The following is a 72,089-nucleotide window of genomic DNA, read 5'->3' as shown; positions in this document are numbered from 1 at the left end:
CGCTGTTCCTGCATTCCAAGCACAAGGTCATCTACAGTGTCGGTCAGGAGATAGGGAAAATATAAACAGAGTACAAGATGGAACATTAGCTATTTCAAATATGACTATGGAACAGAAGAAATAACTTTTAAATATGGATATATGTAAATATCTATCTCCGTCAGTAGGCATGTGTACCGAATGTGTACCCTTATTGGTACAGACCGAAGTCCGTTGCTACCGATTGTTAGAATAACTATGTGTAAGTTATCACACAACTTTAGCATGCTTAAAGTCCATTGCTATAATTATTAGCTATTGTGCTCAAGCTGTACTTTTCCTATTTGTGCAAGGACAAAACTTCTTGTCGAGGGGTGGCCTCAGTCGCAGATGTTATCTTTGTTTTAGCCCGCTGACAGCCAAGGACTTCAAGGACCTCAACGAAGATAAGATGACAGCACGCACACGAAGCAGAGACAAAGCGAAACCAAAAGACCCCAGCACATTCCGTCACGTATTGTGCGTACTGGAGCTGCTTTGCATGATATGTGTGACCACTTCTCAGTGATGTTGACTGGGGAACCCCTGAATGAATAGAGGGACGCGGGAGCTGTACCTTAGAGCATAGCGCGAGAGTGTGACTAAGTGTGCAGCTCCATGCGTTCTCCTCATGAGCTAAATTGAACTCTGTCTCTGCATGATTCCCTGCTTCTTGTCTGTTTAATATATGTCATCAGTGTTTGAACCTGACACCAATTCATGTAAAATCAATAATTATTTTGATACCTTTGCTGCACGTGACGTCATGTACTCAAACACTTGGCCGGTAAACAAGTATTTTTGTAATTGTCCATGCAAACAAAAGCGAGGAGAACGCCCTCAAAAGTACAGCAAGATTCCGCTTTTCAAAATGTGCTAGCTCAATCCTAAATTACATTGTATTTGCCATACATATGCTACCAATTAACATTAGGAATTTGACATGGCTCTCTCAACATCTCTGAATTTAGCAATTAAGAAGCATTTAAGTCCAATCTTAAAACTCATTTGTATACTCTAGCCTTTAAATAGACCCCCCTTTTAGACCTTCATTTATCACTACAAGCAACGTTTTTAAGTTTTATGATATAGCTAAAGCAGTTTTTACTACTAAACATTTAAATGTGTGATGTCTATAGGAATGTTTTTCAGCATATTTGTATTTGCTATGGTAATGTATTGAACCTCCCCCACACAACTCAACCCACCACCCCATCTCCAGAATTCGGAGGGCTCAAGGTTAGCAAGTATGCTGAGGAACATTGTGACGGTCTTGTGCCGTCTTCGTGCGGGTTCCATGGACCACTCAGGAAGGACATTGCTTTGAGCAGGTTTGACTCTTTTATTTTTTCAAATGAGCTTTGTCTTCCGGTCGGATCACTTTTCAGCTGTTCCTCCCCACTGCTCGCTCACGGTCTGCTTTTCAGCCACCATCGTTGTCGTCCTCGTCTGCTCTTTGGCGCGCTTGTTCTTCCGTCGCTGTAGGCTCTCCAACTCCTTCTGCCTCCATCGCTCCGCCTGCTCCCCTTTTATGCAGCGTAAGGATAAATGTTAATTGTGTGCCGGTGCGCGATCCACGCACCTGAATTAGATTGCGGCGTCGCTCCTGGCACGCCCCGCCTCTCCGCTCAGCCGCATTCTCCGCCTCCTTGCCGCCATCTTGGGCAGGGCTCCAGCGTGCCCTGCCCCACTCTACAAACATTATCAGATAATTTATTCAGAAAATATAAATAACGACAAATAAAATATATATATATATATTAGGGATGTGGGAAAAAAATCGATTCGATCACGAATCCAATCGTTTACGTTGTGCTATTCAGAATTGATTCTCATTTTTAAATTTTTTTTTTTTTTTTATCAATCCAACAAACCACTACACAGCAATACCATAACAATGCAATCCAATTCCAAAACCAAACCTGACCCAGCAACACTCAGAACTGCAATAAACAGAGCAATTGAGAGGAGACACAAACACGACACAGAACAAACCAAAAGTAGTGAAACAAAAATGAATATTATCAACAACAGTATCAATATTAGTTATAATTTCAGCATAGCAGTGATTAAAAATCCCTCATTGACATTATCATTAGACATTTATAAACATGATAAAAAGAACAATAGTGTCACAGTGGCTTACACTTGCATCGCATCTCATAAGCTTGACAACACACTGTGTCCAATGTTTTCACAAAGATAAAATAAGTCATATTTTTGGTTTGTTTAATAGTTAAAACTAATTTACATTATTGCAATCAGTTGATAAAACATTGTCCTTTATAATTATTAAAGCTTTTAAAAAAAAATCTACTACTCTGCTAGCATGTCAGCAGACTGGGGTAGATCCTGCTGAAATCCTATGTATTAAATGAATACAGAATCGTTTTGAATCGGAAAAATATCGTTTTTGAATCGAGAATCGAATCGAATCGAAAAGGTCGATATACTATCGAATCGTGACCCCAAGAATCAATATTGAATAGAATCGTGGGACACCCAAAGATCCACAGCCCTAATATATATAAATATATATACATATACTATTAACCGCAACAGGTAATTGTAAAAAAAAACACAAAACAACAACATTACGATTTGTACAATTTAAAAATGTGCTCGTTCTATTTTGAAACAAAGAAAACAATCTGAGGTTGTCTGTATTTCTAAGTTATCGTGCCGTGACTTTATTGGTTCAGCCCACTTGGGAGTAGATTTTTCTCCTGATCTAAAATGAGTTTGACACCCTTGCTCTAAGCCAGGGGTAGGGAACCTTTGGCTCGCGAGCCAGATGTGGTTCTTTTGATGACTGCAACTGGCTCTCCGATAAATCTGAGCTGACATTGCTTGACACGATAAGTAGTGACTAATTCCACTTGTAATCACAGTGTTAAAAATAACGTTCAAAATATTATACATTCTCCTGCTTTTTTATGTTCAAGAAGTAGCGTCAATGGTAAGAAGTTATTTTTTTATTATCGGTTAGCGTGGGGCTTGCCCTCCTGCGGGTTCTTCAGACCACCAAGCACCGACATGAGAGCTTGTTTCAGGGTTACAACATTGTTTTATTTTTCAATAAGTCTCTGAGTTGCTTTCCAGCAATTGTATTTTTCTCTTTCGTTCTCGCTCTGGCTCCAGCCCCAAGCTGGTCTCTCCTCCTGGCTGCCGCTTAGAACAGACTGACAGGTGATTAGACAACAAGGCCCAGGTGGGCCTTCTGCGCACCTGTCGCTGATTTTGAGGCTGGTCCCGGCACAGCCCGCTTCGCTGCAGGCCCGCAGGCCACACCCCCTCCACAGTTAGCTTCAGAATAACAATGTTATTACAAAGAATAAGTGACCTGTTATTGGTCTTACTTAAAAATGCACACATTTAGTTGTGTTCAGTGTTAAAAAAAAATATTATATGGCTCATACGGAAATATATTTTAAAACATCTGGCTTCTTGGCTCTCTCAGCCTAAAAGGTTCCCGACCCATGCTAAAGGCCATGGGTGTCAAACTCTGGCCTGCTGGCCAAATCTGGCCCGCCATGTAATTTAATTTGGCCCTTGAAGCAATATCTATTTAGTATTAGAGCTGGCCTGCCGGTGTTATACAGAGTCAGTGCCGCTCTAACACCACATTCACCGCTAATAATTGCCAAACCTCCTAATTTTCCCGATAGACTCCCGAAAGTAGGTGCCCCTCCCGAAAATATCCCGGGGCAACCATTCTCCCGAAGTAAATGCAAGGCATACTTGGTCAACAGCCATACAGGTCACACTGAGGGTGATCGTATAAACAACTTTAGCACGGTAACAAATATGCGCCACACTGTGAACCCACACCAAACAAGAATGACAAACACATGTCGGATGAACATCCGCACCATAACACAACAGAACAAATACCCAGAAACCCTTGCAGCACTAACTCTTCCGGGAAACTTCCGGCAAACTGACCAATAATTAACGTTTTATTCATGCATTTTCTCTTGCTACTTCAAGGCTTGAATGTTTGGTTCATTCATTATTGTTATTTTATTTTCAAATGTATTATTAGCCTGTGGAAAAAATGTGATATTTACCTCAGAAGATTGCAAATACAAAAAAAGGCATTCAATTTTTATTTAAATTTTATTTGATATGCCATTGATATTTTTCAAATTATTAATATTATTATTTGAAACTGGATTTTGCATGTCACTAAGGTTATATAAGCCTTGCTTGTTCAATATTTAATGCAAAACTTGTTTGGGTCCCTATTAAAAGGTTAATTTGTTCAACCTTGGCCCGCGGCTTTGTTCCGTTCAAAATTTTGGCCCACTCTGTATTTGAGTTTGACACCCCTGCTCTGAGCCAACACCACGTCCTAGGAAGACAGCGGGAGGTAGAAAAAAAAAAAAAAAAAGGGTTAAATTGGAGGTATGTGCGGAGAGCAAAAAGACAAAAAGCCATAGCATGAGAGGCAGGTGCAGGCATGTAGTGCACTTCAGGGGGAACATGTGCTGCAAAGCTCCCTTGCTTTTCTCTTCATCCTAAGTACATGCACCCTCGGGAGGATGGAGTAAGCACCCTTTGTCTTCTCACCATCAGGAGCTTCTTTGGAATAAACCCAGCCAAGCATTTCCCTTTTTTTTTCTATTTCTACAAATCTCACTTTGAAGAAGGGCAAAGCTTTCTCCGAGGGTTGTGATGGAATGTAGTCTTATACCTCAGCCCACACAAATCCCTCCCTCGGCATCGGCGGCAAGAAGCATCACGGTTTCATTTTCCCTGTTCAAGGATGGAGTAATTGCCGGATGCTTCGGCCACAACGTAGCGCCTGGGTTTGTTGTCTGGCTTTGATTGGCACGGGGGGACGTGACCAATTTGATTTGCGCCTCGGTTTTCAAAAAATAAAAATAAATGAGACACGGCTCAGCAAGACGGGATTCGTCTGCCGCACCGCCACCAAGTCCCAGAAGGGGAGCTCGCCGGAGGAATTCATCAGCGCTGATGAACGGGATGGATCTGTAATTGTCCCCTCACATGCAGGTGTGCGCCCGCCTCAGCCCCCCCCCCGTGGGGTTTGCGAACGGAAATGGAGGCAGAACAATGAGGAGCACTATTGCGTCGGAAATAGAAAGTGTTGCGTCTTAGCGCTGCGAGATGGCAATTAAGCCTGGAGCAAAGTGATAATTGATCTACTCCCTCAGTGGCAGCTCCGAGTTGAGGGAGTACTTTTCCTCCACTCACGCACATGAGAGGAACATTGATTGGAACGTCACAAACGCCAAATGAGAGGATGATTGATGTAACGCAATGAAACCTTCACAGCGTTCTCAGTTCAAAATTTAGGTCTGATGGTGTTTCTGTCTGCCTTTGAAATATTTGGTAGCAATTGTGTTCACTTTTCAACACTGCAAGCATGTGAAGTACCAGAAGGGATGAAATTGAGCCACCCTTTCCAAATACTGATACACTATATTGCCGAAAGTATTTTATTTTTGGAAATAATCAGTAACTTAGAATTAATCTAATCCAATCCACTTTATTTATATAGCACATTTAAACAACAATAACGTTTCCATGTTAAAAACAATATTATGCTCCAACAATGACTGAATAAAACAAAAAATGAATAAAAATAAAACCAATAAAAACAATATAAAAAGAAATATGATTAAAAACTATTTTAAAGGGTAAAATCAATTAAAACAGTAAAATGAAAATAAACAGAGGACAGAGGACCACACAACTCACGTAGTGTTAAAATCCAAAGAATAAAAGTGGGTCTTAAGACGAGACTTAAAACACTCCACTGTGGAAGCAGTTTGAACATGGAGCAGCAGAGTGTTCCAGAGCTTAGGGCCGACCACAGAGAAGGCCCTGTCTCCCCTGGTTTTAAGTCTGGTCTTGGGCACCACGAGCTGGAGCTGGCTTTCGGACCTCAGAGCGCGCGCAGGGATGTAAATTTGGATGAGGTCCGAGATATATTGAGGTGCCAGTCCATGTAAAGATTTAAAAACAAACAGCAATGTTTTAAAATCAATTCTAAAATGAACAGGGAGCCAGTGCAAACTCTGAAGAATTGGGGTTATATGCTGGCTTTCCCTGGCCCCTGTTAAAAGTCGTGCTGCCGCGTTCTGGACTAACTGCAACCGAGAGAGAGCTTTTTGGCTAATGCCAGCATAAAGTGCATTGCAGTAGTCCAGGCGACTTGAAATAAAAGCATGCACGACTTGTTCAAAAAGGTTAAAAGATAAAAACGGTTTAACCTTTACTAAAAGACGAAGGTGATAAAAACACAATTTTACAACGCCATTGACTTGTTTGTCTGGTTTAAAATCGCTGTCTATAGTGACGCCAAGGTTGGTGACTTTGGGACGCACAAAATTTCCGTTTTTCCCTCATTCATTATTAAAAAATTCCGGGCTAACCAAGCCTTGACGTCGCATAGACAGTTAAGAAGGGGCCTACTGAAATGAGATTTTCTTATTCAAACGGGGATAGCAGGTCCATTCTATGTGTCATACTTGATCATTTCGCGATATTGCCATATTCTTGCTGAAAGGATTTAGTAGAGAACATCGACGATAAAGTTCCCAACTTTTGGTGCTGATAAAAAAAGCCTTGTCTTTAACGGAAGTCGCAGACGATGATGTCACCCGTGTGAGGGCTCCTCACGTCCTCACATTGTTTATAATGGGAGCCTACAGCGGAAAGAGCTATTCGGACCGAGAAAGCGACAATTTCCCCATTAATTTGAGCGAGGATGAAAGATTCGTGGATGATGATATTGATAGCGAAGGACTAGAAAAAAAAAAAGAATAATATAAAATAAAAAGCGACGGCTCCGGGCGGCGGCAGTGTGAGCGTTTCAGATGTAGTTAGACACATTTACTAGGATTATTCTGGAAGATCCCTTATCTGCTTATTGTTTTAATAGTGTTTTCGTGAGATTGTAAAGACATACCTCGAGGTCGGATGGCTGCGGTGAACACGCCAGTGTTTCGGAGAGAAGCAGAGGAGCCAAGCTCACAGCTGCGTTTTAAACAGCTACTGCAGGAGGACGAATAATCCAATGATGTCTCCGGTAAGATGTATAGCACAATTTCCCCTGGTTGACGTAGAGATACATGTTCGCTTAACCGCTCTGTGTTAAGAACAAAGAAACACCGGCTGTGTCTCGGTGCTAAAGACAGCTGCAATACGCCGCTTTCCACTAACAGCATTGTTCTTTATAGTCTCCATTATTAATTGAACAAATTGCAAAAGATTCAGCAACACAGCTGTCCAGAATACTGTTTAATTGCGCGATGAAAAGAGACGACTTTTAGCCGCAAATGGCGCTGCGCTAATATTTCCCGACAGTCCGTGACGTCACGCGCACACGTCATCATTCCGCGACGTTTTCAACAAGAAACTCCGCGGGAAATTTTATATTGCAATTTAGTAAACTAAAAAGGCCATATTGGCATGTGTTGCAATGTTAATATTTCATCATTGATATATAAACTATCAGACTGCGTGGTCGGTAGTAGTGGGTTTCAGTAGGCCTTTAAATGGCAAAAACAAATTGTAAAAAAGTTAGCATGGGGACATTTCACCACTGTGTTACATGGCCTTTCCTTTTAACAACACTCTGAGTAGAGAATGTTTTTAGGCTTTTCAGGTGGAATTCTTTCCCATTCTTGCTTGATGTACATCTTTAGTTGTTCAACAGTCCAGGGTCTCCATTGTCATATTGTACGCTTCAAAATGTGCCAAAAATGTTCAATGGGAGACAGGTCTGAAATACTGGCAGGCCAGTCTAGTACCCGCACTCTTTTACTGCGAAGCCACGCTGTTGTAACACATGCAGAATGTGAAGTGAAGTGAATTATATTTATATAGCGCTTTTTCGCTAGCGACTCAAAGCGCTTTACCCAATATCTAAGTTACATTCAAACCAGTGTGGGTGGCACTGGGAGCAGGTGGGTAAAGTGTCTTGCCCAAGGACACAACGGCAGTGACTAGGTTGGCAGAAGCGGGAATCGAACCTGCAACCCTCAAGTTGCTGGCACGGCCACTCTACCAACCGAGCTAAACCGCCCCTTGGAATTGGCTTGGAATTGTCCTGCTGAAATAAGCAGGGGCGTCCATGAAAAAAACGTTGCTTGAATGGCAACATACACTATATTGTCAAAAGTATTTGGCAACCTGCCTTGACTCACATATGAACTTGAAGTGCCATCCCATTCCTAACCCATAGGGTTCAATATGTCGGTCCACCTTGTGCAGCTATTACAGCTTCAACTCTTCTGGGAAGGCTGTCCACAAGGTTGCGGGAGTGTGTTTATAGGAATTTTCCACCATTCTTCCAAAAGCGTATTGGTGAGGTCACACACTGATGTTGGTCCAGAAGGCCTGGCTCTCATTCTCCGTTCTAATTCATCCCAAAGGTGTTCTATCGGGTTCAGGTCAGGACTCTGTGCAGGCCAGTCAAGTTAATCTACACCAGACTCTGTCATCCATGTCTTTATGGACCTTGCTTTGTGCACTGGTGCACAGTCACGTTGGAAGAAGAAGGGGCTCGCTCCAAACTGTTCCCACAAGGTTAGGAGCAAGGAATTGTCCAAAATGTTTTGGTAACCTGGAGCATTAAAAGTTCCTTTCACTGGAACTAAGGGGACAAACCCAACTCCTTAAAAACAACCCCACACCATAATTCCTCCTCCACCAAAATTCCACGCTCCTACCACTTGGTGGCTGAGTTGCTGTTGTTCCCAAACTCTTCCATTTTCTTATGCTAAACCCGACAGTTGACTTTGGAAATTTTCGGAGTGAGGAAATTTCACGACTGGATTTGTTGCACAGGTGGCATTCAATGACAGTTCCACTATGGAAATCACTGAGAGCGACCCATTCTTTCACAAATGTTTGTAGAAACAGTCTCCATGCCTAAGTGCTTGATTTTATACACCTGTGGTCGGGCCAAGTGATTAGGACACCTGTTTCTGATCATTTGGATGGGTGGCCAAATACTTTTGGCAATATTGTATATCTGTGGTAAATATCTGATTTTCTGGCACTGTTGTTAATTTACAGTAAGATAAAGTTAAAGTACCAATGATAGTCACACACACACTATCCATCCATTTCCTACCGCTTGTCCCTTTTGGGGTCACGGGAGGTGTTGAAGCCTATCTCAGCTGCATTCAGGCGGAAGGTGGACTTACACCCTGGACAAGTCACTGGCTCACACTAGGTGTGGTGAAATTACGCTCTGCATTTGACCCATCCCCATGTTCACCCCCTGGGAGGTGAGGGGAGCAGTGAGCAGCAGCGGTGGCCGCGCTCAGCAATCATTTTGGTGATTCAACCCCCAATTCCGGCCTCACGGTGGCAGAGGGGTTAGTGCGTCTGCCTCACAATACGAAGGTCCTGCAGTCCTGGGTTCAAATCCAGGCTCGGGATCTTTCTGTGTGGAGTTTGCATGTTCTCCCCGTGAATGCGTGGGTTCCCTCCGGGTACTCCGGCTTCCTCCCAATTCCAAAGACATGCACCTGGGGATAGGTTGATTGGCAACATCAAAATTGACCCTAGTGTGTGGATGTGAGTGTGAATGTTGTCTGTCTATCTGTGTTGGCCCTGTGATGAGGTGGCGACCTGTCCAGGGTGTACCCCGCCTTCCGCCCGATTGTAGCTGAGATAGGCGCCAGCGCCCCCCGCAACCCCGAAAGGGAATAAGCGGTAGAAAATGGATGGATGGATGGATGTGGAGGATCCAAAAAGCGGATCTCAACATGCATTACTGAAGACGCCGCCTGTCGATTTCACGATCCACTCTTCCCCCACTCGTGAACAAGACTCCTAGGTACTTGAACTCCTCCACTTGGGGCAGGGTCTCCTCCCCAACCCGGAGATGGCATTCCACCCTTTTCCGTGCGAGAACCATGGACTCGGACTTGGAATCCGTCCCAATGCAATTGCGTTTTGTTTTTTTTTAACTTGATTTTTTATTTTATTGGCCCTAGTGTGTGAATGTGAGTGTGAATGTTGTCTGTCTATCTGTGTTGGCCCTGCGATGAGGTGGCGACTTGTCCAGGGTGTACCCCGCCTTCTGCCCGATTGTAGCTGAGATAGGCGCCAGCACCCCCCGCGACCCTGAACGGGTAGAAAATGGATGGATGGAACCTCCAATTCCAAACGTTGATGCTGAGTGCCAAGCAGGGAGGCAACGAGTCCCATTTTAGTAGCAAGTCTTTGGCATGACTCGGCTAGGGTTCGAATTCACAACCTTCCAGTCGCAGACCAGACACGCAACTCGAAACCAGAAAATGGACGAACGAGTACTGAGACAGGTAGCTACGTTCTGGCACTGGAACGCATGACGCACTGGCTTACGGAGGGTGTGGAGTCCTCATCAGCCTCAGGTGTGTTGATTGGCAGGAGAGGAACACTAGTGGGCGTGTCCAGTGGCGCGCTCAGAAGTGGGCACAGATGAATAAGAGGCGGCAGGAGCCCGAGCCGTAACAGTACCCCCCTCTTTATACGAGGCTCCCGACGAGTGTCGGGGTGCATCAGGGTGAGTCCTGTAGAAGTCCTCCAAAAGCGATGGGTCAACAAAGTATGAGACCGGAACCCAAGATTGGTCCTCAGGGCCAAAACCTTACCAGTCCACCAAATAAACTAATCCCCTAACCTTTCGACAAACCCTAAGACCGGGTCATCGTTCTCGAAGACCCTGGGAGCGGGGGAACAGGGACAGGGAGCGAGAGAGAACTGAGAGATTTTAATTTGAGAAATGTGGAAAACCCGGTAAAATGTCATAGGTTGAGGTCGATTAAGGCGTACGTATGCCAGGTTGATGATCTTCTCTATGGGGAATGGTCCCACCTAGCGTGGTGCCAATTTTTCGGCCCGGGCGCATGCCAATGCGTATTCTTCAGTGAGCCCCGTGGAGCGCAATTCGGGACACGCCCACGGCCGCTCATCTTATGCACGTGTCACTCCAGCAGCAGCAAGCAGCTGCTTTCCATCAGCACTCAACGCACCTGCCGCTAATAAGAGGTCCTGCCTTCATAAGCCTGCTCAACCTACTTTCCGGGGCCAGAACGTAATCTTCTGTCTCACTCTTGCTCTCTATGTTTTTCTTCCCATTGTATTGATTGTCTCGTGTCTTCCTTGTCGATCCTACTGCAGACCTCCGTTCCTGCATTGACGATCTGTGTGTGTGGTCTTTTTCCTTGTTTCCTCCCTGACTGCCTCTTGGATCCCGAACTTCTACTTGGACACAAACCTCCTTCGCCCCGCTTAGTCCCCGACTTCCTACTTGTTTGACGGATCTATGAGCCTGCCCTGCCCCCTTTTGGACTTGCCTCTCTCTCGCTCAACACTCTGGTAACCCATCCATCCATCCATTTCCTACCGCTTGTCTCTTTTGGGGTCGCGGGTACTGCTGGAGCCTATCACTTTGAGCTAAACTATACCCCCCCTGTTGTTTGTGCCGTCAACTCCTCCCGTACACAACATTTATAGGCGGAATAGATCGCATCCCATTTACCTGCATTGTTAGCCGTCTCTTGCTGGCAGCTTTTCACCCTGTAGAATACAAATTTAAAGGAAAAGCATGTGTTCTTGTCACACATATACGGATTGTGGATAATGGGGGGTAAGATTGCAGAAAAAAAGTTTAGCCATCCATCCATTTCTACCGCCTTTTCCCTTTCGGGATTGCGGGGGGTGTTGGAACCTATCCCAGCTGCACAAGGGCGGAAGCCGGTGTACACCGTGGACAAGTTGCTACCTCATCGCAGGGCCAACACAGATAGACAGACAACATCCACATTCACATTCACACACTATGGCCCATTTAGTGTTGCCAATCAATCTATTATTATAATGATTATATTATTATTATTAGGGGGAACGGCGTGGCACTGTTGGGAGAGTGGCCGTGCTAGCAACCTGAGGGTTCCTGGTTCAATGCCCACCTTCTACCAACCTCGTCAGGTCCGGTGTGTCCTTGGGCAAGACACTTCACCCTTGCTCCTGATTGGTCATGGTTAGGGCCTTGCATGGCAGCTCCCGCCATCAGTGTGTGAATATGTGTGTGTGAATGGGTGAATGTGGAAATAGTGTCAAAGCGCTTTGAGTACCTTGTAGGAAGAAAAGCGCTATAAAAGTATAACCCATTTACCATTATTATTATTATTATACATGCATTATTACAATATAACGATAGTATCTAAAGCTCTATCATCTGCCAAATTGATATTTCCATTGTGCAATCTTCCTAATCTTCCTAAACATTTGTAAACAAATTAATTCATTAATTAGAGTAAAAATGTGTCGGAATATCAATCAATGCAATCAATGTTTATTTATTTAATGTTTTATCGCAAGTGTCTCAAAGGGCTGCACAAGCCACGACGACATCCGCGGTACAGAGACCGCATAAGGGCGAGGAAAAACTCACCCCAGTGGTACGTCGGTGACAATGACTATGAGAAACCTTGGAGAGGACCCCTCCCCCCACCCAACCCCTCAATAGAAGCAATTAAGATATGTTTTAGGTATAACTTTCCAAAAAAAAAATTAATTAATTAATCACTTGAATACAAATGCAGCTAAAAAAAATATCAAGTAAAGTTTTTTTTAACCTGTTATTTCACTTGTTGTTGTTTTTTTGCCTTAAAAACAGCTGCAACCCGTCTGAATTTCTTCTATTCAGACACATGTTTATTCCTCCTTAAAACTTATCCCCCAACTTTTCTGCTGTTCAAATGAAATACAAGTCCTCGACGCCATTCTTGTGTTTTGCAAAACATAAAGGGCTTAGACGCGCAGACAATTTCACGCCCATTATCTGCCAAATTGCTTTTCACTTCCATGGTTTTCATACGACTTTATCTTGCTGTCCTATTTTGAGGAGGCAGGTTACGCACTCTTCACCCTTTCATTCGCTGTCAGATGAATTGACAAAGTCATCAGCCTGCCAAAGCTCCCTTCATTGTCACTGTATGCCACGCACAATTATCACATATGCCGGTGATGACACGAGTGCGCCAATTGAAAAGGGGTTGTTGTTTTTTTTAAGCTAACTGTCGTGCTCCTGGACTCCTGCGGTGATAACATTTTTTTTTCTTTTCTTTTTTAAATTGACATCCAGCATCAGACGTTTCTATCCATTAAATCAGGGGTCACCAACCTTTTTGAAACCAAGAGCTACTTCTTGGGTACTGATTAATGCGAAGGGCTACCAGTTTGATACACACTTAAAAAAATTGCCAGAAATAGCCAATTTGCTCAATTTACCTTTAATATATATATATATATATATATATATATATATATATATATATATATATATATATATATATATATATATATATATATATATATATATATATATATATGTATATGTATATATATATATGTATATGTATATATATGTATATGTATATATATATATATATATATATATATATATATATATATATATATATATATATATATATACATATAAATGGGTATTTATGTCTGTCATTCCGTTGTACATTTTTTTTCCTTTTACGGAAGATTTTTTGTAGCGAATAAATGATGAAAAAAACCACTTAATGAACGGTTTAAAAGAAGAGAAAACAGGGGAAAAAAATTTAAATTAAATTTTGAAACATAGTTTATCTTCAATTTCGACTCTTTAAAATTCAAAATTTGACCAAAAAAAAGAAGATAAAAACTGGCTAATTTGAATCTTTTTGAAAAAATTGAAACAAGAATTTATAGGTCATCGTTGGTCATTTTTCCTGATTAAAATTAATTTTAGAATTTTGATGACATGTTCTAATTAGGTTAAAATCCAATCTGCATTTTGTTAGAATATATAACAAATTGGACCAAGCTATATTCCTAACAAAGAAGAATCATTATTTCTTCGACATTTTCTAGAACGAAAATTTTAAAAGGAAGTTTAAAAAAAATCAAAGTAAGATTTAAATTTGATTCTAAAGATTTTGTAGATTTGCCAAAATATATATTTTTAAATTTTAATCATAATATGTTTGAAGAAAGATTCCACAAATATTCTTTGTCAAAAAAACAGAAGCTAAAATGAAGAATTAAATTAAAATGTATGTATTATTCTTTACAATAAAAAAAAATTGTCAGGAAAGAAGAGGAAGGAATTTAAAAGGTAAAAATCCTAAAATAAATTTTAAGGTTGTATTTTTTTCTCTAAAATTGTCTTTCTGAAAGTTATAAGAAGCAAAGTAAAAAAACAAATGAATTTATTTAAACAAGTGAAGACTAAGTCTTTAATTATTTTCTTGGGTTTTAAAATTATATTTGAGTTTTGTCTCTCTTAGAATTAAAAATGTCGAGCAAAGCCAGACCATCTCGCTAGTAAATAAAAATAAAAATAGAGGCAGCTCACTGGTAAGTGCTGCTATTTGAGCTATTTTTAGAACAGGCCAGCGGGCTACTCAGCTGGTCCTCACGGGCTACCTGGTGCCCGCGGGCACCGGGTTGGTGACCCCTGCATTAAACCGTATTCACATACATCATATAGCTTTTGTCTGCCCTTAATGCCAAATGTATTTTTGTTTATATACCCATCATACCACCCACCACCCCCCAAAAAAAGAAAAAAAAACAAGCAAACAGAGAAAAACACAAACAAAGTAGATACATCAATTAAATAAGCAAAAAATAAATAACACATTGAAAATAATAATAAACAGAATTAAAATAAATACAAACAGATAGAAGCGGCTCTTTGGCCACTCTGATGTGGCTCAGCTGCACAATCGCCGACCCCCCCGATTGTCACGGGGGGGATTCCGGTTCTCGGAGCCTCTTCCGGACATCACCCGGGGTCAACATTCTTCAATTTTCACTCGGACAACAATATTGAGGGCGTGCCGTGATGGCTTTACTTTTAGCGCCCTCTACATTTTGACGCGTTTCATAAAACAAAGAAGACAATGGGAGCCGCAACCATTCTTGCGAATAACCACTGGTGGTCACCCATATAAAAGTAATAGGAGCGTGCCATGAAGCCATAGCCTTTAATGCCTTCTACAACATGTACAGACATCTTGCCAGTCCAGTAACATGTTGTATGTGGCTTCCGCAGATACACGTACAAGATTGAAAGGCATACTGGGTGACACAGAGTACACTGAAGGTTGTGTTATAAATAACTTTAACACTCTTACTAATATGCACCACCATGTGAACCCACACCAAACAAGAATGATAAACACATTTTGGGAGAACATCCTCACAGTAACACAACATAAACGCAACATAACAAATACCCATAATCCTTTGCATCCATGACTATTCCTGACTATATTATACACCCCCGCCCACCTCAACTGACTGCACATCCGCACATACCTATTGAAACCCGATTCACAGAATAATGAAGACAATTGGAGCCGCTAACATTATCGCGAATGTCCAATTGCCGTTCATCTTGTTGACAAGAATATGGGCGTGCTGTGAAGCCACTGCCTTTGACACCTTCAACAACATGTACAAACCGATTGTTAGTCCGGCAACATGTTGTGTGCAGCTTCCGCAATCACACGTACAAGAAAGGTATACTGGGTGATACAGAGTACACTGATGGTTGTGATATAAACAACTTTCACACTTACTAATATGCGCCACGCTGTGAAGCCACACCAAACAAGATTGACAAACCCATTTCGGGAGAACATCCTCACAGTAACACAACATAAACGCAACACAACAAATACCCAATATCCTTTGTATCTGTGACACATCCCGAATATATTTTACACCCCTGCCCACCTTACCGACGCACGGGGTGGCGGATTTTGGTGCAAGCGGGGTGTATAATATAGCCTGAAAGAGTCATGGATACATAGCATTCTGGGTAATTGTTATGTTGCATTTATAATGTGCTGCAGTGCGGATGTTCTCCAGAAATGTGTTTTTCATTCTTGTTTGGTGTGGGTTCACAGTGTGGTGCATACTAGTAAGAGTGTTAAAATGGTTTATATCACAACCTTCAGTGTACTCTGTGTCACCCAGTATGCCTTGCAGTCGTGTACGTGTATCCGCGGAAGCCACACACAACATTTTGCTGTACCGGCAATATGTCTGTACATGTTGTAGAAGGCATTAAAGGCTATGGCTTCATGGCACGCCCTTATTATTGTTATATGGGTGACCACCAGCAGATATTCGCGAAAATGATTGCGGCTCCTTTGTCTTCTTTAATGGCTCTTTGAGTGGTAAAGGTTGCCGACCCCTGATATATGTATATATACACATACACACATATACATAAAGGCCACACAGCTCGGCACTGCATTTGGATTGTTCCACTCTGCAAACCTTACTTCAATTTAACAGAAGTAAAACAAAAAAAAAATGCGTGCTTTGATGTTATTCCATATGCTACATTAAAGTGTGCTTCCAAATCTTAAAGCTGGGAGGGAAACCAAAGAGGGATGAAGGGAAAAAGTTCATTTAGAGGCATCAAGCAAACAGATGGACTCGCCAGCATGCAGTATGGGGCGTTTGCGTAGATACTTCACAGTTGTATCAGAGCAGGTTTAACAGAAAGCGGGTAGGATGCTCTTTAGAAGGACACCTGCTGATGAACAGAGGGGTCTATGAAAACAAAGGACGTTGAAGAAGTTGTTCAATATGGAAAACGGTGCCGTGAGTGAGGTCTCAAGTGTGAACAGCTTAAAGATTTCTGAATAAATATCATTGCTGACGGCACGTTCCGCAACGTGACACCCGTCAGATGTGTTCCTTTAAAGGCCTACTGAAATGAGATTTTCTTATTCAAACAGGGATAGCAGGCCCATTCTATGTTATAGATATTGCCATATTTTTGCTGAAAGGATTTAGTAGAGAACATCGACGATAAAGTTTACAACTTTTGGTCGCTAATGAAAAAGCCTTGCCTGTACCGGACGTAGCAGACGATGTGCGCGTGACGTCACTGGTTGTAGGGCTCCTCACATCCTCACATTGTTTGCAATCATGGCCACCAGCAGTTATAGCGATTCGGACCGAGAAAGCTACGATTTTCCCATTAATTTGAGCGAGGATGAAAGATTTGTGGATGAGGAAAGTGAGAGTGAAGGACTAGAAAAACAAAACAAAAACTAGACGGCAGAGCGATTCAGATGTTATTAGACACATTTACTAGGATGATTCTGGAAAATCCCTTATCTGCTTATTGTGTTACTAGTGTTGTAGTGAGACTATATGGTCGTACCTGTACAGCCTGAAAGTCTGAGGGGTGTGGTGACCGCCAGTGTCTCCGAGGGAAGCCACGTTTCTCGACGAGGCGAAGGCAGCCGGTCGGGCCGGGCTGAGATTTTTTTTTTTTTTTCCCTCCAACAACGGTGGAAGCATCCGACGGTCAGAGGAGGCAATTGAGTCGCAGCTGCCTCTTTGACAGGTGCAGGAGGAACGACACAAGCTTGCCGCTCATGTCTATGGTAAGAGGCGACTTATTACCACCATTTTCTCACCAAAACCTGCCGGTTGACATGTGGTAGGGAACCGTGTTCCCTTGGACGCTCTGTTCCATAGTAAAGCTTCACCGTCATCTTTCGGGAATGTAAACAAGGAAACAAGGCGGCCGCAATGCACCGCTTCCCACCTACATCGTTCTTCTTTGACGTCTCCATTATTAATTGAACAAATTGCAAAAGATTCAGCAACACAGATGTCCAAAATACTGTGGAATTCTGCGATTAAAACAGCTTGCAACAATGGTGGACTAAAATGTCCTCTACAATGTGTGACGTCACGCGCACGCGTCATCATACTGCAACGTTTTAGCATGATACTTCCGCGCGAAATGTAAAATTGCAAATTAGTAAACTAAACCGGCCGTATTGACATGTGTAGCAATGTTAATATTTCATCATTGATGTATAAACTATCAGACTGCGTGGTCGGTCGTAGTGGGTTTCAGTAGGCCTTTAATCCGGTGGTTCTTAACCTTTTTTCAGTGACTTACCCCCTGTGAACGTTTTTGTAATTCAAGTACCCCCTAATCAGAGCAAAACATTTTTGGTTGAAAAAAATAGACAAAGAAGTAAAATACAGCACTATGTCATCAGTTCGGACCACCACACACTACCAAGAGAGGCTGGATTTTAGGGTACAAAGCTGTTTTATTTTCAGAAATGTGGAGAGGCTTTTGCTTTCCAGCAAAATGTATTTTCCTGCGTCGGTGTCTCTCGCTCTCTCTGGCTCCCACTCCAACTCCGACAGTGTGTCTCTTACCGGCTGCTGCTAATAAAGGCGGCAGGTGATTACAAACCCCGTTTCCATATGAGTTGGGAAACTGCTTTGGATGTAAATATAAACGGAATACAATGATTTGCAAATCCTTTTCAACCCATATTCAATTGAATGCACTACAAAGATATTTGATGTTCAAACTCAAAAACCTTTTTTTTTTTTTTTGCAAATAATAATCAACTTAAATTTCATGGCTGCAACACATGCCAAAGTAGTTGGGAAAGGACATGTTCACCACTGTGTTACATCACCTTTTCTTTTAACAACACTCAATAAACGTTTGGGAACTGAGGAAACTAGTTGTTGAAGCTTTGAAAGTGGAATTCTTGTTTTATGTAGAGCTTCAGTCGTTCAACGGTCTGGGATTTTTGCTGAATTTCAGGAGTCTCCCGGAAAATCCGGGAGTGTTGGCAAGTATGATTAAGTATGAAAACAGTCCCCTCCTGCCCAGAAAGAAATACAGCCTTATTGTTCTAAACTGATAAGGTAAAAAGGGAGTATATTATCCATCCATTTTCTACCGCTTATTCCCTTTCGGGGTCACGGGGGGCGCTAGCGCCTATCTCAGCTACAATCGGGCGGAAGGCAGGGTACACCCTGGACAAGTCGCCACCTCATCGCAGGGCCAACACAGATAGACAGACAACATTCACACTCACATTCACACACAAGGGCCAATTTAGTGTTGCCAAGCAACCTATCCCCAGGTGCATGTCTTTGGAAGTGGGAGGAAGCCGGAGTACCCGGAGGGAACCCACGCATTCACGGGGAGAACATGCAAACTCCACACAGAAAGATCCCGAGCCTGGATTTGAACCCAGGACTGCAGGAACTTCGTATTGTGAGGCAGACGCACTAACCCCTCTCCCACCGTGAAGCCCCCAGGGGAGTACATTATACTCCCAATACACATTCCAGCGCCTTCAAAGTGAAACACAGCATTTACTTGCGGACATAAGACACAAGCACAAAGTGTACACATGGGAAAATATTAGCTGCTTTAAACATGACTATTGATGTAGAACAAGGGTCGGGAACCTTTTTGGCTGAGAGAGCCAAGAATCCAAATATTTTAAAATGTATTTCCGTGAGAGCCGTATAATAACTGAATGCGTGTTTTTTTTAAGTAAGACCAACATTTCTAGATTATAATAGATCTCTTATTCTTTGTAATAACATTGTTATTCTGAAGCTAACTGTGCAGGGGGCGTGGCCTGCGGCACTGCAGCGAAGCGGGTTGTTGCCAGGACCAGCCTCGAAATCAGCAAAAGGTGCTTAGAAGGCCCACCTGGGCCTTTTTATCTAATTTATAAGCAGCAGCCAGGAGGAGAGACAGGGTTGGGGCTGGAGCCAGAGTGCGAGCGAGAACGAAAGAGAAAAAAGACAATTGCTGGAAAGCAACTGAGAGACTTATTGAAAAATAAAAAAATATTGTAGCACTGAAACAGGCTCTCATGTCGGTGCTTGGTGGTCTGAAGATACCCCAGGAGGGCAAACCCTAAACTAACCGCTAATAAATAAATCACTTCTTACCCTTATTGCAACTTCTTGAACAAGTGCGGTAGAAAAAAGGATGGATGGATTCAAATGCATGAGCCCATCCATCCATTTTCTACCGCTTAATCCCTTTTGGGGTCGCGGGGGGGCGCTGGCGCCTATCTCAGCTACAATCGGGCGGAAGCCGGGGTACACCCTGGACAAGTCGCCACCTCATCGCAGGGCCAACACAGATAGACAAACAACATTCACACTCACATGAGCATGTTTTATATTTTGAACATTATTTTTCAGCTCAGATTTATCCGAGAGCCAGATGCAGTTATCAAAAGAGCCACATCTGGCTCGCGAGCCATAGGTTCCCTACCCCTGATGTAGAAAGTGGGTTTTGCTATGTGAAGCGCTTTGAGTCTCCAGAGAAAAGTGCTATATAAGTATAATTCACTTCATTTATTCAAAATAAAGACCTTTTTATTGCGTGAATCGTTGATTATGAGGACGTGACTTACTTTCCACTCCAGTTGTTGGATATCTTGTTGGGGTTTCTTATTCAAACCAAGGTGTAAAACGATATTGTGTCCTAGCACAGCTTGTTTTTATGCATAAACCCAAGGACGCCTTAGAATGACCTTTTCTTGTATTCATGACCTGGTCGGGCTTTTATAAAAGACGTTGACCACACACCTTAAGGCCATCACCAGGGAGACTTCTGCTACTTCAGGAAGAATGCACAGGATGAACGGTATTCACACTTCCTTCGATAACCCTCAGCACAAAGAGTTTGATGTAACATTGTCTGCGCGTTGAGATTGTGTAGTTTGTGAAGGATTCAAGTCATAAAAGTGTGTGTTTATCCGTGCTGCATCTTTCTGCTTTCAGTCATAAAGGAGGCGCCATGGGCCGTGTTGTTCTGGCCCAGTCTTATTAGCGCCAGCATCCTGCTGGAGTGTTCGCAACAGGAAAACGTCATCCACCCGTACTGTGCATCCATCTCGCAGGAGAAGCTTCTAGACAGGGTTATCCAGCACGCCGAGTTCATCTACCGCGTCTCCGAAGAGTCATGTTCTTTGTTTGTGAGTAACAACCACCCTAATCGTCAACACAAATCATAGCGGTGCTTAAACATAAGGTATTAATAGGAGATGAACATCTCAAGGTATGTACATTATAGCAAGTCATGTATACCTAACTCATTTCAATATTTTTTGGTAACTTAAATATGCTTTTAAAAAAATAATAATAATTATAAAAACCATGTATATTTTTTCAAAATAATGATACAGATAATAAAAATATAAAAAAATAATTGATGGATTCAATAAATGAAAAAGTAATTTATTTTAATAATTCCTGCAATGGGAGCTATAATGGCCTTACATTAATACATTTTAATACATAAAACAATGTGAATATTTTTTGTGACTTAAGTATGTGTTCGAAAAAATATTGAATATATATATATATATATATATATATATGTGTGTGTGTGTGTGTGTGTGTGTGTGTGTGTGTATGTATGTATGTATGTATGTATATATATGTATATATATATATATGTATATATATATATATATATATATGTTTGTATTTTTTAATTTAGGTATTTTTCTAAAAATAAACAAAAATGATACAAATTTGCAAAAATAACTTAGGAATCAATCAATTAAAAAAAAGTCTTACATTAATACATTTTAATACATAAAAAATTAGAATATGTTTTGTGACTTAAGTATGTGTTCGAAAAAATATTGATTATATATATATATATATATATTTATTATTATTATTTTTTTTTTTTTTTTTTTTTTTTTTTTTAGTTTAGGTATTTTTCTACAAATAAACAAAAATAATAAAAATTTGCAAAAATAACTGAGGAATCAGTAAATTAAAAAAAAAGTAACTGTTGTAATTGGAACTACAAAGTTGAATACATCCTGATACATCACAAATTTGATTTTTTTTTTGGTAATTCGAGTAAGTGTTAGAAAATTTTTTGCATCCATCCATTTTCTACCGCTTATTCCCTTTCGGGGTCGCGGGGGGCGCTGGCGCCTATCTCAGCTACAATCGGGCGGAAGGCAGGGTACACCCTGGACAAGTCGCCATTTTTAAAAAATATGTTTACATATATGTTTTAAATAATAATAATTAAAATGTACCATAATACCTACAAGAATCAGTAAATGGAAAAGGCACTGTATTAATTGTTGCAATGGGAACTATAAAGGCAAATACATCCTAATACATAAAAAATTCGAATTTTATTGAAATATGTATTAGAAAACACTTCGAACATTATAAAAGAAAATTTAACAGGTGTTAAAAAAAACAATAAAAGTATAAAAACTAAGCGTATTATTTTCAAAATAATGCTAAATACAAATACAACTGAATTAATCAGTAAATTAAAGTAATATACTTTATTAATTGCTGTAATAATAGGTTTTACAACAATATATTTTAATACATAACAAATTGGAAAATATTTTTTTACTTAAGTATGTGTTGAAAAAAAACATTGGAAATTATTTTTTTTAAATAAGGTATTTTCTCTAAATAATAAACAAAAAATAATACAAATATCCAGAAATAACTGAAGGAATCAGTAAATAACAAAAGTATTGTAATAATTGTTGTAACGGGAGCTACAAAGTTGAATACATCCTATTACATAAGAAATTGGAAAATGTTTGGTAATTTGAGTGTGTGTTTAGAAAAAACCTTGAAAATAATTTTTAACAATAACAAAAATGATACAAAATGACGATAATACCTGAACGAATCAATAAACAGATAAAAAGTACTGTAATAGCTGTTGTAATGGGAACTATAAAGGCAAATACATTCTTATACATAGAACATTTGAATTTGATTTAAATATGGTAATTTTGGTAATTTAAATATGTTTTTGGTGAAAAAAATAATGTTTAACAATAACAAAAATGATACAAAATTACCCTAATACCTGAACGAATCGGTAAACGGAAAAAGTACTGTAATAGCTGTTGTAATGGGAACTATAAAGGCAAATACATTCTTATACATAAAAAATTTGAATTTGATTTGAATATGGTAATGTGGGTAATTTAAATATGTTTTTTGTGAAAAAATAATTTTTAACAATAACAAAAATGATACAAAATTACCATAATACCTGAACGAATCGGTAAACGGAAAAAGTACTGTAATAGCTGTTGTAATGGGAACTATGAAGGCAAATACATTCTTATACATAGAACATTTGAATTTGATTTAAATATGGTAATTTTGGTCATAGTAGCTGAGATAGGCTCCAGCGCCCCCCGCGACCCCAAAAGGGAATAAGCGGTAGAAATGGATGGATGGATGGAATTTTGGTCATTTAAATATGTTTTTGGTGAAAAAAAATTATTTTTAACAATAAAAAAAAATGATACAAAATTACCATAATACCTGAACGAATCGGTAAACGGAAAAAGTACTGTAATAGCTGTTGTAATGGGAACTATGAAGGCAAATACATTCTTATACATAGAAAATGTGAATTTTATTTAAATATGGTAATTTGGGTGATTTAAATATGTTTTTTGTGAAAAAAATAATTTTTGACAATAACAAAAATGATACAAAATTACCATAATACCTGAACGAATCGGTAAACGGAAAAAGTACTGTAATAGCTGTTGTAATGGGAACTATAAAGTCAAATACATTCTTATACATATAAAATGTGAATTTTATTTAAATATGGTAATTTGGGTAATTTAAATATGTTTTTGGTGAAAAAAATCTTTTGTAACAATAACAAAATTACCATAATACCTGAACGAATCGGTAAACGGAAAAAGTACTGTAATAGCTGTTGTAATGGGAACTATAAAGGCAAATACATTCTTATACATAGAAAATTGGAATTTTATTTAAATATGGTAATTTGGGTAATTTAAATATGTTTTTGGTGAAAAAACATTTTTTTAACAATAACAAAAATGATACAAAATTACTATAATACCTAAACGAATCGGTAGACGGAAAAAGTACTGTAATAGCTGTTGTAATGGGAACTATAAAGGCAAATACATTCTTATACATAGAACATTTGAATTTGATTTAAATATGGCAATTTTGGTCATTTAAATATGTTTTTGGTGAAAAAAATTTTTTTTAACAATAACAAAAATGATACAAAATTACCATAATACCTGAACGAATCGGTAAACGGAAAAAGTACTGTAATAGCTGTTGTAATGGGAACTATAAAGGCAAATACATTCTTATACATAGAACATTTGAATTTGATTTAAATATGGCAATTTTGGTCATTTAAATATGTTTTTGGTGAAAAAATAATTTTTAACAATAACAAAAATGATACAAAATTACCATAATACCTGAACAAATCGGTAAACAGAAAAAGTACTGTAATAGCTGTTGTAATGGGAACTATAAAGCCAAATACATTCTTACACATAGAAAATTTTAATTTGATTTAAATATGGTAATTTGGGTAATTTAAATATGTTTTTGGTGAAAAAAATAATTTTTAACAATAACAAAAATGATACAAAATTACCATAATACCTAAACGAATCGGTAGACGGAAAAAGTACTGTAATAGCTGTTGTAATGGGAACTATAAAGGCAAATACATTCTTATACATATAACATTTGAATTTGATTTAAATGTGGCAATTTTGGTCATTTAAATATGTTTTTGGTGAAAAAAATTTTTTTTAACAATAACAAAAATGATACAAAATTACCATAATACCTGAACGAATCGGTAAACGGAAAAAGTACTGTAATAGCTGTTGTAATGGGAACTATGACGGCAAATACATTCTTATACATAGAACATTTGAATTTGATTTAAATATGGCAATTTTGGTAATTTAAATATGTTTTTGGTGAAAAAAATAATTTTTAACAATTACAACAATGATACAAAATTACCATAATACCTGAACGAATCGGTAAACGGAAAAAGTACTGTAATAGCTGTTGTAATGGGAACTATAAAGGCAAATAAATTCTTATACAAAGACACTTTGAATTTGATTTAAATATGGTAATTTTGGTCATTTAAATATGTTTTTTGTGAAAAAACATTGAACTTTATAAAAGAAAAGTGAATAAACAATACAATTACAATTACTAAGCATATTAGTTTCCAAATAATGATACAAATAATACAAAATACAACTGAATGAATCAGTAAATTAAAGTAATTTACTGTAATAATTTCTATAATAGTAGGTTTTACAATAATCCATCTTAAAATAAAATACATGTGAATATTTTTGGTACTTTTAGTATGTGTTAAAAAAACACATATTATGAAAACTAAGCATATTTTAAAAATGTATGATTAAAAAAATAACTAAACAAATCATTAATAATTGTTGTAACGTTAGTTATAAAGTTGCCACATTAATACATTTTTGATTTAAGATCATTTAAAAAATGTATTACATTTTGTGATTGCCCATTAATTTGTAATGCTGCTCCTGAAGGCCGCTGAGTGCATACATTTTTAAGGCAGCCTTTGAAATGTAAGCTTTATAAATAAATATATATTATGAGAAAGATTTTCAACTGTCTAATTCAAAGACATAAAAAAGGATATCAAAATGTATGACTGGTACTGTCATATCATGCTGTTTTACATCAGTAAATACAAGAAAACAATAGTTCCATAGTCATAACATACCAATATAACATATGTTTTCTTTTGTATGATATTGCATATATTTATTTGTTACATAGAACAATGCACATATTGACATAAAAAAAATGTAAATGAGTGTAGCCAAAAGGCGAATTTTTATCTGCAGTCCCCAGCAGGTTTATGTTACATAACAACCAGCCGGGTTACATCTGAGCATTAACACTTTGACAAGTCAATAATGCACAAAGAGAATAAAAGTATACCAAGTACGGAGGCTTGTGCAACGCCACCCATGGAAATTCAAGGTTAGGGGAGTTGTGTAGGATTCAGGTCCTCGGTTCTTCCGAAGATGTTGTAGTCGTAATGATTTGTGCAGTCCTTTGAGACATTTGTGATTTGGGGCTATATAAATAAACATTGATTGATTGATTGATTGACACCGTTGACCACAACTCACCCGCGGGCACCAGCTAGCCCGTAAGGACCAGATGAGTCGCCCGCTGGCCTGTTCTAAAAAAATAGCTCAAATAGCAGCACTTACCAGTGAGCTGCCTCTATTTTTTTACTTTATATTTATTTACTAGCAAGATGGTCTTGCCTTGCTTGACATTTTTAATTCTAAGAGAGACAAAACTCAAATAGAATTTGAAAATTCAAGAAAAAATTTTAAAGACTTGGTCTTCACTTGTTTAGATAAATTCATTTATTTTTTTACTTTGCTTCTTATAACTTTCAGAAACACAATTTTAGAGAAAAGATACAACCTTAGAAATGATTTGAGGATTTTTAAACACATATACCTTTTTACCTTTTAAATTCCTTCCTCTTCTTTCCTGACAATTTAAATCAATGTTCAAGTATTTTTTTTTTATTATTGTAAAATAATAATAAATACATTTTAATTTAATTTTCTTCATTTTAGCTTCTGTTTTTTCGACGAAGAATATTTGTGAAATATTTCTTCAAACTTATTATGATTAAAATAAAATAAAAATATTCTGTCAAATCTAGAAAATCTGTAGAATCAAATTTGAATCTTAATTCATAGTCTTTTGAATTTCTTTTAAAACTTTTGTTCAGGAAAATCTGGAAGAAATAATGTTTTGTCTTTGTTAGAAATATAGCTTGGTCCAATTTGTTATATATTCTAACAAAGTGCAGATTGGATTTTAACCTATTTAAAACATGTCATCAACATTCAAAATTTTATCTTAATCCGGGACGGTGTGGCGCAGTGGGAGAGTGGCCGTGCGAATCCCGAGGGTCCCTGGTTCAATCCCCACCTAGTACCAACCTCGTCACGTCTGTTGTGTCCTGAGCAAGACACTTCACCCTTGCTCCTGATGGCTGCTGGTTAGCGCCTTGCATGGCAGCTCCCTCCATCAGTGTGTGAATGTGTGTGTGAATGGGTAAATGTGGAAGTAGTGTCAAAGCGCTTTGAGTACCTTGAAGGTAGAAAAGCGCTATGCAAGTACAACCCATTTATCAGGAAAATAGTTTAATGATGTTCTATAAATTCTTTTTTTTATTTTTTTTCAAAAAGATTCGAATTAGTTAGTTTTTCTATTCTTTTTTTACGGTTGATTTTTGAATTTTAAAGAGTCGAAATTGAAGATAAACTATGTTTCAAAAGTTTATTTTAATTTTTTTCGTGTTTTCTCCCCTTTTAAACCGTTCAATTAAGTGTTTTTTTCATCATTTTTCTCTACAAAAAAACCTTCTGTAAAAGGAAAAAAAATGTACGACGGAATGACGGACAGAAATACCCATTTTTTTATATATATAGATTTGTGAAGTGAAGTGAATGATATTTATATAGCGCTTTTTCTCAAGTGACTCAAAACGCTTTACGTAGTGAAACCCAATATCTAAGTTACATTTAAACCAGTGTGGGTGGAACTGGGAGCAGGTGGGTAAAGTGTCTTGCCCAAGGACACAACGGCAGTAACTAGGATGGCACAAGCGGGAATCGAACCTGCAACCCTCAAGTTGCTGGCACGGCCGCTCTACCAACCGAGCTATTTATTAAAGGTAAATTGAGCAAATTGGCTATTTCTGGCAATTTATTTAAGTGTGTATCAAACTGGTAGATCCTTCGCATTAATCATTACCCAAAAAGTAGCTCTTGGTTTCAAAAAGGTTGGTGACCCCTGAATTAGAGGAAGGCTACGGAAATCAAACTGCGGGTAGTGCCGAGGACTGTGACCGACGTTTAGGTTAGTTATTCTCTAATTCTAGTATGTGCACCACTAGTGGGCTCTATCTATCCATCCATCCATCCATCTTCTTCCGCTTATCCGAGGTCGGGTCGCGGGGGCAACAGCCTAAGCAGGTAAACCCAGACTTCCCTCTCCCTAGCCACTTCGTCTAGCTCTTCCCGGGGGATCCCGAGGCGTTCCCAGGCCAGCCGGGAGACATAGTCTTCCGGGTGGCATCCTGACCAGATGCCTGAACCACCTCATCTGGCTCCTCTCGATGTGGAGGAGCAGCGGCTTTACTTTGAGTTCCTCCCGGATGGCAGAGCTTCTCACCCTATCTCTAAGGGAGAGACCCGCCACACGGCGGAGGAAACTCATTTCGGCCGCTTGTACCCGTGATCTTATCCTTTCGGGCATGACCCAAAGCTCATGACCATAGGTGAGGATGGGAACGTAGATCGACCGGTAAATTGAGAGCTTTGCCTTCCGGCTCAGCTCCTTCTTCACGCTCTATCTAGCGTACACCAAACGAACACTTCATTACATTTTTAGTTGTATTTTCCTATATCCACACACAGTGTTACCGTTCAAATTCTGTGTAACGGTACAGTGGCCAAAAATATGAAATATAGTTATTACATAATACACAGGCCTATTACGTGACTGTATTTTAATGTTTGTCATATGGTGGCACTTGGAAAGCCAAGTGTTTTTAAGATGGTACTTGGTCCAAAAAGTTTGAGAAGCACTTATTAAATAACTGCATCATGACACATTTCTATAGTATTTTCTATATTTTATCTACTTTGTTATTATTACTTTCTTTGTTTATTGGCTTAGAGCAGATCCACTTCATTTTATTTGGCCCTCAAAAGCCTGGAAATACTATGTATCATGAAAGTACTGTAACTTTTCTTACTAAATATATGATTTCTTTCTATTTTGGTAGAAAAAAAAATATATGAACTCCATTTAATCGCAAATTATGTTATCTTAAATATTGTCTATTTATGCAAACATGTATTTAAACCTTTTTTTTTAATACAAATAAATATTAATAATAATGATTTCAAAGCAATTTATCCATCAAAGCAGCAATCGATTTAATGTTAAAATTATAAAACTTACTGTGGTTTATACAGCATCTTTCTCTAAAAAAAAAAAAAGAAAAAAAAAGTACTTTTTTATTGTAATAAACTGTGGTGCTGTTTTGGCATTTACAGTAACACACCAAAAAATCTACAGTTGTGTTAAATGTTACTGTGAAATTTTAGTTTTTTATTCACAGTAAAAAACAAATGTAAATTTTACAGTAATTTTACCATAAAAACAGCAGTATTGTTTTTCCACTCACAGTAATATACACTACATTTTAAAGTGAAATTATTGCATCTTACCAATTTTTTTTTTAATATTTTAGTTTAAAAAAAAATCTACTAAAAAACTCCATAAAAATGGTGTCACTGTTAGAAGCGGCCCTTTGGGGCCAAACATAATACGAATTTGACACCTCTGGCTTAAAGAAATCACATGGTTATACATGTTGCTGCAGTGTGTAGTGTTGCATGTAGTGTTACCAAATATGGTTCTAATATATAAATTATGTTAATTTAAATATTGTCTAATTATGCAAAATATATATTCAAACCATTTTTAAATACAAACAAATACTACTAATAATTATTTGAAAGCAAGTTATCCATAAAATTGTGCAAAAGTAGCAATCGATTTCATGGTAAAATTGTGAAATTATAAAACTTCCTGTGGTTTTTACAGCATCTTTCTCTAAAATAAAATAAAAATACTTTTTTTTAACTGTAATATACTCTGGTGTCGTTTTGGCATTTACAGTAGCACACCGAAAAATCTACAATTGTTGATTTGCGGTTAAAAAAAAAAAAAAACTGGCAGCTCAGGTGCCCAAATTTTACTCTATTTTTTTTATCTACAGTAATACAACAAATGTAAATGTTACAGTAAAATTTGAGTTTTTTTATTTACAGTAAAAAAAAAGTGTATTTCACAGAAAATTCTGGCAACTGAGCTGCCTTTTTTTTTTTTTACCATAAAAACAGCAGTACTGTTTTTCCATTTACAGTAATATACACTACATTTTAAGGTGAAATTATTGCATCTTACCAATTTTTTTTAAATATTTTAGTTTTAAAAGAAATCTACTAATAAAATGCATTAAAAAATGGTGTAATAATAGTATTAACTGTTAGAAGCGGCTCTTTGGGGCCAAACGAATTTGACACCTCTGGCTTACAGAAATCACATGGTTATACATGTTGCTGCAGTGTGTAGTGTTGCATGTAGTGTTACCAAATATGGTTCCAATATTTAAATTATGTTAACTTAAATATTGTCTAATTATGCAAAAAGTATATTCAAACCGTTTTTAAAAACAAACAAATACTAATAATAGTGATTTCAAAGCAAGTTATCCATAAAAAAGTGTGCAATGTAAAAGTAGCGAACGATTTCATGGTAAAATTGTGAAATTTACCGTGGTTTTTATAGCATCTTTCTCTAAAAGAAAACATGTACTTCTTTTTACTGTAATAAACTCTGGTGTCATTTTGCCATTTACAGTAATACACCAAAAATCTACAATTGTTGATTTGCGGTAAAAAATTAAAAAAAATAAAGAAAATTGGAGTTGGGATTTTTTTTTTTTACAGTAAAAAAAAAATTATATTTCAAAGTAAAATTCTCGCAACTGAGCTGGCTTTTTTTTAACCATAAAAACAGCAGTACGGTTTCTCCATTTTCAGTAATATACACAAAATTTTAAGATGAAATTATTGCAACTTACCATATTTCTTTTACATTTTAATTCAAATGCAGAGGACAGATTTCACCAGACGTAGTGTGTGTGACAATCATTGGTACTTTAACTCAACTTTAACTTTTAAAATCTATGAAAAAAATTAATAAAAAAATGGTGTAATAATAGTGTTAGAAGCAGCCCTCTGAGACTAAATATATAACGACTTTGACACCACTGGCTTAGAGGAATCTCATACTTATACACGTTGCTGCAGTGTTACCAAATATGGTTCCAATATTTTCCAAAAAAAAGCATCATTGACACTCGCACTAATGTAGTATTTGCATTATCGGGTGAGTGCTCCTGAATGAGAATCAGCACCTCCAAGTCCGAGTCCATGGTTCTCGCCCGGAAAAGGGTGGAATGCCATCTCCGGGTTGGGGAGGAGACCCTGCCCCAAGTGGAGGAGTTCAAGTACCTAGGAGTCTTGTTCACGAGTGAGGGAAGAGTGGATCGTGAGATCGACAGGCGGATCGGTGCGGCGTCTTCAGTAATGCGGACGTTGTACCGATCCGTTGTGGTGAAGAAGGAGCTGAGCCGGAAGGCAAAGCTCTCAATTTACCGGTCGATCTACGTTCCCATCCTCACCTATGGTCATGAGCTTTGGGTCTTGACCGAAAAGATAAGATCACGGGTACAAGCGGCCGAAATGAGTTTCCTCCGCCGTGTGGCGGGGCTCTCCCTTAGAGATAGGGTGAGAAGCTCTGCCATCCGGGAGGAACTCAAAGTAAAGCCGCTGCTCCTCCACATGGAGAGGAGCCAGATGAGGTGGTTCGGGCATCTGGTCAGGATGCCACCCGAACGCCTCCCGAGGGAGGTGTTTAGGGCACGTCCAACCGGTAGGAGGCCACGGGGAAGACCCAGGACACGTTGGGAAGACTATGTCTCCCGGCTGGCCTGGGAACGCCTCGGGATCCCCCGAGAAGAGCTAGACGAAGTGGCTGGGGAGAGGGAAGTCTGGGTTTCCCTGCTTAGGCTGTTGCCCCCGCGACCCGACCTCGGATAAGGGGAAGATGATGGATGGATGGATGGATGGATGGGTGAGTGCTCCTACCCAGCTCCAGAGTTGAGTCACGGAGATGTGCTGACCCGTGCTGCTGGATCACGTGACGACACCGTGCTATGTTCTTTTCAATTCACACTTGATGAGCTTTTTATAGTCGGGGCTTCAAAGTCATCTTTTTCTTTGAGCCCAAAAAGATGTTTTATTGAAAAGCAGTGGAGTATTACAAATGTGGTAATGACATTCTGCTGCTTCTGCTGCCTTGTTGAATTTCTTTCAGTCAGAACATTGTGATCCGCAAGGTTACAAACACAGTCCCCTTGCATGTCGTCTTTTGGATTTAACCCTCCGAGCACATAAATGCCCGGGTCTCGTGTTATAGCAGGGGGGTCAAAAGTAGGAGACGGCACAGATGCAGGAACGTCCTTTTAGCTCTATTTATTCATAACAATATTATGAAGTGGGAAATGTTGCGTCAGACCAGTCTCCCTCTAAGGCAGGGGTGCCCATTACGTCGATCGCGATCGACTGGTCGATCTCGGAGGGTGTGTCAGTCGATCTCAAGCCAGGCATTAAAAAATAGACATAAAAATGAGCAATCATCAATCATACCAAGACTTCACTTTCGTCAGTTGTTTGACATTCTCGGCACCCGAGGATCTTGTGAGATGACGCTGGCTGCTGCGAGTTCACATTTAAGAAAAAAATCACTAACAGGGCGGACGCAGAGAAACACATTTTATTTCTAGAGACTCCGTACCTACTGTCAAAACTCTAAAGACCGACAGCACAGTTCCTGTCTTCACCATAAAAGACCTGTTTCATCCTGCCTGTGCTAACAAAATAAGAGTCTCAGAAAGCTAGCGTGCACAAGCTAGCAAGCTACGGAGTTTGATGCCAATGTATTTCTCCCCCGCCCTCAGCGACCGCTTTCTCACTTGCTTGCCCACCCGCACAGTCACTGACGTCATTCACCTGCTGCCAGACATTAAAGGGCCACACACATATGCTACTCTCATAACAAAGTGTTTAAAAACGAGTATGCAAGTTGGACAAATGAGATGCCAAATCCAACCACTTTCATGTGGTATTGGACAGAAAGGAGGACTTTTTTTTTCCTCCATTTGAAAATGCGGACGTTATCAGCACCACTGTCTAATTCCAATCAATGCAAGTCATCAGAATCAAATACACCAACTTATATTCTTGTCTTCATGAAAGAAAGGAATCCATCCATCCATTTTCTACTGCTTATTCCCTTTCGGGGTTGCGGGGGGGCGCTGGCGCCTATCTCAGCTACAATCGAGCGGAAGGCGGGGTACACCCTGGACAAGTTGCCATCTCATCGCAGGGCCAACACATATAGACAGACAACATTCACACACTACTATGTGTGTTAAACATGCTTGTATTATCATTAAACACCATTAACTTGTTAACAAAAAGGTCTCTTTCATAAATAAATAAATATAAATTATAAATAGGAATGAGGTAGATCTCCTCGACTTGGTCAATTGAAAAGTAGCTCGCCTGCAGAAAAAGTGTGAGCGCCCCTGCTCTAAGGGAATTAAAGTCGCCGGTCAATCCTAAATTCTTTAGATCAGTGTTTTTCAACCTTTTTTGAGCCGAGGCACAATTTTTGCGTTGAAAAAATGCGGAAGCACACCACCAGCAGAAATTATTTCAAATTGAAACTCACTTAACAGTAAAATGTGGTTGTCGCAATTGTTGGATAAGACCTTAAAGCAGGGGTGTCAAACTCAAATACAGATTGGGCCAAAATTTAAAACTGAACAAAGCCGCGGGCCAAGGTTGAACAAATTAACCTTTTAATAGGGACCCGAACAAGTTTTGCATTGAATATTGAACAAGCAAGGCTTATATATCTTTATAGTGACATGTAAAATCGAGTTTTAAATAATAATAATAATAATAATAATTTAAAAATATCAATGGCATATCAAATAAAATTTAAATAAAATTTGAATGCCTCTTTTCTATGTGCAGCCCTCTGAGGTAAATATCAAAATAAACTTTTTCCACCGGCTAATAATAAATTTGCAAATTTGCAAATTAATCAAACATTGAATCCTTGAAGTAGCAAGAGAAAGTGCATGAGTAAAATGTTAATTATTGCTTGGGGATGGCGGGGGTAGGGGGGTATATTGTAGTGTTTCAGATTAGTTAGTGCTGCAAGGGATTCTGGGTATTTGTTCTGTTGTGTTTATGTTGTGTTACGGTGCGGATGTTCTCCCGAAATGTGTTTGTTATTCTTGTTTGGTGTGGGTTCAAAGTGTGGTGCATGTTTGTAACAGTGTTAAAGTTGTTTATACGACCACCCTCAGTGTGACCTGTATGGCTGTTGAACAAGTATGCATTGCATTCACTTGTGTGCATGTGTGTGTGTAAAAGTCACATACATTATGTGACTGGGTCAGCACGCTATTTCTATGTAGGAAAAGCGGATGTGACGACAGTTCGTAGAGGACGCTAAAGGCAGTGCCGTTAAGGCACGCCCCCAATATTGTCGTCCGGGAGGAAATCGGGAGAAATTTGGAAGAATGGTTGCCCTGGGAGATTTTCGGGCGGGGTCCTGAAATTTGGGAGTCCTGGAAAATCGGGAGGGTTGGCAAGTATGAGTATTAGCTGTGAATGCGGTGTTACAGCATCACCGCCTCTGTATAATACCGGCGGGCCAGCTCTAATGTTAATTTCATATTGCCTATAGGGGCTAAATTAAATTAATGCGGGCCAGAGTTTGACACCCATGCCTTAAAGCATAAGCTAGCATGCATCCCTATAGCTCTTGTCTCAAAGTAGGTGTACTGTCACCACCTGTCACATCACATCATGACTTTTTTTCACTTTTTTGCTGTTTTCCTGTGTGTAGTGTTTTACTTCTTGTCTTGCACTCTTATTTTGGTGGCTTTTTCTATTTTTTTGGGTATTTTCCTGTAGCAGTTTCATGTCTTCCTTTGAGCGATATTTCTACTTTGTCTTAGCATTGGTGAGGCAAGAATATTTTTGTTGTTTTTAATGCTTCTTTGTTGGGACATTTTTGATTGTCATGTCCTGATTGTATTTGCTCCACGGTAAGTCTTTGCTGTTGTCCAGCATTCTCTTTTCGTTTACGTTGTAGCCAGTTCAGTTTTAGTTTCGTTCTGCATAGCCTTCCCTAAGCTTCAATGTCTTTTCTTAGGGGCACTCACTTTCTGTTTGTTTTTGGCTGAAGCATTAGACACCTTTTTACCTGCACCCTGCCTACCGCTCTAGACAGCACCAACACTCAACAACAACACATCATTTGCAGACTATAATTACTGCTTTGCAAACGATATTATTAACCCAAATAGGTGAAACTAGATAATCTCCCACGGCACACCAGACTGCATCTCGCGGCACAGTGGTTGGAAAACACTGCTTTAGATGACATGTATGCTGAGTAAGAAGGACCATCAAGACAGAATAGGAATATCTATTGATTGATTGAAACTTTTATTAGTAGATTGCACAGTACAGTACATATTCCGTACAATTGACCACTAAATGGTAACACCCGAATAAGTTATTCAACTTGTTTAAGTCGGGGTCCACGTTGATCAATTTGTGGTATTATCAAGTTTTACTAAAGCTTTAGAAGACCAGTCCACACAAATGCAGTCATACCGGCATCTCGAAGTGGTCTGATATTCAAACGTGAAGAAACAACTTATTGAATAGAAAACAGTCCCCTCACAGAAAAGAATGCATCCCCCCTGCTCTAACACTAATAAGGTAAGAAGGGGGATGCATCACACCCACATTCCAATGCCTAATACAAAACAAAGACATCTGCCGACAAAGAGAGACAAGAATACAGAGTATAAATGAATACTAGCTGCTTCAAACATGTCTATGAACAAAAAAAGAACTCTTAAACATGTATGCATTCTCCACAGAAACTTAATCCAAATATGTCTAGGGTGTGACTATGTGTAGCGATTAACAGAGCCCCGTTACCAGGAGTGTTGAGCGAGCTGCAGAACTCCAGAGGGCAATGCAAGCTCTGAGATCCAGGGACATGCAGGAGATCAGGGGAAAAGGAGCGAGGCGTCAAAGTGTGAGTCCAGGAGGTCGAGATCCGAAAGGGGAGCCAGGGAACCAGAGGGAATACGGGGAGACGAGACACACAGCTCGTTATCAGGAAATGGAGGAATGCTGCTGGAACGACACGGGGAACATGATGCAAATGAACACGGAGAAGGAGAAAACACACAGATAGAGCGAGAGTGAGCATAGATGTCGGCGTACTGTACGGGAGCAGGTTTGATTGATTGAGACTTTTATTAGTAGATTGCACAGTACAATACATGTTCCGTACAATTGACCACTAAATGGTAACACCCGAATAAGTTTTTCAATTTGTTTAGGTCGGGGTCCACGTTAATCAATTCATGGTATAAATATAAACTATCAGCATAATACAGTCATCACACAAGTTAATTATCAGAGTATATACATTGAATTATATACATTATTTACAGTCGAAATCCAGGGCAACGGAAGGAAAACAGGTACACCATAAAAAACTGCTGAAACACGGGAGAAAACAAAGGACACATCAAGCCACGGAGAGGAAACAGAAATAGAGCAGAAAGCTTCGCTTACGGTTCACCATATGAGAACTAAGTTCCCGCCAGGGTCCCTGGGTACACTGCTCTTTTAAGCAGCTCGCCCTCATCAATTCCAGGTGTGTAGAAAGGCAATCACCTGCAGGCTTGTAGCTGCGTGGGCGTGCTGCTCTCAGCATGAGCAGGGGCGTGTCCGAGCGCGCTGTCAGCTGAGAGAGCGCATGTGGGCGTGGCCTGCGGTGCGCTCATCATCAGGCACAGATGAGGACGCATTGGAATGCGCCCTGGCCGTGACACCAACAACATTGTGATTTGTACATTTTCAGAATGAGCTTGTTCTATTTTTAAACTAAAAAAAAAACTATCTAAAGATGTCTTTAGTTTTAAGTTATCGTGCCGTGATTTTACCAGTCCGGCCCACTTTGGAGTAGATTTTTCTCCATGTGGCTCCCGATCTAAAATGAGTTCGACACCCCTGTGTCATAGTCTTAACCCTGGAATGTGTATATGTGCAGGAGGACATGTTCGTCCCGTACCCGTTGCGGGTTCAGAGGAACCAGATGGGCTACGATTGCCTCACCAAGGACATTCCCGTCCCGAGCTCCATAGGGGAAGTCCAGCAGATGTCTGTGAGTGGTGCGATGTGAAGTAGCGAGGCACACTGGGGATGAATGATGGACTTTAATTCATGGTATGTCTTTCTTACAGGACAAATGGTTGCTCCACTCAGTGCTGATGCTGGTCCAGTCTTGGATCGAGCCTTTGGTCTACCTGCAGACCACACTGGACCGCTACGACGGCGCTCCGGAAATGCTCCTCAACAAGACCAAATGGGTGTCGGACAAACTGATCAGTCTGGAGAATGGCGTGGTGGTTCTAATAAAAAAGGTAGGCCCCGCCTCCTCAGAAAAAAAGGTGGGAACTCTCAAAGTTGAACATTCCGCTGTGCTGGTCAAACTTTTCACAGTTTTTTTAATTTGAGTTAAATACCTTAAAATGTATTCTTTGGAGCAGGGGTCGGGAACCTTTTTGGCTGAGAGAGTCATGAAAGCCAAATATTTTAAAATGTATTTCCGTTAGAGCCGTATAGTATTTTTAACACTGAATGCAATTGTCAGGTTCAAACACTGATGACATCTATTAAACCAGGCGTGGGCATTACGTCGATCGCGATCGACTGGTCGATCTCAAAGGGTGTGTCAGTCGATCTCAAGCCAGGCATTAAAAAATAGACATAAAAATGAGCAATCATCAATCATACCAAGACTTCACTTTCGCCAGTTGTTTGACATTCTCGGCACCCGAGGATCTTGTGCGATGACGCTGGCTGCTGCGAGCTCATATTTAAGAAAAAAATCACTAACAGGGCGGACGCAGAGAAACACATTTTATTTCTAGAGACTCCGTACCTACTGTCAAAACTCTAAAGACCGACTGCACAGTTCCTGTCTTCACCATAAAAGACCTGTTTCATCCTGCCTGTGCTAACAAAATAAGAGTCTCAGAAAGCTAGCGTGCACAAGCTAGCAAGCTACAGAGATTGATGCCAATGTATTTCTCCCCCGCCCTCAGCGACCGCTTTCTCACTTGCTTGCCCACCCGCACAGTCACTGACGTCACTCACCTGCTGCCAGACATTAAAGGGCCACACACATATGCTACTCTCATAACAAAGTGTTTAAAAACGAGGATGCAAGTTGGACAAATGAGATGCCAAATCCAACCACTTTCATGTGGTATTGGACAGAAAGGAGGACTTTTTTTTTCCTCCATTTGAAAATGCGGACGTTATCAGCACCACTGTCTAATTCCAATCAATGCAAGTCATCAGAATCAAATACACCAACTTATATTCTTGTCTTCATAAAAGAAAGGAATCTATGTGTGTTAAACATGCTTGTATTATCATTAAACACCATTAACTTAACAAAAATGTCTCTTTCATAAATAAATAAATATAAATTATAAATAGGAATGAGGTAGATCTCCTCGACTTGGTCAATTGAAAAGTAGCTCACCTGCAGAAAAAGTGTGAGCACCCCTTTATTAAACAGACAAGAAGCAAGGAATTAAACAGAGACTGGATTCAATTTAGCTCAATTAGGAGAAACACGTAGACCTGTACCTTTGTACAGTGTCGGCCCACACTCTGACAAGAGATTTCTACGCCTCCTCTTTCATTTGGACTTTCCCTGATTACAACAACTAAATGCGTGCATCTCTTATTCTTTTTAATAACATTGTTATTCTGAAGGTAGCCAATAATAAATAAAATACTTTTGACCATTAATGCGACTTCTTGAACAGGTGCGATAGAAATGGATGGATGGATTAAAATGCAGGAGAATGTTTTATATTTTGAACATTATGTTTAACACTGTAATTTCCAGCGGAATTATGAATTACTTATCGTGTTAAGTAACGTCAGCTAAGATTTATCTGAGAGCCAGATGCGGTCATCCCTACCTCTGCCTTAGAGCCTGTGTCCTCTGTAGTAGACATTTGTTTGTGGTCTATTTCTTTGGTCAGAGTTACACATTTCTTAACATGTCAGCTGCAGATAGATAAATGGATGGATTGATGGATGGATGGATAGATAGTACTCTATTGATTCCTTCAGGAGAGTTTCCTTAGGAAAATTTAAATTCCAGCAGCAGTGTATCAATCAATCAATCAATCAATGTTTATTTATATAGCCCCAAATCACAAATGTCTCAAAGGACTGCACAAATCATTACGACTACAACATCCTCGGAAGAACCCACAAAAGGGCAAGGAAAACTCACACCCAGTGGGCAGGGAGAATTCACATCCAGTGGGACGCCAGTGACAATGCTGACTATGAGAAACCTTGGAGAGGACCTCAGATGTGGGCAATCCCCCCCCCCCTCTAGGGGACCGAAAGCAATGGATGTCGAGCGGGTCTAACATGATACTGTGAAAGTTCAATCCATAGTGGCTCCAACACATCCGCGAGAGTTCAGTTCAAGCGGATCCAAGACAGCAGCGAGAGTCCCGTCCACAGGAGACCATCTCAAGCGGAGGCGGATCAGCAGCGTAGAGATGTCCCCAATCGATACAGGCGAGCGGTCCATCCTGGGTCTCGACTCTGGACAGCCAGTACTTCATCCATGGTTATCGGACCGGACCCCCTCCACAAGGGAGGGGGGGACATAGGAGAAAGAAAAGAAGCGGAAGATCAACTGGTCTAAAAAGGAGGTCTATTAAAGGCTAGAGTATACAGATGAGTTTTAAGGTGAGACTTAAATGCTTCTACTGAGGTAGCATCTCGAACTGTTACCGGGAGGGCATTCCAGAGTACTGGAGCCCGAACGGAAAACGCTCTATAGCCCGCAGACTTTTTTTGGGCTCTAGGAATCACTAATAAGCCGGAGTCTTTTGAACGCAGATTTCTTGCCGGGACATATGGTACAATACAATCGGCAAGATAGGATGGAGCTAGACCGTGTAGTATTTTATACGTAAGTAGTAAAACCTTAAAGTCACATCTTAAGTGCACAGGAAGCCAGTGCAGGTGAGCCAGTACAGGCGTAATATGATCAAACTTTCTTGTTCTTGTCAAAAGTCTAGCAGCCGCATTTTGTACCAACTGTAATCTTTTAATGCTAGACATGGGGAGACCCAAAAATAATACGTTACAGTAATCGAGAGGAGACGTAACAAACGCATGGATAATGATCTCGGCGTCTTTAGTGGACAAAATGGAGCAAATTTTTTACAGAATTAAGATCGAATTTGAAAAGTAAAAAGTAAATAATGGGGGTATAAATGGAAACAAAAAATAGAAAAATATTACAATAAGAATACAAATAAAAAGCAACAATGAGAATAATAATATAATGGGGCGGCGTGGCGCAGTGGGAGAGTGGCCGTGCGCAACCCAAAGGTCGCTGGTTCAATCCCCACCTAGTACCAATCTCGTCACGTCCGTTGTGTCCTGAGCAAGTCACTTCACCCTTGCTCCTGATGGGTGCTGGTTAGCGCCTTGCATGGCAGCTCCCTCCATCAGTGTGTGAATGTGTGTGTGAATGGGTAAATGTGGAAGTAGTGTCAAAGCGCTTTGAGTACCTTGAAGGTAGAAAAGCGCTTTACAAGTACAACCCATTTATCATTTATCTATTTATAATGGTACAATAAGAATATCACAAGAGAAACTAAGCAGTAGTGACCATGTTATGAAAAAGTATTGCACTGTTATTGTTTTGCTTCCCCAGTCATCCGAGTACCCCCCGCCCTCCTCCCCAGAGAGGAGTTGTACAGTCTAATGGCGTGTGGGACATTTTAGACTTAGTCTAAAATAAGCTCCAGCGACCCTGAAAGGGACAAGCGGTAGAAAAAATGAATGGATGGATGGATAGTCCTGCACTTGGGATCTGAAGCAGTCTAGCTAGCACTGAACAGGCTCCTCTGGGTACTGATAACGCTATGCAGAGGGTGAGTGGCATCATCCAGGATGCTCACTAGTTATTCCACAGTCCTCTTCTCTGCCACCGTCACCGGTGAGTCCAGTTTTATTCCATCCAATCCAGTCTGGAGCTGTCATTCTTAGATGTACTGCTATTTGGTCTTGCGTACATGACATGACAATCAACAATGTAAATAAATAAATAAATGGGTTGTACTTGTATAGCGCTTTTCTACCTTCAAGGTACTCAAAGCGCGTTGACACTACTTCCACATTTACCCATTCACACACACATTCACACACTGATGGAGGGAGCTGCCATGCAAGGCGCCAACCAGCACCCATCAGGAGCAAGGGTGAAGTGTCTTGCTCAGGACACAACGGACGTGACGAAGTTGGTTCTAGGTGGGAATTGAACCAGTGACCCTCGGGTTGCGCACGGCCACTCTACCACTGCGCCACGCCGTCCACACAAAAAAAGATAGCAACAACCTAAATAGTTTTGATTTCTAAAAAAAAAAAAAAAAAAAGCATGTGCTCAAAGGAAGACGTGAAACTGCGATAGGAAAATACCAACAAAGGAAAAGCCACCAAAATAGGAGCGCAAGACAAGAACTAAAACTACAGTAACACCAAAAAACAAAACATTGTGATGTGATAGGTCGTGAAAGTACACCTACTTTGAGACAAGAGCTATAGCGATGCATGCTTGGTTATGCTTTAAAGTCATAGCCAACATTTGTGACAACTTTTTATTAATTGATTGATTGATTGATTGAAACTTTTATTAGTAGACTGCACCAAAATTCACCACCAAATGGTAACTCCCGAAAAGGTTTTTCAACTGGTTTAAGTCGGGGTCCACGCTAACCAATTCATTGTCTACTGAGTTTCATTGTTTTATGATTTCTGCTGGCTGGCGGTGTGCCTCTGGATTTTTTCAATTAAAAAGATGCGCATTGGCTCAAAAAAAGGTTGAAAAACATTGCACTCAGTTTACCGCTTTTCTCTGTCGCAATATTTCCTTCTCCGGTTCTGGTGGTTGCACGCTTTGACATCCCCAGCTGTCCTTGGTAGTGACATCAGCAGAAGAAAATAACGTGCACATATTTTCCCAGAAAATGAACTCCAACATCGTCGCCTGCTTTTATTTTGAAAGCCTTCTAAGACATCTAATGTGTCACGTCCAGATGCTGAATGAAGGCGTGATGACCAGCAGCTACAGCGATCCTGGCCTGTTCCAGTACGACATGCAAGTCGACATGGTGGAATCGGTTATGAGAGACTACATCGTGCTCAGTTGCTTCAAGAAAGACTCCCACAAGGTGGAGACATTCCTCAAGATCATCAAGTGTCGGCAAAACGACAACTGTGCCTGAAGGATGCTTGCTTGTTGGGAATTCTTCGTAGATGTACTGTAGACCCCGGTACAATACAGTCTAGTATGTTTAACGCAAAACTACAGTGCTGTTTTTCAACATGCTGCAATAAATCTTCTTAAATTGTCGACAAAAAAAATACGCGCAGCCCTCCTTTTGTTTCTGTTGCTTTGTTCCTCGCTAAGGTTTTGGATTATTCCCATGGCTACCTTGAGTATCCACTGATGGGAAGCGAGCTGGTCTCTCTGCTGCATTAGCCAAATTAAAAACACTCTCACCAAAGACTCATCTAAACAGAGCTGTCAGTGCTTTGTAAAAAATGTTTTTAATAAAATTAAATTAAATAAAAAAAAGTGGCACATTTTGATCGTTGCAGAGACGGGGTGAGAGACATAAGCGTGAACCCATAACAGCAAGACTAGCACGCATTAAAGGCCGACTTTAGATTTTCTTATTTAAATTGGTACAGCAGGTCCATTCTATGTGTCATACGTGATCATTTCGCGATATTGCCATATTTTTGCTGAAAGGATTCAGTAGAGAACAGCGACGATAAAGTACGCAACTTTTGGTCGCTAATAAAAAACCCTTGCCTTTACCAGAAGTAGCAGACGATGTGCACGTGATGTCACGGGTTGTAGGGCTCCTCACATTGTTTATAATGTTAACTTTCCAGCAGCAAGAGCTATTCGGACTTAGAAAGCGACAATTTCCCCATTAATTTGAGCGAGCATGAAAGATTTGTGGATGAGGAAAGTTAGAGTGAAGCACAAAAAAAAGAAAAAAAAAAGAAAAGGAAAGGCGACGGCTCCAGGCGACGTCAGTGGGACCGTTTCAGATGTAATTAGACACATTTACTAGGATAATTCTGGAAGATCCCTTATCACAGTAATAAAAAACACAGTTGTTCTACTAACTGTACTGTGCTTGCTGGTTACTAAAAAAAACTAAGGACTTACCTTTCACTATTTGAGTAACGTCACTTCTGAGTTTCCAGAAGATGGCGCCAATATGTGTTTTGCCCTGCCGTCTCTCGCTGTCAGCTCTGTTCGTTTTTGTGTTGTTTATGTCTATTTTTGTCTCTGTAAGCTCACTATTTGAGTATGACCGCCAAACACTGTTGTATCTTTGCCTCTTTCCCACTGATATGGATCAAATTCGACGTTGGTTTTTCCACGTCCCAGTCAGCTTTTCCACCTGGTCAGATTTCTGCCTTCCTTTCCCGCCTTGTGGCTCCTCTCCCCCGCCACCTGCGGGCTGTGTGCCGGGCCCCACCTGGATTAGCTGCGTCCTTGGACGTGCTGGCCCTGCCTAGGTCCAGTCTTGTGAATGCAAGATCTTTGACAAACAAAACGTTTATCCTGAAGGATTTCTTCACTTCCCGCGGATTTGACTTCCTCAGTGTGATGGAAACATGGCTGAGAGCTGGTGAGTTCGCCCCTCTTAATGAACTTCTGCCTCCGGAGTGTTCCTACTTTGATTCTCCGCGGTCGTCCAGTCGACAAGGAGGAGGATTAGCAGTCGTTTTTAAAAATTACTTTAAATGCCGTCAGATCCGCCTGCAATCCCTTTCAAGCTTCGAACTCTGCATGTTTGAGCTGGAGGGGGCGTGTCCTCCAGTTCCAGCTGAATTTCAGGAGATTTTCGGGACAAAATTTCTTCCGGGAGGTTTCTGAGAGGGGCGCTGAATTTCGGGAGTCTCCCGGGAAATCCGGGAGGATTGGCAAGTATGACTCCAACATAAATTAATCTGGTATGTACAGTATGGAGACTCCCCACAAAGCTAACCCATCAGGCACAAGACATTAAAACAACGTTGAGAACTTGTAGAATTAGGTCCTGACTAGGGTTGTACGGTATACCGGTATTAGTATAGAACCGCGATACTAATGAATAATTTTCAACCCATATTCAACTGAAAATGGGTTGAAAATGATTTGCAAACCATTGTATTCCGTTTATATTTACATCTAAAACAATTTCTCAACTCATATGGAAACAAGGTTTGTAATGTAAAGTATCAAACAACAGAAGAATAACCGTTTCTTACATTTTAACAGAAGTGTATATAGAACATGTTAAAAGAGAAAGTAAGCAGATATTAACAGTAAATGAACAAGTATATTAATTATTCATTTTCTACCACTTGTCCTTAATAATGTTGATAAAATAATAGAATGATAAATGACACAATATGTTACTGCATATGTCAGCAGACTATTTTGTTTGTTTGTTTACTTACATATAAAAGACAAGTTGTCTAATATGTTCACTATTTTATTTAAAGACAAACTTGCAATAAGAAACATATGTTTAATGTACCCTAAGATTTATTTTTTTAAATAAAACCAATAATGCAATTTTTCGTGATCCCCTTTATTTAGAAAATGACCGAAAAGTATATGGAAATCATTTTGGTACGGGTACTGGTACCAAATTTGGCCTTTGAAAAGTGTTCAATTCCCAAACAATATTCTACAACACAAATACAACGTTGAAATAACATGTTTTTTGGCATTGTTTATGCCCATGGGATCAGGTTTTGTTTTTGTCATGTTTGGTTTTATTTTTTGGACACTCGGTTCCTGTTCCGGCACTTCCTTGTTTTCTTTGTTACCATGCCAACTCATTGATTTTCACCTTGCCCTCATGTCACGCCCTTATCCCCATGTCATGCACCTGTTTTCAATCATCATAGTTGTTATTTAAACCGGAAGTTGCCAGGAAGTCAGCGTGGCAACTTTACTTATCCCTCAACCCGATTCATGCCAAGCCATGCTGTTTATTCCCTTCTGCTCATGTCAAGTAAGTTTTTGGTTTAGTTATGTCACAGTTGTTTAGTTTTGGTTTTCAGTAGTCAAGTTTGTTCTCCGTGTTACGGCTTGGAAATGAGAGGACCCAGATACAGAGAGGAAGTTTCCAAAAATAACAGCTTTTATTTTGAAACAACTTTTTAATCTCCGGTAAAATAGTATTTCACAAAAATATATATAAAGTACGGAAAATAAATCCGAGGATAAACACTTAACTCAAAAATCACTCCAAAAAATAAGGAGGAATACTACTTTAAGAAAATAACCTAACAAAAATAGAATATCAAGAAGAATGAACAAAAAGCGCTCCATCAGGAGGAAAAATAAACTCTAATAATATATACAAATACAATATCTATGAATAAACAAAAAATCACTCAATCAATGAGGAATAATTTGGAATAACAAAAAACTCACCAATTAGGTCGACGAAGGAAAACTAAGGCGCTCGAAGGAGGAAAAAGTAAACTCAAAATCTCAGCAATAAAAATAACTGCTATGATCAGAAATTAAGGAGAACAAGAAAAAACAGGAGCAAGGCAAGGAGGGAATCAAGGACATGGACTTGGACATGAACATGGACGCTAGAAGGCATGATAGACGAGACGATCTGGCAAAGGACAAACGGAGAAGTGAGCTTAAATAAGATGTGGGAGTGATGGGGAACAGGTGGAAATAATCAGGAATCAAGGATGACGTCAGACTGGTGACACAAGAGGAAGGACCCGTGATCTGAAACAAGAGGGTAGCTTTTCAAAATAAAATACATAGATCACAAGACAGAAAAACAGACAAGACTTCCCTCACTGGGGTGTGACACTCCGCCATTGTACGCGCCAGTGTTAGTAATAAATAAATATGTACTCACATTCACGACTCGCTCGTGCCAATTTTCCTTTGCGTTGGAAAAACAAAATATCCCAAAGTCCAAGTCCTGATAGGCAGGTTGTGACATTGATTTGACCTTAGAAAGTTGGGCAATTTCGACAGCGGTCCAAACGGTCGAGTTGTGTTCTTCGGACCAATATAACATCAACAAGCAATAAGCATCAATATTCTTTGCAAAAATAGACGGTTGTAAAGGAAATAGTTGACAAATGAACGTTGGACACCAATGTTGTCTCAATTTACAAATACAAATGTTTTGCAACGTTGTTTCAAAATAATTTTAAAAGGACAATTATCAACATTGTATCAATGTATTATTGTGTCTGCTGGAAAGGTAATAAATGGAACTCTGCCTAAAGTAGTAGAAGCATTTAAGTCCCATCTTACAACTCATCTGTATACGCTAGCCTTTAAATAGACCCCCCTTCTATACCAGTTGATCTGCCGTCTCTCTTCTGCTCTGCCCCCTTCTCCTTAGTGGAGATGGTATTAGGTGACCACAGATCAATCAATCAATCAATCAATGTTTACTTATATAGCCCTAAATAACTAGTGTCTCAAAGGGCTTCACAAACCACAACACAAACCACTACCACATCCTCGGTAGGCCCACATAAGGGCAAAGAAAACTCACACCCAGTGGGACGTCGGTGACAATGATGACTATGAGAAACTTGGAGAGGACGAAAGCAATGGATGTCGAGCGGGTCTGACATGGTACTGTGAAAGTTCAATCCATTGTGGATCCAACACAGTCGCGAGAGTCCAGTCAAAAGCGGATCCAACACAGCAGCGAGAGTCCCGCTCACAGCGGAGCCAGCAGGAAACCATCCCAAGCGGAGGCGGGTCAGCAGCGCAGAGATGTCCCCAGCCGATACACAGGCAAGCAATACATGGCCACCGGATCGGACCGGACCCCCTCCACAAGGGAGAGTGGTACATAGGAGAAAAAGAAAAGAAACGGCAGATCAACTGGTCTAAAAAGGGAGTCCATTTAAAGGCTAGAGTATAAAAATGAGTTTTAAGGTGATACTTAAATGCTTCTACTGAGGTGGCATCTCGAACTGTTACCGGGAGGGCATTCCAGAGTACTGGAGCCCGAAATGAAAACGCTCTATAGCCCGCAGACTTTTTTGGGGCTTTGGGAATCACTAATAAGCCGGAGTCCTTTGAACGCAGATTTCTTGCCGGGACATATGGTACAATACAATCGGCAAGATAGGATGGAGCTAGACCGTGTAGTATTTTATACGTAAGTAGTAAAACCTTAAAGTCACATCTTAAGTGCACAGGAAGCCAGTGCAGGTGAGCCAGTACAGGCGTAATGTGATCAAACTTTCTTGTTCTTGTCAAAAGTCGAGCAGCCGCATTTTGTACCAACTGTAATCTTTTAATGCTAGACATGGGGAGACCCGGAAATAATACGTTACAGTAGTCGAGGCGAGACGTAACAAACGCATGGATAATGATCTCAGCGTCTTTAGTGGACAGAATGGAGCGAATTTTAGCGGTATTGCGGAGATGAAAGAAGGCCGTTTTAGTAACGCTTTTAATGTGTGACTCAAAGGAGAGAGTTGGGTCGTAGATAATACCCAGATTCTTTACCGAGTTGCCTTGTTTAATTGTTTGGTTGTCAAATGTTACAGTTGTATTATTAAATAGAGGTCGGTGTCTAGCAGGACCGATAATCAGCATTTCTGTTTTTTTGGCGTTGAGTTGCAAAAAGTTAGCGGACATCCATTGTTTAATTTCATTAAGCAATTAAGACATTAAGACATAAGATGAGCATTAGGAGGTCAAAGTCGGGACCCGGGGTGGACCACTCGCCTGACTTGTCTCCACTCTAGATGATCCCCTGCTGGCCCCACGATGGACTATATTCTCACACTATTAACAAGATCCACTCGACATCCATTGCACCGGTCGCACCGGGAGGGGGTCCCCACATCTGCGGTCCCTTCCAAGGTTTCTCATTGTATCCCACTGGGTTGAGTTATTCCTTGCCCTGATGTGGGAGCTGAACCGAGGATGTCGTTGTGGCTTGGGCAGCCCTTTGAGACCCTTGTGAATAGGGGCTGGATAAATAAACTTTGATCGATTGATAAAATGGGACCCTCGTATCTGAAACAACACCTAAAACCTACTAAAAGTGGACCAAGCAATCGTAGTTGGACTCAAAAATCCCGCCAATCACTCGGGGATTCATCGGAAAACATCATAGTTGGAAGTCAGTAAACTAAAGGCTGCGGAACAAATGTCTTTCCTTAAGGGAGGAAAAAGAAGAAAAATGCCAAAAGAGGTTATGCTTAAATCAATGTAATTTCCTGCCCTTCACGTCTCCAGCCAGCGGGAGCTTTCTTGGCGTTTTTTACTTGTCCATCTTTGATAAATTGTGAACCTCAGTGCACAAGTAAAGCGATGCTATGGTGAAGGAACACGTATTTGTCTTTCTGCCAGCGTGTGTTTTTTTTTTTATTAGATCAAAACACAGGCCTCAAAATATTCCGTATTTCCTTCACTTCAGGAAGCACTTTCATTGCTTTAAATATAATCATTTCCTTTTTGGTAGAACGCCGAGGATTATCCTGAGAGAAAAAGTTTGGACAAGAAGGGGATGAGAACTCACAAATCCTATGCAGATGGACCTTTTGGCCCGGATTCTGAACGGCATGCTGAATTCCGTTTGGATCCAGGTTGGCGGAACTCACTTTTTTCTGCATTAATTGTGACAAGAGTTTGATTAATAACTGCAGTATGCAACATTTAGAAAAGAAACACCCTTATGTTGCTTATTTTGTGTACTTTTGTTTATTCCAGTACAATAAAGTATCATCATTGCTTAGAGCAGGGGTGTCCAAAGTGCGGCCCGCAGGTCATTTTTTAACGGCCCCATGGCACATTTCAAAAATACTATGGAAAAAAATTTAAAACATAAAAAGTGGTATAAAAGAGCAAACAGGTGAAATGTAACAAGAAAACGTTGCAATGTTTACTCTAATAACACAAAGCTGCCATGCAGGCTGTTTCTTTAAAAAAGAAAATAGTGAATCAACATCAATTAGGAATTATTGACCAATTCAAGGCTCCAATTACGTCTCATTAAATATTCCACTTTGAGATATTTTGGGGGGCAAATGTTGCATATTTTGTGTTTGCCATATAAAAAACTGAGGGTTTTTTTGTTTGTTTGTTTTTTTTCAAAAAAGAGCCTAAAACAAACAAACAAAAAACATAAACTACAAAAAAACTTAGAATTGACGAATAAATCTGAAGTTGATCTCGAGACCATTGTGTTAAAAGTGAACAGGAAAAAAATATATATATATATATATTTTTTTTTTCAACACTTTAATGAGTAGGACCCTTTTGGACCTTTGGATACTTTTCACAGTATCATGTTAGACACGCTCGACATCCATTGCTTTCGGTCCATATGTGGTCCTCTCCAAGGTTCTCATAGTCCTCATTGTCACCGACGTCCCACTGGGTGTGAGTTTTCCTCAATCAATCAATCAATCAATGTTTATTTATATAGCCCTAAATCACAAATGTCTCAAAGGACTGTACAAACCATTACGACTACGACATCCTCGGAAGAACCCACATAAGGGCAAGGAAAACTCACACCCAGTGGGCAGGGAGAATTCACACCCAGTGGGACGCCAGTGACAATGATGACTATGAGAAACCTTGGAGAGGACCCCCCCTCTAGGGGACCAAAAGCAATGGATGTCGAGCGGGTCTAACTTGCCCCTATGTGGGCCTACCGAGGATGTCGTAGTAGTTTGTGTTGTAGTTTGTGCAGCCCTTTGAGACACTAGTGATTTAGGGCTATATAAATGAACATTGATTGATTGATTGATGGATCAGTGTGTTTTGTTTTTAAGTGTCATTGCACAAAAAATAACAGTGAATTAAAATCAATGGTGTTATGAGTTGTCGACCTTTTTACGGCTCCAATTATGGTATAATCTCAAACATTCTACTTACAAATTTTATTGGGTGAAAATATTGCATATCTTGTTTGTTTTTTCCATTAAAAAAAACATGGTTTTCTTCGACAAAAAGAGCATACAACTTAAATCTTTAAAAACGTCGTATTGACAGATAGACCTAATGTTGATCTGGAGATTCAAAACTTAAATAATAATAAAAATAATAATACTGAATAATGACACGTTTTTAACATTTTATTTTTACCAAAACCCTGTGGGGTCCCCGGGATCAAGTCTGAGTGGAGGCCTAAATGTATACTATTTATTCATATATTGTTTTTTTTTTTAATAAATGGCCCCCGCTTGCTTTGATTTTTCAGTGTACGGCCCTCAGTGGAAAAAGTTTGGACACCCCTGGCTTAGAGGCTGTCACACCGCGGTGAAGGATGTCTTGTCTTGTTTTTTTTTGTCTTGTGATTTGCATGTTTTATTTTGAAAAGCAACTCCTCTTGTTTCTTAACACGGGCCCTTCCTCTCGTGTCACCAGTCTGACGTCATCACTGACCCTTGATTGCTTCCACCTGTTTCCCATTACCCTCATGTTCCATATAAGCCCATGCCTCCCCTTGTTCTGTGCCAGATCGTCTCGAGCTTTCGTGTCTGTCTAGCGTCCATGTCCGTGTCCGTGTCCGTGTCCGTGTCCGTGTCCGTGTCCGTGTCCGTGTCCGTGTCCGTGTCCGTGTCCGTGTCCGTGTCCGTGTCCGTGTCCGTGTCCGTGTCTTGCCACCTCCCACGTCCACACCCTTAGATCCAGAATTCCCACTCTGTATTTTTGAGTTGAACTTTTTCTCCTACTCGGAGCGACTTTTGTTATCAAGCCTTTGTTCTACCGAAGTGGTGAGTTATGATTTTTTCCTATTAATCTTTCCTTCCTCAAAGTTTTTGAGTGATTTTTTTGTTAACATTTATTAGACTAAGATTAGAGTAGAAATTTTAATAGTCATTGTTTTCTTCCTCCTGTTGGAACGTTTTTTTGTTAAGTTTTCATAGCAGGTACGACACTAATTATCCCTCCATCCATCCATTTTTCCACTTATTCCCTTTTGGGGTGGCGGGGGGCGCTGGCGCCTATCTCAGCTACGATCGGGCGGAAGGCAGGGTACACCCTGGACAAGTCGTCACCTCATCGCAGGGCCAACACAGATAGACTGACAACATTCACACTCACATTCACACACTAGGGCCAATTTAGTGTTGCCAATCAACCTATCCCCAGGTGCATGTCTTTGGAAGTGGGAGGAAGCCGGAGTACCCAGAGGGAACCCACGCATTCACGGGGAGAACATGCAAACTCCACACAGAAAGATCCCGAGCCTGGATTTGAACCCAGGACTGCAGAAACTTCATATTGTGAGGCAGACGCACTAACCCCTCTGCCATAGTTCGTCTTTATGTTGGTATTTTCCTCCTTTTTAGGAGTGATTTTCGGTTGTTCCCCTTTTTTGGAACTTTGTTTCGCTGACCGTTTTTGTTACTTATAGATTTTATATAACTCTGGCTCTGGAAGTTTAAGAGTTTTCAAAGTAAAAGCTTTACTAAGAACCTAATTTCTGCATCTGAGTCCACTCCTTAGTCCAAGCCTGACAGAGGCAAGACTTGACAGGAATCCATAGCATTTGTTTTCTTAATAGTGACATTTCCCCTTTGCGAACAATAAAAAAAACAATAAAGTTGTGCAATTTAGAACTAAGTCATTATTTAGTCGGATGGACCATTTAACTAAATCGATCCATTGCTTTTGAGGGATGGCAATTGATAAGATTTTTCCGCTTCCCATTCCACATTCGATTCTACCTAACGATTCAATTCCCTAACAGTTCTCTTAACGATTCTTAATTGGGAAATTTAAAAAAATTAAAAGGTTGGATTAGCATCAATTTTGTTTAGTTTAGCGGTAACATGACCTTACAAGACTTTCTGTGAGGTTTCAAGACGCAAGTTTGTAGCCAAAAATAAAAAAAAATAATTGTGAATACTAATATTCCTCCTTTGAATTTCATTATGTGCAAATCACACGGGAAAGTTGTTCGAATAATTTTATCTAAGTTATCACCAAAAAATTTGTTTCAATGAGTTCCCAGCGAGAAGCAAAAACATGTTTTTGAACCTACCAAGAAGAAGGCTTGTAAAACTCCATTGTGTAGGATGGAAAGCAACATGAAGGGGTTCTGTTTCTTTCATGTATTGTAATCAACAAATATATATTGTTGTGATCTAAGAACTACAAAGCGGAGAGGAAGCAGGGCCTGACTCCCCTCCAGGCACCGCTTTTTTGAACTCTTACACAAACCTCTTTTTTGAACTGTTTAATGAAACTCTTTTTGAACTCTTTGTGTCACGACGCGGAGTCGAACCCGTGCGCCTCCGCTAGCAGTGCGCCAACAGAGGCCTCTGCTGACAGTGCACTCAGACTCTCCCTCACTCGTGCTGAGTGCAACACTCCCGAGCAGCAACAAGCCTGCATCCGGTCAAGAATCAACACACCTGGGTTTGATGAGAGGGAGCAGCATAAAAGCCAGCAGACCCGAGGAACCTTTGCCAGAACGTCGCTATCTTCTCAGTAAGCATTACGTCTGGCATTCCCTCCCCTGTGTTTTGCTCTTTTCTCTCTCTGAGTCTCCCTTGTTCATGTCCCTTGTGTTTTCCACAGTGACTCCCGTCTTCCGTGATCGTACCTTGCCTCTCGACATCCATCCGGATTCCTAACTGCCTTCCTCGATCCACGACCTCCCTGCTCAGACCCAGACCACGCTGCCTCGCTCCTGCCCCCGACATCTTGCCTGCTCACGAATTGCCTCTTGGCCTTGCCCCTCTGGATTCGACGAAGGATACAACAAACCCTGGTAACATTTACATTATTAATATTGCACATAGTCATCATTCATTCACTTAGAGTAGCATACACAAGCCATGTCTCATCAAAGGTTTAAATAAACCTTGTTAACCGCAGTTGTGCCGGGGTTGTCGCCTCCTTCCCTCCTCTGTACATAACACTTTTACGACCTCTTTTTTGAACCGACCTTTTCTTTTGAACTGTTTTGTAATCAAAGGCGATGGCTGTTTACGACCCCGTCCCTTTGGAAGCAGCTGTTGCCATGTGGTCAGGGAAAGTCCAAAAAAAGGAGGTATGCAATCTTTTGGCAGAGCTTGATGACACTTTACAAGGGTACAGATGTACACGTTTCTCCTCACTGAGCCAAATTGAATTCTGTCTCTGTTTGATTCTTTGCTTCTTGTCCTGTTTAATAGATGTCATCAGTGTTTGAACCTGACAAAAGTAACATGTGATATTAACTTATTACATCCGAAGTGAGATATGTCAAGACTTTATTGGTTATCATTTTGATGCTTATGGCTTACAGTTTATGAAAACTTTAAATTGAAAATGTAAGTGTGGAGGGGGGTGTGGCCTGCCGCAGAATGGGATGTGCCAGGACCGGTCTCAAAGACAGCGGCAGGTAAGTAGATGGCCCAGGTGGGACTTGTTATCTAATCACCTGTTGCCTTTGTTAGCAGCAGCCGGGTTGAGACACGTTGTTGGAGTTGGAGGGGCTGATGAGCGAACGCAAGGGAAAACAAATTTTGCAGGAAAGCAGAAGCCTGTCGAGATTGATGAAAATAAAACAGTGTTGTATCCTGAATTCCGGGCTCTCCTGGCAGTGTGTGGTGGTCTGAAGAACCCACTAGAGGGCAATCTCTACTGTAAGGTTTCCAAAACTGTAAGCCAAGATCATCAAAATTATAATAGTTAATACTTGTGAAAAAATTTTGTGAATTATATTTATATAGCGCTTTCCTTTAGTGACTCAAAGCGCTTTACATTGTGAATACCACAGATTAGTTTCACATTTAAAATTAATTGCCGACATGAATGGATTTTTATACCATTAAAATGTTGTGAGTTTCACCTGTACAATATAATGACTGAGAGAAAATCTGGTTACAGAGAAACATCCAATTTTTCTGTAACTACAATTGAATATTCACCGACCGATAAATGCAAACTTTTGACCACAAACTTAGTTGCTGCTCAATGACATCCGTCGAGTGCGACCTGGGTGAATTAAGGTCCGGGGGCCGCATGCTGCCCGATAAGCTTTTCAATCTTGCCCGACATCTGAAAATATTTTTTTAGATCTCTAAGATGGAAATTGAAGCTGCCATTTAGATGTGCAGTGATGTTTTCAAATTACCGTAAGTCTTGATCTATACAAAGTTGTGAAGGTCTTGCTCCTCTGGGTTCTTTGGACCACCAGTCACCGACATCACCATTCCTTGATGTTTATTCTACAATAAACTTGTCAAATTGTGCAAAGTCTTTGTGTGTTTTTCAGCAATTGTCTTTTTCCTTGATTGAGCACATGAATGGTTTCCCTTCAGAGTCGTCTGTCTTGCTCTCGCTCTCGTGCTTCGCCAGCCGCCATCAACAAACCCTCTCTCCGTCCCAACTGCTGCCTTTAACAGAGCGACATGTGATCAGACAAACACTCTCAGCTGGGTCATCTACGCGCCTGTCGCTGATCTCGAAGCCGGTCCTGGCATACCCCACTTCACTGCAGGTCCGCAGGCCACGCCCCCAACCCCCACCCCCCAGGTTCTAAGGCTCAGTGAGATATCAGATTGTAGATGGGTTTATTTTCTACCCTTCGCGTTCAGATTTCGCTGTTTGTTGCATTTGTGTTGCTTAGTTGTAAAATATGTTGATCAAGAGAGGGTGTGTGACGTTCATATGTTGTCAATATTCAATGTTTTATTGTTCATAGTTAACATTGTAAATCCCACATTCTTTATTTTCCATTCTGTTTTTTTAAGGCGATCTGTCATAACGTGTTGAGCTTTCAATCAGACATTATTGTGACACTTTTTTATTCTCAAATTTTGGCCCCCCGAGGCAAAATAATCGCCCAGGCCTGGTCAAGCGGCAGACATGAACTGGGTATGCCTGGTTCAGAGCCTGTTTTTCGTCATGCTCATCTAAATGAGAAGGCATTCATTTCAATTTAACAAATAATAGCGCTAACATGATATACACCAGGTGTATTCAGATGACGTGCTAGCCTTACTGCTGCAGGGATGAGATCGAAGCGATTAAAAACGTGACTTTCATTCATAATTGTTATATGCTCGGTGTTCAAATGTTTCAGCGTATTGCTCGCATGTCCTCCGTTTGAACTAACCATCCATCCATTTCCTACCGCTTGTCCCTTTTGGGGTCGCTGGAGCCTATCTCAGCTGCATTTGGGCGGAAGGCAGCGTACACCCTGGACAAGTCGCCACCTCATTCGCAGATATATGTGTATATATATACTGTATATATATACAGTGGGGCAAAAAAAATGTAGTCAGTCACCGATTGTGCAAGTTCTCCCACTTAAAATGATGACAGAGGTCTGTAATTTTCATCATAGATACACTTCAACTGTGAGAAAGAATGTGAAAAAAAAATCCAGGAATTCACATTGTAGGAATTTTAAATAATTTATTTGTAAAATATGGTGGAAAATAAGTATTTGGTCAACCATTCAAAGCTCTCACTGATGGAAGGTTTTGGCTCAAAATCTCACGATACATGGCCCCATTCATTCTTTCCTTAACACGGATCAATCGTCCTGTCCCCTTAGCAGAAAAACAGCCCCAAAGCATGATGTTTCCACCCCAATACTTCACAGTAGGTTTGGTGTTCTTGGGATGCAACTCAGTATTCTTCTTCCTCCAAACACGAGTTGAGTTTATACCAAAATGGATACATGGATGATAAAGCAGAGGATTGGGAGAATGTCATGTGGTCAGATGAAACCAAAATAGAACTTTTTGGTAAAAACTCAACTGTACGATCAGTGCCAGAGCTTGGTCCGCATTGCCGGCAGTAAGTCGAACACATTTCCAGTGAGGGTTGGACTCCGCCAAGGCTGTCCTTTGTCACCGATTCTGTTCATAACTTTTATGGACAGAATTTCTAGGCGCAGTCAAGGCGTTGAGGGGTTCCGGTTTGGTAACCGCAGGATTAGGTCTCTGCTTTTTGCAGATGATGTGGTCCTGATGGCTTCATCTGACCGGGATCTTCAGCTCTCGCTGGATCGGTTCGCAGCCGAGTGTGAAGCGACCGGAATGAGAATCAGCACCTCCAAGTCCGAGTCCATGGTTCTCGCCCGGAAAAGGGTGGAGTGCCATCTCCGTGTTGGGGAGGAGACCCTGCCCCAAGTGGAGGAGTTCAAGTATCTAGGAGTCTTGTTCACGAGTGAGGGAAGAGTGGATCGTGAGATCGACAGGCGGATCGGTGCGGCGTCTTCAGTAATGCAGAGGTTGTATCGATCCGTTGTGGTGAAGAAGGAGCTGAGCCGGAAGGCAAAGCTCTCAATTTACCGTTCGATCTACGTTCCCATCCTCACCTATGGTCATGAGCTTTGGGTCATGACCGAAAGGATAAGATCACGGGTACAAGTGGCCGAAATGAGTTTCCTCCGCCGTGTGGAACACCCTATCTCCCTTAGAGATAGGGTGAGAAGCTCTGCCATCCGGGAGGGACTCAAAGTAAAGCCGCTGCTCCTTCACATCGAGAGGAGCCAGATGAGGTGGTTCGGGCATCTGGTCAGGATGCCACCCGAACGCCTCCCTAGGGAGGTGTTTAGGGCACGTCCAGCTGGTAGGAGGTCACGGGGAAGACCCAGGACACGTTGGGAAGACTATGTCTCCCAGCTGGCCTGGGAACGCCTCGGGATCCCCCGGGAAGAGCTAGACGAAGTGGCTGGAGAGAGGGAAGTCTGGGTTTCCCTGCTTAGGCTGTTGCCCCCGCGACCCGACCTCGGATAAGCGGAAGATGATAGATGGATTCTTTAAAATTCCTACAATGTGAATTCCTGGATTTTTTTTTTCACATTCTGTCTCTCACAGTTGAAGTGTACCTGTGATGAAAATTACAGACCTCTGTCATAATTTTAAGTGGGAGAACTTGCACAATCAGTGGCTGACTGAATACTTTTTTGCCCCACTGTGTATATATATACATATTAAAGTTAAAGTACCAATGATTGTCACACACACACTAGGTGTGGCGAAATTTGTCCTCTGCATTTGACCCATCCACTTGTTCATCCCCTGGGAGGTGAGGGGAGCAGCAGTGCCGCGCCCGGGAATCATTTGTGGTGATTTAACCCCCAATTCCAACCCGTTGATGCTGAGTACCAAGCAGGGAGGTACTGGGTCCCATTTTTATAGTCTTTGGTATGACTCGCCCGGGGTTACGAATCGAATAGAATACGTTGTGTGATTCAGAATCGATTCTTGTATTTTTTTAAAAAATCGATTATTATTTATTTCTTTTAATCAATCCAACAAACCAATACACAGCAATACCATGACAATGCAATCCAGTTCCAAAACCAAACCTGACCCAGCAACACTCAGAAATGCAATAAACAGAGCAATTGAGAGGAGACACAAACACAACACAGAACAAACGAAAAGTAGTGAAACAAAACTGAATATTATCAACAACAGTATCAATATTAGTTATAATTTCAGCATAGCAGTGATTAAAAATCCCTCATTGACATTATCATTACATTTATAAAAAATAATAAAAAAGAATAGTGTCAGAGTGGCTTACACTTGCATCGCATCTCATAAGCTTGACAACACATTGTGTCCAATATTTTCACAAAGATAAAATAAGTCATATTTTTGGTTCGTTTAATAGTTGAAACAAATTTACATTATTGCAATCAGTTGATAAAACAATGTCCTTTACTATTATAAAAGTTTTTTTTTTTTAATCTACTACTCTGCTTGCATGTCAGCAGACTGGGGTAGATCCTGCTGGAATCCTATGTATTGAATTAATACAGAATCGTTTTGAATCGGAAAAATATCGTTTTTGATTCCAGAATCGTGTTGAATCGAAAAAATCGATATATTATCGAATCGCGACCCCAAGAATCGATATTGAATCGAATCGTGGGACACCCAAAGTTCCGCAGCCCTAATATATATATATATATATATATATATATATATATTCCTCGCGCACTAATTGACTGAAAGACAATATGAATTCCCTGAGCGGTTAGGAGACAGAGTAACAAGCGGTGGAAAATAGGTTAGAAAGGACAGATTTTACACATAATAATTGAAAGAAAACATTTTTTTTATTTTTTTTTTAAACTCCAGCGGGCCGGATTTTGGATGCTGGTGGGCCACATCCGACCCGCGGACCGTAGTTTTTGGGACCCCTGCTCTAGTGTTAGCACTCCAAATTGCCAACAAATCATGTATACAACTTTTTGTATGTAAGTAATCCATCCATCCATTTTCTGCCGCTTATTCCCGTTCGGGGTCGCGGGGGGCGCTGGCGCCTATCTCAGCTACAATCGGGCGGAAGGCGGGGTACACCCTGGACAAGTCGCCACCTCATCGCAGGGCCAACACAGATAGACAGACAACATTCACACTCACATTCACACACTAGGGCCAATTTTAGTGTTGCCAATCAACCTATCCCCAGGTGCATGTCTTTGGAAGTGGGAGGAAGCCGGAGTACCCGGAGGGAACCCACGCATTCACGGGGAGAACATGCAAACTCCACACAGAAAGATCCCGAGCCTGGATTTGAACCCAGGACTGCAGGACCTTCGTATTGTGAGGCAGACGCACTAACCCCTCTTCCACCGTGAAGCCCTGTATGTAAGTAATTTACTACTAAATTATTGCAATTCTCGATACATTCTTAATATTGAGGTTTAAGCGGCTAATACATGTCCATTATTTCCTTTTAAATAAACACAATTATTTTAATGCAAGTGTACGAGTATTGGATTGATTTTATTGGAAAAAAAAAAGTTAAAATATTTGTTGTGCAAAAAGACAATAATGGCTCAGTTTCATTCATAATTAGTAATTGATTAGAGTTGCATTCGATTCGTAAAATAATTACAAATATTTTAAACAACTGTAAACTGTGTTACAATTGTCCAAAACATACCTGTAACTATTTAATCAGGCATACGTGCGAGAACGATGGCTCATAGATTGATTAGTTAGGTCTGCAAGACTGTAGAGGGTGCGGTCGACTGCGGTGCGTCTTCCTGGATCATTGCGGCTTCGTGTTCGGTCATCTTCATTCAAATCTCCTCTTTCTTGGGTATGTTGACTTGTTGCTTCTAGTGTTGCTCCTGGTGTAAGTTTTAAGAACATGTTAGGAGCGTTTTGGGCACATTTCAAGCGAAGTGAAGTGCAAGGTCGAGTGCTACGTAGCATGCTAAGTAGCATTCTTAGTAGCATACTAAGTAGCAGTATGCTAATAAACTGCTGCTTAAAGGCCTACTGAAATGAGATTTTCCTATTTAAACGGAGATAGCAGGTCCATTCTATGTGTCATACTTGATCATTTCGCGATATTGCCATATTTTTGCTGAAAGGATTTAGTAGAGTACATCGATGATAAAATTTGCAACTTTTGGTCGCTAATAAAAAAGCCTTGCCTGTACCGGAAGTAGCAGATGATGTGCGCGTGACGTCATGGGTTGTAAGGCTCCTCACATCCTGACATTGTTTATAATGGAAGCCTCCAGCAGCAAGAGCTATTTGGACCGAGATAGCGACAATTTCCCCATTAATTTGAGCGAGGATGAAAGATTCGTGGATGAGGAAAGTTAGAGTGAAGAACAAAAAAAAAGAAAAGGCGACGGCTCCAGATGGCGGCAGTCTGAGCGTTTCAGTTGTAATCAGACACATTTACTAGGATAAATCCCTTATCTACTTATTGTTTTAATAGTGTTTTAGTGAGATTGTTAAGACATACCTGAAAGTTGGATGGCTGCGGTGAACGCCAGTGTCTCTCAGAGAAGTTGATGGAGGAGCCAATATCACAGCTGCCTTTTTTAGCTGCAGGAGGAAGTCCCATAATCCACTGAAGTCTCCGGTTAGAGCCGACTTAATATCACAATTTTCGCATCCAAAAACTTGCTGGTTGACGTAGAAAACATGTTCGCTCGACCGCTTTGTGTTAAAGCTTCACAACAAACAAAGAAACACCGGCTGTGTTTCGGTGCTAAAGGCAGCTGCAATCCACCGCTTTCCACCAACAGGATTATTCTTTATAGTCTCCATTATTAATTGAACAAATTGCAAAATATTCAGCAACACATATGTCCAAAATACTGTGTAATTATGCGATGAAAGAGACGACTTTTAGCCGCTAGTGATGCTGCGCTAATATGTCCCCTCCAACCCGAGACGTCACGCGCACGCGTCATCATACGTCATATATATATATATATATATATTAGGGCTGGGCGATATATCGATATAAACAATATATCGCCGGTTTGCCTCTGCGCGATAAAGAAAATAACTATATCGGAATATTCGATTATATGTTCTCACACAGTTGTTTTTAGCTGTGGGCATTACACTTCAAGCGTTTCTCACTCCTCGTCTCTCCCTCTCACAAAGACGTAAAACAAGCCCACCTTCTTACATACTTCACATACTGTCGCGCGCGTCGGGTCATACGCTCTCGCCAAGCAGAGAGGTAGCAGCATGGCTAACGTCAGCTGAGGCAGGTCGTGCAAGCGGTGCGAATGACATTACAAGAGAGAGAAGGTGTGAAACTGATCACAAATGGAGGAAGAACAATTAATGCCCCAAAAAAACAGCAGGTGGTCCATCATCTGGCAGTGGTTTGGCTTCAAGTGGGAAGATATTCAGCAGACAACAGCAATACGCAAAGTATGCAGCAGAAGTGTTGCTACAAAAGGTAGCAGCATTAGTAATTTGTTATTTCATTTAAAAAGTCACCCGCAAGAGAATGAAGAATAAATACAGTTTTGGTAAATTGATTTATTTGTGATTTCCCTCTGCATGTAAGTTTAAAAGTAGCATATATTAATGCAGTATAAAGAAGAATGTTTTAATGTAGACACATACAATCATTATACTGCTGTGATTATGTGCATCAAGTGTTCATTCAAGGCTAAGTCAAAATATCGAGATAGATATCGTATATCGCGATATGGCATTAAAATACAGAGATATAAATAAAAGCCAATATCGGCCAGCCCTAATAAATATATATATATATATATATATATATATATATATATATATATATATATATATATATATATATATATATATATATATGAAATACTTGATGATAAATGCACCCCCCGTACACACACACACACACACCTCAGCAGACAATTTTCGTAATACACTGTCTTGAATGCATGTCTGGAAATTAACCAAACAATTTCTCATTACTGCTACAAGAGGTGGAAAACTGTTTTACAACTGAGTGGCGCTGCGGCCCATACAGACCACAGCGTAGAAACATTTGGTTTTTTTTAATCGGCCCTCTTTGAGGCGCTCGTTGCCCAACAATGTGGATTGTTTTATGATTGTATCATCATATCTCACCATAGTTAAAATATCTTTTCGGTGCTAAAGGCAGCTGCAATCCACCGCTTTCCACCAACAGGATTATTCTTTATAGTCTCCATTATTAATTGAACAAATTGCAAAATATTCAGCAACACATATGTCCAAAATACTGTGTAATTATGCGATGAAAGAGACGACTTTTAGCCGCTAGTGATGCTGCGCTAATATGTCCCCTCCAACCCGAGACGTCACGCGCACGCGTCATCATACGCGTCATCATTCCGCGACGTTTTCAACAAGAAACTCCGCGGGAAATTTAAAATTGCAATTTAGTAAACTAAACTGGCCGTATTGGCATGTGTTGCAATGTTAATATTTCATCATTGATATATAAACTATCAGACTGCGTGGTCGGTAGTAGTGGGTTTCAGTAGGCCTTTAATTTGACCGTTATTGTCAATTGACTCGTGTCATTTAGGTTTACTATTTTTACTTGCATAATGCCAATGTAGGCACTTTGTTTGTAAAAAGAAAATGAATTAATTGTGAATGAAGCCACGCTAACCATTCTAAAGGCCTACTGAAATGAGATTTTCTTATTTAAACGGGGATAGCAGGTCCATTCTATGTGTCATACTTGATCATTTCGCGATATTGCCATATTTTTGCTGAAAGGATTTAGTGGAGAACATCGACGATAAAGTTCGCAACTTTTGGTCGCTAATAAAAAAGACTTGCCTGTACCGGAAGTAGCAGACGATGTGCGCGTGATGTCACGGGTTGTAGGGCTCCTCACATCCTCACATTGTTTACAATCATAGCCACCAGCAGTTAGAGCGATTCGGACCGAGAAAGCGACAATTTCCCCATTAATTTGAGCAAGGATGAAAGATTTGTGGATAAGGATAGTGAGAGTGAAGGACTAGAAGAAAAAAAAAAAGACAAGGGCAGTGGGAGCGATTCAGATGTTATTAGACACATTTACTAGGATAATTCTGCAAAATCCCTTATCTGCTTATTGTGTTACTAGTGTTTTAGTGAGATTATATAGTTATACCTGAAAGTCAGAGGCGTGTGGTGACCGCCAGTGTCTCTGAGGGAAGCCACGAAGGAGCCAAGAGAGTCGCAGCTGCCTCTTTGACAGCTGGCTCCGCTCATGTCTACGGTAAGAGCCAACTTACTACCACAATCCTCTCACCGAAACCTGCCGGTTAACATGTGGTAGAGAACCATGTTCGCTTGACCGCTCTTTTCCATATTAAAGCTTCACCATCATCTTTAGGGAATGTAAACAAAGAAACACCGGCTGCATTTGCTTTGCTACAGCCGACCGCAATACATCGCTTTCCACCAACATCTTTCTTCTTTGTAGTCTCCATTATTAATTGAACAAATTGCAAAAGATTTAGCAACACAAATGTCCGGAAATCTGTATATTTATGCGATTAAAGCAGACATATAGCCTGGATCGGGCTGGAAGAACATGTGCGCTATAACCGGTGACGTCACGCGCACGCGTCATCATACGCATCATCATTCTGCGACGTTTTCAACAGGATTCTTCGCCGGAAATTTAAAATTGCAATTTAGTAAACTAAACCGGCCGTATTGGCATGTGTTGCAATGTTAATATTTCATCATTGATGTATAAACTATCAGACTGTGTGGTCGGTAGTAGTGGGTTTCAGTAGGCCTTTTTAAAGGGTAACCATTCTTCCGAATTTTTCCCGATTTCCACCTGGACAACAATATTGAGGGCAGTTCCTTAAAGGCACTGCCTTTAGCGTCCTCTCTCACTATTATATATGTCTTTGTTATCCGTAAGTTTATCTATTACCCATAAACTAAGCAGGCACGGAGCTATTTCTCAGCGTTTGTTTATTCCAGCCGGCACGTTAATACACTGACACACAACATCCGGATTCCCATCATGCATTGCTTCAAAACTACGGCAAGTAGTAATGTCCAAAAACATAACAGAGACGAAGCAGAAGAACGAAGAAGAGACATGGCGACGACGAGTAAGAAGTACGCTTGCAAGTTCCAAAATGATTGGAAAAAATAATCTCAGTTCATCCCGAACGGCTCGAAGGGAAATCAATCAATCAATCAATCAATGTTTATTTATATTGCCCCAAATCACAAATGTCTCAAAGGACTGCACAAATCATTACGACTACAACATCCTCGGAAGAACCCACAAAAGGGCAAGGAAAACTCACACCCAGTGGGCAGGGAGAATTCACATCCAGTGGGACGCCAGTGACAATGCTGACTATGAGAAACCTTGGAGAGGACCTCAGATGTGGGCAAACACACCCCTCTAGGGGACCGAAAGCAATGGATGTCGAGCGGGTCTAACATGATACTGTGAAAGTTCAATCCATAGTGGCTCCAACACAGCCGCGAGAGTTCAGTTCAAGCGGATCCAAGACAGCAGCGAGAGTCCCGTCCACAGGAGACCATCTCAAGCGGAGGCGGATCAGCAGCGTAGAGATGTCCCCAACCGATACAGGCGAGCGGTCCATCCTGGGTCTCGACTCTGGACAGCCAGTACTTCATCCATGGTCAGAGGTATGCTGCCTGCAAATTTTGTAGATCAGACTTCTCCATTGAACACGGTGGACATGACCGTAAAATATCAATTAATACTTTTTATCTCATTCGGCGGAAGAGACAAAGAAAATGTCAGCAATCGTCACACATACGTCAGCAATCGTCACATACACGTCAACCAATAAGAATTCGGCGGGGGAGGGTCATGGCAGAAGTGCATTAAGCTATATGCTATATGCTACTGCCATAGCTATTAAAATGGACCATATCATCGTTGGCCTTAACTTATAAAAACTGAGAAGGGCTGAACAAAAAATGGACCGAAAAGGAAATACTCTACTGCAGATTACAAGCTGGACGTAGTGAAATATGCAGCAGAAAACGACAAGAGGAAGCGGCGCATACCTTTGGAGTTGGCAGAGTTGTTTTGAAGCAACATCGAGGAAGAAGATTTCATCGGATTTATCGATTAAGAGTGACAGATTGTTTGGTAAACGTAAAGCATGTTCTGTATGTTATAGTTATTTGAATGACTCTTACCATAATATACCAGGAACGTTCTCAGTTGGTTATTTATGCGTCATATAACGTACACTTATTCAGCCCGTTGTTCAGTATTTTTTATTTATTTTAAATTGCCTTTCAAATGTCTATTCTTGGTGTTGGATTTTGTCAAATAAATTTCCCCCAAAAATGCGACTTATACTCCAGTGCGATGTATATAAGTTTTTTTTCTTCTTTATCGTGCATTTTCGGCCGGTGCGACGTATACTCCGGAGCGACATATAATTGTAAAAATACGGTGTATATATATATATATATATTAGGGCTGTGCTATATATCGATAGAAACGATATATCGCGGGTTTGCCTCTGCGCGATATAGAAAATAACTATATTGTAATATTTGAGTATACATTCTCACACAGTTGTTTTTAGCTGTGGGCATTACATTTCAGGCGTTTCTCACTCCTCGTCTCTCCCTCTCACAAAGACGTAAAACAAGCCCACCTTCTTACATACGTCACATACTGTCGCGCGTGTCGGGTCATACGCTCTCGCCAAGCAGAGAGGTAGCAGCATGGCTAACGTTAGCTGAGGCAGGTCGTGCAAGCGGTGCGAATGACATTACAAGAGAGAGAAGGTGTGAAACTGATCACAAATGGAGGAAGAACAATTAATGCCCCAAAAAAACAGCAGGGGGTCCATCATCTGGCGGTGGTTTGGCTTCAAGTGGGAAGATATTCAGCAGACAACAGCAATATGCAAAGTATGCAGCAGAAGTGTTGCTACAAAAGGTAGCAGCATTAGTAATTTGTTATTTCATTTAAAAAGTCACCCGCAAGAGAATGAAGAATAAATACAGTTTTGGTAAATTGATTTATTTGTGATTTCCCTCTGCATGTAAGTTTAAAAGTAGCATATATTAATGCAGTATAAAGAAGAATGTTTTAATGTAGACACATAGAATCATTATACTGCTGTGATTATGTGCATCAAGTGTTCATTCAAGGCTAAGGCAAAATATCGAGATATATATCGTATATCGCAATATGGCATAAAAATACAGAGATATAAATAAAGGCCAATATCGGCCCTCTTTGAGGCGCTCGTTGCCCAACAATGTGTCCCAGCTGGATTAATTTATGATTGTATCATTATAACCTCACCATAGTTAAAATATCTTTAAAAAAGTATTGTATATTTAATTTTAATTGCAGAGCGTCTTAATCAGCCCTTCGAGACACTAGTGATTTAGGGCGATATAAATAATCATTGCTTGATTGATTGAATTATATAATTTCCTGTGGACCATGTGACTTGTGGATTATTCCAAACTTTTCAGAGGAATATATAAAAAAAAATGTTTTTAAGAAAACAAAATAAAAATAAAGTTGGGTTGCAAAATAACGTACATTTCTAAATAAGAAAATAACTAATTGAATGACTAGATTTTAAGAAAGTGCATCCATCCATCCATTTTCTACTGCTTATTTCCTTTGGAGTCGTGGGGGGCACTTGTGCCCATCTCAGCTACATTCGGGCGGAAGGCGTCATACACCCCGAACAAGTCGCCATCTCATCGCAGGGCCAACACAGATAGACAGACAACATTCAAACTCACATTCACACACTAGGGCCAATTTAGTGTTGCCAATCAACCTATCCCCAGGTGCATGTCTTTGGAAAGTCAAATTTGAGAAAACAGGCAACTAGGGCTGGGCGATATATCGATATACTTGATATATCGCGGGTTTGTTTAGCTGCTGGCATTACATTACTTGCGTTTCCCAGTCTTTGTTGTCCCTCCTTTTCACAGAGACATAAAACAAGCGCACCTTCTTCCATACGTCACATATGTGCAACGTCATACGCTCCCGTGGAACAGAGAGGTAGCGGCCTGGGTAACGTTAGCTGTGGTGCAAGTGGTAATACAAGAGAGAGAAGGTGCGAATCTGGTACCAAATGGAGGAAGAATTAATTCCCAAGAAAAACAGCACAGGTTCCATCGTCTGCCGGTGGTTTGGCTTCAAGCGGGAATATGTTGAACAATTATGCGGCAAAAGCGTTGGTACAAAAGTAGCATTACTGCTAATGTGTAGCATCATTTGAAAAGTCACCCGCTAGAGAATGAATAGTGCTTGAAACTCTGCATGTCAACATCTCGGCCGGTGCCACACCCACAAAATGCCGAAGCAACAATTTCCAGATCATCACCGTATGAAAAAAAAAAGGCAACAACAGAGGGAGATAACGTCCGCAGGAACCTACCACATAGCGAAGGACATACACTATTGGATTTCCTATTATGCAGCTCATTTTTATTTAACAGTTATTGAAATATCTTGTGTGACATAATGCATAAAAGTGCACTTTATTTGTTTTTAACTATAGTGGCGTTCTGTACAAAAAGTGCACTTAAATTTAGTGTTGTTTTGACATGTCATCTTAGTGACATCATGCACAAAAGTGCACTAATAGCTTCTTTTAAAATGTCTCTGACAATTTTGCACTTTCTGTTGTGAAATGACATGAATGTTTGTGCCACTGCTTAATAACGGTTTAATAAATACAGTTTTGGTAAATTTACTTAGTTGTGATTTCCTTCTCTGCATGAATGTTTAAAATGAGCATATATCAATACAGTATGAACAAGAATGTTTTAATGTAGACACATAGAATCATTATACTGCTGTGATTATATGCAACAAGTGTTAATTCAACAGCTAAGGCAAAATATCGAGATATATATCGTGTATCATGACATGGCCTAAAAATATCGAGATATTAGAAAAAGGCCATATTGCCCAGCACTACAGGCAACACATTTTCAGTTTTCCAGTGTTCAGGTACTTTAAATTATTCTTTTAAATTGTATTTCATCAAATGTGCAATATGATAAACACGCAGGACATTTTGCTTAATTAAAGAAAGAAAATACACCAAATTGTATCGTTCTTTTATAAGGTTTATTTCCTGTGGACTAAAATGGTACAAATTTGGTAAAATAACCCACATATATATTTACCTGTTTAAATAACAAATAACAAAAAAACAGCTAGCACTAGCCACCAATTGCTGCTAACAGCACAATTTACACATGTGTAACAGTTTGTGAGACACATCTGTGACTTTTAATAGCTAGATAGATATATGGATGGATAGTACTTTATTGATTCCTTCAGGAAAATTAAAACATGTTTACATTATTATGAGTGTTTAAGTGTTTATTTTTTGTTCTCTGTATCTTAAAGTGGAACTGCACATTTTTTTTGGAGTTGTGTCTTATCATTCATGATAGTTATTTAGGACAAAAACACATGTTTTTCTTTTTTTCAATGTATTGTAACTCACAAATGTGAACAAACGTTAGCTAACAATGGAGCTATTGAGAGCCGCTCTTGTCCACGCTCTAAAAAACATCCAAAATCCTCCATCATAGTTGTATATACACACTGTAAAATTATAGTATGCATTGAATTAACAGGCACATTCATAACAACATGTTATTTAAGTATTTTGCTAGTTTTAAGCATATGCCGGCGTATTCATTTCATAGACGCATCACAACATTTTGTATTTTTCCTTCAACTGCAAACAGCGGTATTGTTAAGTACTGAACAAGAAATGCGAACTTTGAATATAATAGAACAATCACTTACTGTACAATGTCTGTTCTCATTGGGCAGCTGACTGATGGGATGTTCATATATAGCAGCGTAAGCAAGTTAGCATTCTGCGATCACGTCGGCGGTAAAAAGAGTTTGTCAGCATAAGCGCTTAAAATATATGTATGTATTTTATTATTTTTTTATTTTATTTCTTTATTTCTTTAATCATTTCCTTCTCAACCACTCAGGCATATCATATTGTTGATGTAGATGCCCATTTCTGCTGTACATATTTACTTAACAGACGACGCGTGTGGGGATACTTCTCTTGTTGCCTTATTTTTTTAATTTGACTTTAATATTCAGATTTAATTAATGTTTGGCGCATGAGTGGATAGAATTAAGAATAAAAAGAAGGGGAAATTGCAGGAAAAAGAGGGGGATAACATCAGCAAATACCCATCCATCCATTTACTACCGCTTATTCCCTTTTGGGGTCGCGGGGGGCGCTGGCGCCTATCTCAGCTACAATCGAGCGGAAGACGCTGTACACCCTGGACAAGTCGCCACCTCATCGCAGGGCCAACACAGATAGACAGACAACATTCACTCACTAAGGCCAATTTAGTCTTGCCAATCAACCTATCCCCAGGTGCATGTTTTTGGGATATGTACAAATATGATACAGTACAGAAATGATATCAAAGTGACATACTGTATGTGGTAATCACACAGAAATGACAATGAACATTATTGCACTACAAATGGTACAATAATTATAGAAATAACACAATTAATAATGAATAATAATTATAATTACCTCTATTATCAACATTATGATCGCCTCAAATGCAACAATACCTAAATGTAATAAAAACTTGAAGATAAAAAGGGGGTAACAAAGACTAGCGGACTATTAACCTTGGATTGATTGATTGAAACTTTTATTAGTAGATTGTACAGTTCAGTACATATTCCGTACTATTGGCCACTAAATGGTCACACCCGAATAAGTTTTTCAAACTTTTTAAGTCGGGGTCCATGTAAATCAATTCATGGTACAAATATATACTATCAGCATAATACAGTCATCACACAAGTTAATCATCAGATTATATACATTGAATTATTTACATTATTTACAATAATACCTTATAGATTATTTTGATAAAAAATAGGTTGAGCTTTTTCAGTGTGCCATTTTTCAACAACGTTAATATGTTTGATGAAACATGATGATATGCATGAGTGTATGGATGCATATGTGTATGTACAGTACGTATGTATATGTTTGTACAGTGAATGTGCGTGTGGATTTATGTATCGTGTGTGTTTATGTACTGTGTGTGACTATGTATGTGAGTATGAATGTACGTACAAATGTATGTATGAATATACCTGTGTATGTGCCTATGTGACGGCGTGGCGCTGTGGGAGAGTGGCCGTGCGCAACCCGAGGGTCCCTGGTTCAAATCCCACCTAGTACCAACCTCGTCACGTCCGTTGTGTCCTGAGCAAGACACTTCACCCTTGCTCCTGATGGGTGCTGGTTGGCGCCTTGCATGGCAGCTCCCTCCATCAGTGTGTGAATGTGTGTGTGAATGGGTAAATGTGGAAGTAGTGTCAAAGCGCTTTGAGTACCTTGAAGGTAGAAAAGTGCTATACAAGTACAACCCATTTATCATTTATTTATGTATCCATGTGTGTATGCATGTACAATATATTTGTCTCCTACTATATGCGGGCGCCAAAGCCAACCCAAAACTGCAAGCGCGGTGCCCAGGGAACAAGGCACCACCAGCCCAAAGAGAGCAGGCCTTTCAGCGACAGGACTCCCAGGGACGGGTCCAGTGTGCCGACCAGCCGCAGGCCATAGACAGACGCGCCCGGCTGAGAACAAGGCACGGGAGAAGAAGGAGACAACCAGCCCCCAAGCCAGCGAGAGACCACACCCCACGCAGGCAGAAAGACGGAATGCCCTGCCCCACAAGCAACCGGGCCCCAATGAGCCTGGTTGCTTGTTGCTTATAATAACAATATTGCCTGTACTTGGTTAATAATCAGGTCATGTAAATGGAGAATTGTTGGTGGTTTTTAGATGTTTTTTTAGAGGGCCTTATAGGCAAAATAGTGCTACTCCTATTAGCTGCATTGTTGGTCACCTCGTACTGCCCATATTTTATGATTTAAAATGCATAGGAGCGTGTTCTTGTCTTACCTTGGGATTGTAAATGAAAAGCAAAAAAAAATACAGCAGTTGATTTATTTCACCCCTTGTAAGATGACAACAATTTAGTTCCGTGTCCTTGCATTCAAAATGCTGAAGATCCCAAAAACTTAACATTATTCTTCCAATATGATCAGCTGAGTTAGTTATATTTATATTTGTGTTTGGAAAGACGGGACAGGGGGCCATATTAAATATGATAACTTGTGGAAGACTATGGTGTACATAATGTTGGTGTAACGTCTGCAACTGTAAATCAAATAGAGCGGAACTGGTGATGGCAGGTTTGGGTAACAACCTGGCAGATCTGAACTAAACAGATGCTTTGCACTGTAACGGATGATCAACCCACTGACCGTGGGCAGCACACTTTGTTCGAGATATCGAACAATGTAGAATATGTTGAACCGTTGTATGACATCATACGTGGCAGATATGGCTCTTCCTGTTTATTTTTGGTGGTCCCCGATGCTTCCCACGTCCCCGTCCCTATTGTTCCCGGCGTGTAGCTTCAATGCACCTCCCTGGATTCCTTTTTTTTTTTTTGGGCTCCGACCCGCTGCTGTCAAGCCACCTTATCTACGGCCGGCAGCCTGCAGACAGGATAGAGTGGCGAGGGCGAGTGTTTGATTAAGAGTGGCTGCGGAGGTCGAAGGCTACGAGATAGGAGAAAATTAGAGGGATCGATTCGTTTCATATCTTACCGACGATCTCAGTTTGTGACGCGTGGCGTCCCACAGGTGTCAATCATTGATCCCCTACTTTTCTCCATGTGTCAGCTGCTATTGGGTCGCATCATTTGTGGCTTCAGTTCTCTGTACTGTGACACTTTATTATGAGTCTGCTCACAGCACACTTAAAGGCCTACTGAAATTAGATTTTTCTTATTTAAACAGGGATAGCAGGTCCATTCTATGCGTCATACTTGATCATTTCGCGATATTGCCATATTTTTGCTGAAAGGATTTAGTAGAGAACATCGACGATAAAGTTCGTAACTTTTGGTCGCTAATAAAAAAGCCTTTCCTTTACCGGAAGTGGCAGACGATGTGCGCGTGATGTCACGGGTTGTAGGGCTCCTCACATCCTCACATTGTTTATAATCATAGCCACCAGCAGCAAGAGCGATTCGGACCGAGAAAGCGACGATTTCCCCATTAATTTGAGCGAGGATGAAACATTCGTGGATGAGGAAAGTTAGAGTGAAGTACTAAAAAAAAATTTCTAAAAAGGTGACGGCAGTGGGAGCGATTCAGATGTTATTAAACACATTTACTAGGATAATTCTGGAAAATCCCTTATCTGCTTATTGTGTTAATAGTGTTTTAGTGAGATTATAAAGTCATACCTGAAAGTCGGAGGGCTGCGGTGACCGCCAGTGTCTCTGAGAGAAACCAATGGAGGAGCCAAGATCACAGCTGCCTTTTTGACAGCTGCAGGAGGAGGTCGCATAATCCGCCCAAGTCTCCGGTAAGAGCCGACTTAATATCACAATTTTCCCATCCAAAAACTTGCTGGTTGACATGTGGTAGAGAAACATGTTCGCTTGACCGCTTTGTGTTAAAGCTTCACAACAAAGAAAGAAACACCGGCTGTGTTTCGGTTGCTAAAGGGAGCTGCAATCCACCGCTTTCCACCAACAGCATTCTTCTCTATGGTCTCCATTGTTAATTGAACAAATTGCAAAAGATTCAGCAACACAAATGTCCAAAATACTGTGTAATTATGCGATAAAAACAGACTACTTTTAGCCGTGAGTGGTGCTGGGAGAACATGTCCGCTCCAACCAATAACGTCACAATCACGCGTCAACATAAGCCTCATCATTCCGCGACGTTTTCAACAGGACACCTCGCGGGAAATTTAAAATTGCAGTTTAGTAAACTAAATAGGCCGTATTGGCATGTGTTGCAATGTTAATATTTCATCATTGATATATAAACTATCAGACTGCGTGGTCGGTAGTAGTGGGTTTCAGTAGGCCTTTAAGCCCCGTTTACAGTAAGCCGGGTAAGGTTATCCAGGGCAAATTCCACCTAACCTTATCCACACACACACACAATGGTTGTCTAAGCGCCCCTCCCCCCTTCCGTCACCCGGTGCAACGCGACCTAATATGCATGCGTGGAAAAATGCGCACGTCATAGCCACCTCCAGGGTTGCTTTGTGTGCAAGTTCTTAAACTTACCTTATCTGAACAATATCCAGTGTTGTGGTATTTCACTTAACTGTGTGTGAATAGGGCCCCCCG

General features: G+C 40.4%; 1 protein-coding gene and 1 long non-coding RNA gene across 5 annotated transcripts in view; both read left to right on the top strand.

The window, feature by feature from the left end:
• The first annotated feature begins 20,499 nt into the window (after positions 1-20,499).
• smtla (somatolactin alpha) lies at positions 20,500-42,001 on the top strand. The gene is made up of 5 exons (XM_061878424.1): positions 20,500-20,552; positions 20,600-20,846; positions 36,580-36,693; positions 36,773-36,952; positions 41,681-42,001. Exons 1-5 carry the CDS (start codon positions 20,500-20,502, stop codon positions 41,867-41,869), a joined length of 783 nt encoding a protein of 260 aa, XP_061734408.1. The 3' UTR covers positions 41,870-42,001.
• A 16,593-nt stretch (positions 42,002-58,594) lies between these two features.
• LOC133537591 (uncharacterized) overlaps positions 58,595-72,089 on the top strand; it is a 185,737-nt gene continuing 172,242 nt past the window's right edge. For 3 of the 4 annotated variants that reach the window (XR_009802733.1, XR_009802732.1, XR_009802734.1), the window contains exon 1: positions 58,595-58,701. This is a non-coding gene — a long non-coding RNA (uncharacterized LOC133537591). The remainder of the gene's footprint in view (positions 58,702-72,089) is intronic. The other variant, XR_009802735.1, reaches the window with a different exon arrangement.

The sequence above is a fragment of the Nerophis ophidion genome, linkage group LG18 (genome assembly GCF_033978795.1).
Source record: "Nerophis ophidion isolate RoL-2023_Sa linkage group LG18, RoL_Noph_v1.0, whole genome shotgun sequence".
In the NCBI taxonomy this organism is placed as follows: Eukaryota; Metazoa; Chordata; class Actinopteri; order Syngnathiformes; family Syngnathidae; genus Nerophis; species Nerophis ophidion.
This window is presented reverse-complemented; position numbering and strand designations above follow the sequence as displayed.

Coding starts and splice junctions, on each gene's coding strand:
- smtla (XM_061878424.1), top strand. CDS start 20,500: ATGCACAGGATGAACGGTATTCACACTTCCTTCGATAACCCTCAGCAC. Junction 20,553..20,599: donor GATAACCCTCAGCACAAAGA/GTTTGATGTAAC, acceptor TAGTTTGTGAAG/GATTCAAGTCATAAAAGTGT. Junction 36,694..36,772: donor GGGAAGTCCAGCAGATGTCT/GTGAGTGGTGCG, acceptor TCTTTCTTACAG/GACAAATGGTTGCTCCACTC.